We start from the raw sequence: 60307 nt of genomic DNA, 5'->3' as shown, positions 1-60307 counted from the left end.
TCTAGAGCTTGAGATAGGGAACTCGATATGTGTGCCGAGAGAGAAATTTTTTTTTAAGGGTTTGGTCATCTGAAATGTTCCAAAAGGGAAGAGGAGAGAGCCAATCATTTCGTAAGCTCATGCCGTTGCACCCTCTCCATGCAAAATTATATGTGATTGAGGGCTCTTTTTATCTGATTTGGTTGGTGGGAATTGGTGTACAAAGTTTGAATTTTGATGGTTGCAGTGGGTCTATTCAAACCCTAAAGGGATAATAAAACCCAAAAAAACACGAGCCAAAAGTGCAGCTAAGTCAGTGGGGGTGATGCCAGCAAAAGATTAGCTGTGCATTTTGCCCCACACAAAGGTCTATCTCTAGCATTTTCAGAAAAGAAGTGTACTATAAATTGGAAAACTTATATAAGAAATGTCAATCTATCCTATACCTTTCGATCGGTGCAATTAAATCCTTAAGGTTTTGCTATTGAGGCTAATTCCCTAAGAAAAATCTCAAACTTTAGATCCAATCTCAAATTTACCCCAAATTTTCTTTTTGTCTCAGAAAAAAAACCTCAAACTTTAGGTCCAGTCCTAAATCTACTCCAAATTTTTCTTTTGTCTCAGAAAAAAACCCTAAAATTAGGTTCAATCTCAAATCCTTCCCGAATTTTATATTGTCTTAAAAAAAAAAAACACCAACCTTTAATCTATTTTCAAATCTATCCCATGATCCACTTCCAATTTAACATGACATTTGACATCGATAATAAATATACGTTGGCAAAGCGATATGGAAAACTATCTTCAAAATAAAACGTCCTAGGATATCAAAATTAGGGACGACTAACCACAACTCTTGGATAGAGGGCTAAGCAGGGGCAAATTCAAGACTAAAGTAACAATTGATCATTTTCTTTTCGACAAAAAAAAAATGGGGTAGATTTAAGATTTGACCTAAAGTTTAAGATTTTTTTCTTAGGTAAAAGAAAAGTTCATAGCATATTTGAGATTAAACCTAAAGTTTAGGGTTTTTTCCAAAGACAAAAAAAAGTTTGGGGTAGATTTAAGATTTGACCTAAAGTTTAAGATTTTTTTCTTAGGTAAAAGAAAAGTTCATAGCATATTTGAGATTAAACCTAAAGTTTAGGGTTTTTTTCAAAGACAAAAAAAAGTTTGGGGTAGATTTGATATTAAATCTAAAGTTCGGGGTAAAATTGACTAGACCTAAAATTTGAATTTTTTTTGGGAATTAGCCCCCACTATTGTAGGCATGTCGTTATAATTAACAAAGTAAATGTCCCTAATGCAATCTAGAAGGAACTTTCTTTAGAGTTAAAAAAAAAGTAAATAGCAAAGCATCTAGACAAAGGCACTTCCGACCCCGAAACACCCAGTCAACTGTTTCCAGATATTGGCAGAATAGTTATTTCCCCAAAAAAGTAGCATTCGCACTCATTGAACTTCTTGACTTTTCTCAATTCCCAAGTTTTAATGGTTACCTAGTTCAGGTAACATTCTAGAACAGCAGATGACCAATCTGGTTTTGTCCTTCTAGTGGCTTCCGTTATGAAAAGTTTGAAATTTATGAAGATCCGTGTCGAGCCAGGATCGTTATCGCCGCTACTGATGTCTCAGCTAAATCACTGACAATTGGTAACTAAGTCATTGTCACAACTACCTCCTAATACTTTCAGGACAGATGCTGGCCAGATTAACCATCAATTTAGAGCAGGTCGACTGATAGAAAGGGACTTCCATGAACCAGTTTCTGGACGATGATAGGTTGTTTCTATATGTGGCAAATATAACCACCATCTAAATCTAACCAGATCTCTAGGTGCTGTGATAAACTTCACCCATTTATAAGTACCGGTAATACTATCTTAAGAATCTCTACATTATTTTTACATCACGAAGAAGACGAGCAGCCATTGACCCATACCTTCTTGCTTCCCATTCACTAAGATCGCCGTTCTTGAGTTTCGCCAGTAATTCAACACCGTCCTCGAATCTTTCACTAGTAGGATCATCAGAGAGATTGTTATCCCCACTATTCCAGTCCATTTGAGGTTCTGCTGTATCATCTTCACTGATCTTCTGGTCAAACCTTGTCCTCTCATCTGAAGTCCCGACGCTTTGAGTTGTTTCATCCGTGTTCTCCACCCTCCGAGTCGTCTCTCCCGCATTTCTGTCTGTGGACTTTGACCCCATCATAAAAAGTTGAATACTAGGATGTTGGTACTTACCGTGCATCTGCATCATAAAATGGGTCAAAAATAAATAAAAGCGACCATAAAAGCATACAACAAAATCGATGGGTTTTCGTTCCTCTGCCGGGAAAATTATCCATCCCTAACCCCACAACCTCTTCCTACATATGACTTGGACCATTTGGTGATGAACGCCCATCATCACAATACCACGACATATTACCAAATTAAGAATTCCAATAGGAACCATCTGGATCGCAGCACTCATAGAAAAACACATTCTGAAGCAGTAATTTGAATGAGTGATATTGACGACATATAAGTCCCTTGACAATTGCTAATGAAAGAATTTTATAGCCATGATCTTGGATTGAGGTCACTCATAACCAATGAACCCTGGTCTGGCATTTCCAAAATACCATAACAGTGAATAATGGACACGAATTTACCAACAGATATATGTACCTTGGATTTTGGAATGGGTTTCAAATCAAAGCTTCCCTTCCACATCTGCATCATTTGCTCATGCACGCTTGTGGATCGCATCTCATAACCCAACTAAAAAAAAGTGGCAGACTTATAGTCATATTCTTTTCAAAGAAAACTATATCTAGAAAAAACTGTGGCCTCACCAAGATACAGGTTCTAGGTCCTGATAATGCACATATTGTCTCCAGCAGTGGTTCCAGGAGATGCTCTGCATAAACCTAAATTCAAATGAAGTTGGAGTTCTGAACTTAAAAGACAGATAACCTTTTATTCTCAATAACATATAATTGTGTCCCACCAAAAAGCAAGTTAATGTGCCATCTGGTTGTTATTAGCTAGATTTAAGATTTTGCTTGGTTTGAGCAAAAGATTGAATACGGAGCAATCTTCTCCCTATTCTATCTTTAGCAAGTCAATCAAAAGTGCTCGCATACACGTCCCTGGTCATTTGGCTGAGGATGTGCCTAATCTGTCAAGTGGAGGCCAGCAGAAAGAAACAACTAGTAATAAATTGTACAAATGAACGCTTGAACATGTTCAACGAAAGGTCAGCCCTCGAAACCACCATGAAGGGCAGGATAGTATTTACCTATATTTGACCTGTATCCAGTCATTTTCCAAAGCAGTCCAGGTAATTTCCTCCCCTATCCTATATGGTCTAGAAATGCAGTGGGTAAGGCACAGCCTTATTTTTAGAACACAAATATTATCCTCTAAGTCTTTGATCCTGAGAAGCAGTAAAACTCTTAAATATTATGAAAGCTAACTTTACCGATTACAGAATATTACCACGTCATCATTGGGACTTATGATCCAACTTCATTGTCTTTTGAGTGTTTGTGGTCCTACTCTCAATAAAAGGAATAACATGGAGCTAGTGAACCAAAAAACTCAAGGCTCAGATGCCTCGAGTTTACTTTTAAAAAAATAAAAAATAAATAATGTTAGGTATTCAAAGACTGTTCTACCAAATTGGTATACTAAGTGATGTCACGGACTTCTATTGGAAGTTGGATATGACCCGTTTGTCGAAAGGCTCATTTATAATCAGCCACATCAGTAAGTACACAGTAGTAGTAAATCAGTCTCAATATCCTGGCATTACTTTATTAAAAAACCTCAAATTTCGAGAAACTCACAAGATAATATCTATATCAGCGCTGTTTAGTGAAACTGGAACATAGACTCTAGAGTCTCAATGATTTGTTGATTTCTGCTAAAAAATGGTTATAAAAGATGGTCTTATAAGAAGGGCACTAGAAATGCAATTGTCATTTGCTTTAGTGTTATCCTGGATGGTAGAAAGCTCACTCATGCTCTTTTCGCACATGATTAGTGTCTTTTTTCCTCAGGAGCATGCAAGTGGACAACTTCAGAAGGAACATGAATATACAGACATAAGAAACTTACGACATCTGTGCCAATGATAAAGTCAAAAGGAGGATGAACAGCCTTTGCATGCTCCATGTTTCCCCAGTCCAATTCAGCTACCTGAATTGAACCAAATGAATCTGCAAGAAGTATTATTTGATATAAGAAATCCACTGCACCCACTAACTACATGACGAATGTCATCATATAAGCCACAGTTCTTCAGCCCTTCAGCTGGTTCCCTATTGGTGGGTTGACTAATTGTTACACTGAAAATGACCCACGAAGAGTAAAAGTACAACAAATGTATTACACTTGGCATCTTCAAGTTCTTTTGCACGACAGCATGCAAATGAGGGAAACAAGCGCAGTGCAAGAAAATTTATTACTAGACGTTAATTAAGAAGATATAAGATTCAAACATTAGGGAAAAGATGCAGAGAACTTCCAAGTACCAAGAACCTGGATTCATCTGGAGGATCCTTGAAGTATTCCGTTCCACATTTCTCCTTAGTAGTGGTAAAACCTCAGCTTGATCTGTTGTGACTACGTCACACCCTAGCAGTGCCATGCCTGAAAAGAAACTACATATCAACCTAAAGGGAGCAGAAACCATGGTCGAGGTTGCCATTTCAAGTGCAACCAAGAACCCATCCCCCATAAAGAAGAATCAATCATATAACCTACAACGACACACAACTCACCAAACCCAGCTACCCCACAACCTGCTCCAAGCTCAATGACACGCTTTCCTTTGAGCTTAGATGGGCAGAATCTTCCCCTTCGAGAATTCTTTTCCTGAAAGAATTGATGGAGTAAAGCATTTTAGCTATATAATTGATCTACAGAAAAAGGTAAACAGCAGTAAGTGTTTAAATTCTTAATGGAAAAAATTATTTATTTCACTTGCGTAGCTACCAATGAGACACCCACTTTAGATTGATACTGTAGACAGCACTGAGTGACCCTAAATGCCAGAATTGACATGTGCTCACATGCTGAAGAAGAGGGATGATACAGCAAGGTATGCAATACTGTTATAAATCAGAAGATACAGCACACAAAAATCATGTCAATGAGACTAGCCAATAATGAGAAATTACCAAATACTTGACGAGCACCATTGATGCATCCCAAACTGTTGTTCCTAAGTGCTTTGAATTTGGATCCTGCCACAGTGAGACCCAAGTTCCTCATTCAGGTGTCATAATTAGATGCCAGCAAACTGACACTATCGAATGCAATGGTGAAAACAGTTAAGTTGTTGACTTGATGTTCAAAAGCTAAAGGTCCATAGCAACCAAATATGAGATACATATGAAAATGAAACGGTTTGCAATGTGGTCAGCGGTGGCCCAACAAAAAACAATGATTAGACGAAGGCTTTGGTGTAGAGAAAGAGAGATATGGGACAGGAGCTCATTTCCATGAGGAGACATCTTACAAAGATCCCTATCCACCATTTGTGTATAAAATTGAAAGCATGTCTATGGCTGGTAGGTGATAATAACAGACTACATCAAACGCAGATATATTCACCTCATCGAGACAGCATGTGTGACACTATCAACCTGGAAAGGCAAAAGCTAAAGATGAATGCTATGAATAGAGGAAAATTCTGTAGAGAAGAACATCTAGTACCTGAGCAAATTGCAGTTGGTGACCCAGAATGTCAATAGTGATTACAGAAGTGTCCGGAGAATTCAACCTAATAACCAGATTTCAACAGTATAAGTAATGGTTGAGCATCACCCTTCACTTTAGGGCAATGCCATCTTAAGGAGCTGCTGAATGGAAGGATCTTAACAAAGGATTCATGGACATGGTCGAGGAAGATACAGTAGAATAGGGAAGAGGAAAATAGCTATCTAGTGCATTAATACCAAGTTCCACAATACAGGAATAAGGTAGGCATTAATAAATCAGAACAGATTTCCTGACAATTCTTACAGTGTGACATCTCATTTTCAGGATGATCTCAAAGAATGACCGAGGCTCCAATGACAATAGAAAGTGAAATGTCTCAGCATTCATACAAATGATTCATCTTGATTAAATATTGGGGCCAAAAAAAGGGATGCAACCAATCATCTTTCATTTTTGAAGTACGAGAGAATTTCAACATGTAGGAACTTCAAAACAATAATCACTGGGTTGAGTTTCAAGTTTAGCATCAGAAGACATTCAAAAGCCAGCTGATCATATCACACAATATCACTTCCCCTCCATTTCAAAGACCTCTAACTGTTAGTATACTTTTCAACGCAGTTTCCTCACTCCCAGTTCCACCCCCAACCTCATTCCCTGCCATAACCGCACACCGCCCACCTTTTTAGCAGAACATGAGTTAGTTGGGAACGAATAGAAGGGCAACATCTCAGTACATGTGAAAAGAATGAATGTAAGCAAGGAGGTTTAATATGTTCTCGCACGGATCATCAGCTGAAGAGCATAGTTACCTGTCAGGCTCCATCACATTAATCCCACGACAGAGGCAATCTCTACATACTGCATCAGACAGAAAACCTCGAAACTTCAGAGAGTCGAAACCATACCAACTGAACCTCACAAGAAATCAACTACAGCCGTCTAAGAGGAGATTTAAATTGGCCACTGACGAACAAAAGTTAAAGGCATGTGAAGGGAAACTAAACAACCGCATAACTGCGCAACTACCGTTATTCTTGAAATTCTCTCTCCACACGGGCACCCACCCATCGCAAGCAAAAGGGCAGATTACAATGAATCAAACTGGACCCAAAAGGCAACATGATCAACGCTTAGCACTCGATGGGTCTGCTGGGTCTGTTCTGAGGGAGCAAAATGAGTATAGCTTTCTTGCTAAAATGGCAGCCAGCGCGGGGAGACAGGAGCGCAGGCTACAAAGGCGAACGTGAAAGTGCTATGGAAGCGGTACGAGATCAAAGGGGAGAAAGAGCGAACCGGACGGAGAGACCGAGCGAGAGAGAGAGACGACGGCGCTCCGGCTACAGAGGGTGGCGGCAGCAAGGAACGAGAGTTCGGAACGCGAGACCTCAGGCTCGAGATCGATGGCGCTGCAGTCTTCCTCCAACGAGAGTTTGATTGGAATTGTGAATTTCTTTACTGTTGAATGATTTAATTTAGACAAATTAAAAGAAAATATTCTTAAAAAAAAAAAACTTTCCGAGTTTCGACGAAATTAAAGAAACCTTTTTTTTCTTTTTGGGCATTTTTGTTATAGCATGTCGGGTTTTAAAAATCGAAAGGGAGAAAAAGGAGTAAAAAGTTGGTGAGGCGTTTAGTTTGCATCGCCCTAGTCCTAACTCGATAATGAAAATAATAAATATATATACATGGAATCCGAAAATGAAAATTTATTAAATGAATTTTCAGAAAAAAAGAAATGCCATACAGAGAATGCTATGTATATATTAGATCAAAGCATACAAGTTAAATATTCATGACTTGCGATCTTTTAAAATTATTTCATAAACTCTTATTACTTGAATGAAAAGTAAGAAATTTCTCATATTACTCGCCATTTGAAATAGAATGGACAAATCCACAAAAACTTCGAACTTTATTAATTGTGACATAATTTACTCAATTCTTTTTGTAACACAAAAAGTTTCAACTTGCACCCTTATTATGCATTTATTCCAAAGTTTTTCATATGATATCAAAAACTCCAAAAAAAAAAATGCCGTCATATTAAATTTTTAAGATCAAGTTTGAGATAAAAGATTTTGAGAAATATGTTACTGGCAGAGTGGATAAAAGATTTTGTGTCAAAAAAAATTATGATAAATATGGCGTAATAAATCAAGTTTAGAATTTTTTTTATAGTTTTTACCCTTTTCCGAAAGTATAAATAATTATTTTTATTTTAAAATAATTTATTTTTATAAAATAAAGGGAGCCAATATTTTTGTAATTTTCCCGAAACCGTGCGAGGGAAGCGTAGCTTCGATTAGAAGGCGCCCCCCTCAACCGAAAAGAGAGCTCATCGGAGTGCAAAAACCGCCGGCGACGGCGGCGGCGGCGCCCGCCGTTTTGGCAACCGACCGCGCCGATCTGCTGTACGGAGCATTGCTCGATCCGCGAGAGGCGTCTCTTCCCGATGGCCCTTCGTCTCCCTGCGAACGCCGGAACCTCAGCTCCGTCGACGACGACGACGACGGAGGTGTGCGCCGTTCTAGCGATCGACCACGCCAACCTGCTGTACAGGGCGTGCTCCATCTGCGAGAGGTCGCTTCCCGACGACCCTTCTTCGCTCTGCAAGTACTGCAACCCCAGCTCCTTCGACCCGGGCTCTCCCCGTTCCAAGCGCCTCTTTCGTCTCCTCGTGAGTCTTTTGCTCGTTACCCCTTTTGGGATTTTCTATCGTTGAAAGACTGCTTCTTCTTGTTTTTTAGCGTTTTGGGTTCGATGGATTTGGTGCTTTGTTTAGTTTGAGTGCTGGAGTGACGGGTCTTTTTTGGGTCTGGTTGTGGAATGGGAAAATGCAGATGTCCATAGCGACCGACAAGAAGGTTTTCACGGTGATATGCTTCGACCGGGTTGCGAGGATCATGTTCGGGACGAGTGCTGATGAGTTCTTCGATTTTGCCAAGCTTCATCCCTTTGCTGGTACAACACCTTCCTACCCGTTCGACTATGTTTTTATGAGATGTCAAATTATGCTTTTTATACCAAACTAATCACCTTGTTGTGAGAGGCTCTACGTACACGATCACGTCCGGTGGCAGAAGTTTTGGTCTTTGGTATAAGTTATTAAGTGGGAGAAAATTTGTTCCTCTGTGGGTTTTCTCAGGAAAATTGGAAGTGCCATTTGGTGATTGCTCATTTTGGAGCATACGTGTTAACAGTCTTTATGGAGTAACTGCTTTGTCTTTCCGCCTTTCCTTTCGATTCTCTCACAGCATGACTCGTTCAGTTGCAAACTGTTTGGTACACTTTTTCTTGGAGGCCAGGGTGGATTTTCCGAGGCCTGATGAGAGACCATCACAGTCCCTGATCTTCCTCTTGTAAACTGAAGTCAACTTGTAGCATTTTTCGTCCATCGTTCTCAGCAGATTTAAAGTATTTGGATGCTTTCTTCTGCAGCTGCTGCAGCGGCTAGAATATTGGAAGGAGAGTTGTTCAGGATGACACTGTCCAAGCCTCAGAGTGGTAATGCCCAGCACTTACGAGTGACGTCGCTTGTGCCCATGAGGTCCGGATACCAGCCAGTGATTGAGGGCTTGAGAGAACTGTACAGAGCAAAAGCTGCTTGAATGTACATTATCTGCATCCTCCTGAAACTTCTAGCATTGTCATTTCACGAGAGTCGCTGTTATATGTCATCCACTAGATGGATGTGATGCTATGGGTTCAGCTTCAGACACTGTATGTAGATGTTTGTGAATGCCGAGGGATATTCCAGATTATTGATTGTCTAGATTTGGAGGAGTTATGGCATTCGTGCACTGCTGTGGTATAAGTAAACTTTGCAAATTGGCATAACATTTGTTCGTGTTCGGATGGGCATTGTAGTGGTTTGAAAACCTACATACATGACCCCTCAACAATGTGCATTTATAGGATTTGCGCAAATAACCAAGAAACCACATATGAAAAGTGTCGTTTTATCTTCACCTAAGATGGGAGAGACCATGGTGCATGTGTCGGGGTAGGGATAAGACCCGGGGTCGTTCCCCAGGAATACTGGACAAACATGCCAAAACATGTCCAATCTCAACACCTGGAAAGATCTACTGCTCTGCATGTTGCCGCAAATGTCAACGTCAGGTTCTCATCCTGGTGAGGATTGACCTTAATAAGTAAACCAAGCCAGATCTTGGGCCCGAGTAATTTTATCGAGGAACAAGAGTGCTAGTTGCATGGAGTCATTGCTAATGATAAACGAAGTGATAATCCATACGTGAAACATGGTTATGTGACTCCGATAAGGGAGAGTCCAAAGATTTTCGAGCTTCAACGTCTCCCGAGTGAAGGGAACCTCTTACTCTTGCTAACTTGGATCATCAATTTTCTGCTAGCTGTGGTATTCTTGTTCACCTTATACATGAGTGTCTTTGTAGTCCAATGCCTTAATATGACAAGGGCTTGAAAAATGTTCCTCTGAAATGCTCGTGGTGTCTGGCTCGTTAATAACTATATGGTATTAAAGCAATCGCAGTGGACATGTCGAGATAAAATGTTAAACCACAATAATCGGAAAGATGCATGTCGTTTCCTGTATTGAAAGAATAGAAGCTCCGGCTTGAGTGATGCATGATATCGTAAATTTGTCTGACTTACATGCCCAATATTCACCATGAGCTCAAGTTTATACATAACTCGCATATTTATACACCATCACACCATGTTTCATCACCCGTTAAGTGTTATATAGGATCTCCTCTACATCAATCAGAATACAGTAAAGGGAACCTGCAGTCCTCCCACGTTAGGCTAAATAGAGTTTACCCCTCCTTTCCCCGCCTCTTGCGCTCTCAAAGTGTGGAACAGTAGAAAAATTGGAACTAGGACCTAACTTTATCGAGGCGAGCTCTTATTTCTTCTAGTTCTTTTTCATCAACACCCTCGGCTATCGCTTCGTCCTACAAATACCAAATTCATTGATACATCAAAAAAGTAAGAATGCAGCAGTGATTGTTTCTCGATTAGCTTCCTACTGGGGAAACAAAGGAATGACCAAAAATAAGTTCCATCAGTAAGGGAACTAGCAGATATACCTCTTCTGCAGTAGGTTGAGCAGATTGCTTCACCTTTTGCTTCCTCACTGCCTCTGGAAGTTGAGCAGCTGTCTCACCGGCTATGGCTGTCAAGACCTTATCAACCTCTTCGTCTATCTCCTCTTCCATGTCCTCCGTGTCGAGAGCCGTGTCAACCGCATCATTCACAAATTCTTCTATCACACCAGCCTATATATCATATAAACAAACTGCATTCAGCAATCAAATATATACCTCTGCTATTCGTATGCCGCAGGATGCAGGCTACTCCACAACCTATTGTTTTCACAACTTTATGATGAGAAGTAACAAAAATATTTCACAATTTGCATTTCCAACTTTTTTCCACTTCTCAAGCCATATTCCAGCAAGTGAGCAAGAAATGGAGAACTAACATTCCCAAATTGCTCAAGATAATGTTCCTGAATTGTGCACCATAAGGTCATGTTGATATAGTTGTTCATTTCATTATCTTATTTCTCATCCATTCATGAAGGTTCAAACCATCTGCATAATTTGAATATGATAAAGCCGAAAAGGACATAAAAGTTTCCATTGTCTCTCAACAGCCACATACTATCAGAAAAAGCTTGAATATAGACATCACCCTCATCATTTTGAATATGAATGTTGACAACAAAGGGAATATTAATATGCAAATACACAATTGACAAAACCCCCATAGGAGAGAACACATCAGGCAAATTATAAAATCACGTCAACCGATACAGGATCAACCGATACAGGATATGTACCTTGGTCATTTCTTTGCTGAAGTCTCTCATCGTAACAGCCATTTCAGGAGCTTTCATAAGGTCATTAACAAGCTTCATAACCTCAGAACTCTTAGACAAGTGCCCCACCGTCCGAGCAATTGCTGAAAATACAATCAAAATAAGATGGTTAAAAAGGTGGAGAAAGAGATCTTATGCCAGAGAAGTAGAGCATTTTTCAGTTAGAGAAGATTGCCATGCCACTTGGAAACTTGTCAACCACAATATCTCCTACAGTAAAGGCAGTAAGAAGGCTTCTACCAATCTCCATAGATGGGTGATATAACCGTAATTCTCGGCAATTTTATGCTTATTTTCACGGGATTTCTTATGATGCCTAATTATACCTATCACAGACAAACCTCCTTGAATGGAAATACCCTCCATCAAGGCAAAGCATGGACACTTCACCAAATTAAGACAGCAAATTTTCACATAAGAAAGCTATATGGAAAAATCTAAACTAACATAAGAAAACCATACCGACACTTTCTCCAAGGTGCATCGATATTGAGTTCAGTTGTGCCTTATTTTCATAAAGACGGTTCACTGTTTTTTTGGACATCACAATTTCCTTAGCAAGTGCCTGTTGAATTACAAAGAAGGGGAAACATTGCAATGTCAATACAGGAGTGGAAGCAAGAAGATGCGTGTATGACCTTCAAATGCTTATCATGCAGACAAACGTCAGAACTACTGTTGGAGTATATTTAGCACCATTCAACCTCATAAATGAAAATACAAGTGTATCAAAGCTAAAAGTCTGGTAAGGTCAGACATTCAGTAGATGTCCAAGACTCGCCGCAACCAGAAATATCTGATAATTAGAATTTATGTGATGCATAAATTCTGTTCTGTAGGGATCAAGAAAAGCATCAAACTGTTGATCATCTAAATTTGTAATAATCCAACCAAGAAGCTTCAAATTCCCCAGCTGGCCAGAAGACCATATTAGAGCATAGAGGATGATCAAGAAAGCAAATCAAACCAACAAACATTATGTACTTGAGCAATGCATTCCCTCGAAATTCAATCTTGAAGAAGAGAAAATTGAGGAGATCCACGGGATGAAATGCATGATCAAATCCAGTTCAACATGCGAATTCCTCGAGCAACAGTGACTTCCATGCCAACACAAGCACAACATTGCTTCCCAGAACAGCCACAAGAACCAGAACCAAGCTTCTCATCTCAGCTTTACACATGAATTGTATTCACCACTACCCACTAGCACTCAAAAATCGTACCTACCTCACATGATCTCCTCTAGAAAAGTACGTCATATAACCTACTGGAACCCTAAATTATTGGAAAGAGCAACCTTTACTCGAGAAACAACAAGCAAAGCATCCCAAAGATTGCGTTTTTACCTTAGCTGAGCCCATGTCATTTCTCTTAGCGGCTTCCTTGATCGCCTTCTGCACGTTCTTCTCCTCCCTCTCAATATCTGAACCGAAACCCACACCGTAAAACACACGAACGAACAACTCCTCACCGCATCGGGGCGTCAAAATCCCACCCGACACGATTAAACCACAGAATTTCGCGGGGATTTTACCTCGGATTTGGCGTTCGATGTTGCGGCACTCCTGGCGGAGGCGACGCTGCCAGTCCCGCAGCTGCTGCTGAGGGTTTGGCTTGGGCTTTATCATGCTCATCACCTTCTCCATCGCCCGCGATTCCTCCCCTGCTTCTTCTTCTTACTCTTCTTCTTCGAATCGATTCGGAAAAACCACCGATCGGGAGCAGATCCACGATCGAAAGATGATGGGATGGAATTGGATCGGGGATTGAGGAACTTAGGTTTCGGAAGGATCCCTCGATTCTGGCTAGTACGGAGATTTTTGGGTTTCGTTTTGCTCCTTTCGTCGCTGATCGTTGATCTGGGACTCCGACCAAAAGAACGGATCAAGGGCCGTGTTGACCTCGGAGTTACTTTCATGGAAGGACGGGGAACCTGCGAAGAGATTTTGTTGTCGGTTTGTTTTATGAGGTTAAAAAGAAAAACCGACTTTTTTATTTCATATAATTTGTTGCAAATCCAATCTCAAAACTTACAAAATATGCCATTGAATCCTAATACTTGTTAAATTAATATAATTGAGTTCTTCAGTTAACTTTGTTCAACTTGACTAATAGAAAAAAATAATGTAAATTTTTCTTCTCATTTTCTTTCTTTTTCATGATATTGATATGTTTTTTTTTTTTTTGTCGATTCACGCTCACTTTCGTCGACTTTTGTGCCGCTTTGCGGGCGTGGGAGTTTAAACCCATTCCTGAAATTTACACATCTCCACCCCATTAGAAGGTGGGGATTTGAACCTCTTACCTCCCCTTTCATGTTTAGGAAACAACGTCATTTTGATCTAAACTTGATTTTTAGTATTTTTTAAAATTCATTTAAAAATAAGTTAATTTTATTAATTTTATTATTTTTGCAAGCCCTCACCTTTTTGGTTCATTTTGTAAGCTCTCACTGCCACCGCCCAATGATGGTGGTGGATGGTCGGCCATGGATTAGCATGGGCTGTCAAGCCCCGGCCATTGACCAACAACTCTCGCTCAAATCTAGGTGAGGGTCATCAACTCTCACCCAAATCTACAAGAGGTTGACGCTAGAAGGATGAGAGTTGCAACACTTGGCCAAAGTAGGTCCTCATTGTTTTGATTTCCCTCTTTTTTATTTTTTTTATTTTTAATTTAGATAATATTTGGATCAAAATGACATTGTTTTAGCATTAATTTTCATGTTGTAGCTACGTCAACACCATATGGGAAAAAGAAAAAAAAAAAGTCACGCTAATATTTTTTATTAGCTAATTTGGACAAAATTAACTGAAATTTTTGTTGCGCTAATTTAACAAGTTTTAGTATATGATTACTTACATCGATAAATTTTAGGATTTTCCGTACACTTATCCCTTTTTTGTTGTCCATTTCTGTTCAATCATTATGCTAAAAAACCTAAAGATAAAAAAACATGCAATTTTAAATTTTGAAAGCTGAAGAGGTTAATTCCATGATTATACATATCAATATTTATAAGTTATAAAAAGGTCTTAATAATGCGTATGGCCAAAAAAAAAAAAGCCATAGTAATGCCTAGAAATTGGATAGAATGTTGGGGGAAAAGGGATGGAAATAGATCATGTCGTCGAGAGTGGATTGATCATGTTCTGACCTATTTATTTTTTAATTTGCACCTTATCAGATTATATAGTTTTTTTTTTGTCAAACTTATCAGATTGTATAGTTGGAAAAGTTAGATTTATCTCATATTACAAAATTGTCGGTGGATATGTTAAATTTAAAAAGAAAAAAGGAAAAAAACGAGGGGACTATACGAGTTAATAGGTCTCTAATAATTGCCTACTTCATTCACTTCATTGAATAAAGACCTCGCCATGGACAACAAGGTGATTAGATTGGCAAGCAATAGCCTTTTTGTGTATACACCAACCCAAATAGGGCCACGTAAACTCAATCATTTTATGGACATAAATAATAAATAGGGCCACGCAATAGCCTTTATATGTGTGTGTGTAACTTATTATATAGATGTGCAATTTATCTAAACATTAGTGATAACCAATATGAATGTTATGTTTATTTCGCAAATAATAAATACTTTTAAAAAATATTTTCATTATCAATAATAATTTATATTTAAATATTTTCATGGATAAAAAAAATTTGGTTAATTTATTTTTGTATGTGAGATAAATGAACGTTTTTAGGAATATTTTTTTTAAAATTGTTTATTTTTCTCATATTGATCACCCCTTCTAAATTATTTATCCGAGACTCGGGCCGTTGAATGGGACAGTCACATTGGTGGGTGACCCAACCAAGGCCCAATACAAATTGGACTGAAATGGGGATTCCTACCCTAAAATAAAATATCGAAATTCATTTAACAGAATTACTATTTCCTAGAGTCTGTGGTAAATTATTAAATTATACTTAGTGAATAGTGTAAATATTAACAATCCTAAAATCATATTTTAATTATTGTATTGATCGATTATAATTTTTAGTCAATAATTTTAAGTCATAGTTATGCAAATCAATCGGTATTGAATAATTCTCAATCATATTTAAGGCATGACAATTATTATACTATTAATTCAAGTACGATGCAAATTAAATCCTCTAGAAAATCTTCCTTGAATTCAATTTCCAGAGCATTACTTCTCGCCACCAAACATGAGAATCATCGTCTCATTCCAATTCACAGTTTACCAAACAAAGTTATTGGAATAGTCACTCCATTCCATTTGATTCATCGTACCAAGGTGCAAGATAAATGCAATGGGAAATTCAAAGGAAAGGGAATGGTACCTTGCACTATAGACCAACTCATAAGCCGTAAGTGACTTAATTACTAAACGATAAAAGATGATATTTCAAATTTTAAAGCATTGACAAGGCCATATAAAGTTAGATCATGATACTTCTTTCAAACCTAAAAATCCAAAATTCTCGGCTCGACTGTTCTGAGCAGAAAGTACCCAAATCATTCCATCTACATGTAATCGTACATCGAAAGAGGCTTTCTTCATGATGGGACAAGCTTGGCTTCTCAAATTAATCCGAATTGAAGACGTCATGTACAGGCAAAGCAAAGGCGTCCATGCTTCATCGGAGTCACGGCAATTTGATATTGCCTGAAGAATTGCACCAAGGATTTGATTTTTCTAGAAATTGCATATATGAAGGAAGTTAGCATGTAATGTTCTAGATTTTCTTTCTTTCTTTCTTTCTCCTCCTTCTTCGTCGTGCGAGTCTATACACATGCATTATTGGCAAGGGCAGGCAGTGGGCGTAACTTGGCTAAAGATGGTGGGACAGCCAAGTTATTTTTCCCTTTCATAAATCATCAAGCTAGATTAAGGGCCTGTTAGAAAGAAGAATTAATTAAAAAGTTGCGTGATTGCAATTAAAGACTGATTGTTGAATAGTAATTTATCACCAAATATAGAACCAAGATAATTATTTAGTAATTACAAGCTTCAGCAATCCATCATCTCAAGATTTTAGTTGTTGTCAATTATTTCTTACGTTAAATGAATTAAGCATTTTCCTTTACTTATTAGGGTTGAGCATAGGTCTCGAACCAACCCGGAAACCAGACTAGACTAGTTAGTTCTAGGTGGTTCTCACGGAAATCAGTTCAACTCCCACTTTCAAGGAAGGAAATGCATCAACTTGACTGAATAGGTGGAATTAGCGCTAACATTTTTTTCTTTTAATTTATTTAGCGAAAACCATAAAAAAAAAAAAAAATCAAAGACAATATGTTAACCAAGCAGTATGTTCCTGATTTTTCACGAGTCTATTTCGTTTTTTTTTTTATTATTATTGTTTATAGCAGAACCATAAAATAATAATAATAACACCTCTGGGAAATTAGGTTGGAACTGGCCAGTCTGGTTCAATTTGATTCCAGGGTGAACAGGCTCAGTTTCCAGTTCAACAAACAAGAACCGACCTAACCTAGAGCTGATCAACCCTTATTATTCATCCCGCGAAATGAATTACTGACTTAATCGAGTCTTTAAAGTCGATGATGATTCCGACCACTCTTCTCATTTCCAAGCAGCTTCGACGTCTTGCGTGTAATCAAGAATATACGTACGATAGCTACGAGAGAAGATTAGCAACAAATCAGGTTTTAGACAAGAACAAAGCACGACACGACGGCAAAACTTGGCATCTTGTCAATCTCGACATCGACGGGTCACGAAGATTTTCTCCGCCTGATTTGCTCATAATCATTCTAAACTCCACAAGTTTAAAGAACAGAGACTGCACTGCCCTTTTCCCTTTCGAAGCTATTTAAGCGGCCTTGAATTGGATTGGCGTGGCATAAAGCAATCGTCGTTATCACAGGCCTCGAAAGTTCATTGTCTCCGTCGGCGGCCAAGGCCCCACGCGCATTCAATCGCGCAGGCCAGCGATCCCAACGATCCCTCGCCCTACTCTCTCGCTCCTTGCATGATTAGTCGTTGATGTTGCGTCATGGCCTAAAAAGAGGCCGTCTCCATGCGAATGTGATGGCTCCATTCGATTGCGACATGCGCAGACAGTCATGGCTCACCAAATGATTCTTTCTTTTTACTTTACTCTTCTTTTCTGATAGCATCTTTTGGAAGGTTATCGAGTACATGATGATTAGGCGTCGAGCTCGTAACCTTCGAAAGGGTGTTAGCTCGGTAGTTGGAAAGCGAGCGAGCGTGGGGCGCCGGGGTGCTGACACCCGAAAATGATTGGCGGCTGAGTCATGACCGCTGAGCAGAGTTTGGTCGGTAAGAGTAAAATTTGGTCAAAATAGCAGTGGATGAGGTGAATGATGAGGTACGAGTTCAACCGAGGAGATAGACGACACGATGTCAAGTGTGATTGATGAGAACCATCGCTGGGAGTTTTCAAGACTAAGTGATAAAATTATCAACCAAGTTATTGACAGCGAGCACTATTAAATTGCTACCAAAGTGTTGGAGTAGAACAATCGATGAACAAAGTGAAGGCATGTTAGCCTATTCACTAAAAGACAAGGTGGAAGATCGACATAAGTTTGTAATTGTTAAAGAATGAAGCCGATGATTTCAAGATTTGTAACTTATTGCAAATAAGTGTAATAAGTGTAGATAAATGATAAGTGTCACGTTTGGAGTTTGTAACTTCCTAACAGTCACTTGTAAGTGACTGTTGATTGTGGGTCATAAATACCACATTGCACTCTTTTAAAGGTTTGCCATTTACTTTCTGATCCAGGATCAACAAATGACCCTTCACAGCCTTTGCAGACTAATACAGTTCACCAAATGTAAAGATTAATTCTCTTATCAGGTGAAACACAGGTACAATATGAGGTCAATAATCCACACTATCAACTACTCTTGCGTGTCTTAAATACCCGCTTAGACCTTGGCCGGCACCAACTATAACCTGATCCGCGACCTTAATGAAGTTCGCGATTATCACGTGGAATTCACACAATCTGATTGTTTTAGGGGACCAAGCTGGATGATGGAGAATCAGCTAGGTTATAGCAAGCTACAAAGTGGGCTTCCCTCCATTGAGGAGGACTCATGAACAATAAATTCCAACTTATAACAACACCAAGTTGCTGCTCGTAGGCTCAATCATCTCCCTTTAGAAACTGTCCAAATTCTATCATTGTCCAAGTCTATCTTGGCAGGTACGGGATCACACGTTTCTGATCTTACCTTTGTCGAGCGGGAATAATGCAACTCACGAGGGGTCTTTCGCACTGACAAACTACAAAGATGCTTGGCATGCAAAGTCAAGAGCTACACGGACAGATAGATTGTATGTTTCACGGCCGGTTCATTACGGTCGAAAAACAAACCTCCCCTATACACGCAGTACTGCAGTAGAACATAGGATACCTCTCCCAAAACTTTTACCGGCAACGCCACAGAAACATACGCGAACTCCCACGCTACGTTCGGGAGGTCCCTGTGGAGAGGACGAAAGAAACGACTAATTGTTCTTCCTTTGTAAGCGCCAGGTTTACTTTATGGACTTATCTCGAGGAAGAAAGATGCGACTCACATGTCATCAGAGCACCGAGTCATGAGCTTGAGGTCTTTCCCGTACGTTTGCATACAGCATCACGTGCAACATTGACTCAAGTAACATGCAGGGATTGTTCATGTTTATGATCCAAAACGAAAAAAATCTCAACTAACATATTTTAAGCAAAGAAATGACATTAAACCTACCGACTTTTTGACTTTCTACACTGAGATTTCTGTTTATAGGCTCATTTCAATGAATGGCGGAATCGACAAAATCATCCTACTCACTCAAAAAAAATATTTTGGAATGTGCGTGCTTCTGTGATCACGGTCACCTCAAATTACAACTTTCTTGGTGCTCCATCATTGTAATTCCTATTCCTAGTTTCGGAACGACATGTGACGGCATAATCAACCACGAATCCTTTTTCCAATTCTCCTCAAACGTCGATCTTTCGCGTTCCCAATTGAGAAACCACAAGTAGCAAGTTTTCTCACGATGAAAGAAGTCTCGTTTTCTTAAAAGTGTGAAGAAAACGGGGGCCAAAGGGACACATGCCTAGTACTACAAAACAGGACGAATTTTCTCCATAGATGGGCCAATCTTCTGCAACTTTGTCCCCATCTACAACATTATAACTCCCACACAACCAACTTATCTCCTCAATCACGAAGTGGGGCCTCCGGTTTTCCTTATTTATACCATCTCCTCTCTGCCCACATCCCTCCACTTGCACACAACTTCACCTTCTTCTTTCATCTGTGCTCACTGTCTTCATTCGTTCACACACTCAAGCCCACCTGGGACTACAGTCTCACCTGGGAAGGGGCCATGGTGATGTCTCTGCAAATTTGTCCCTCTTACATGGCATGCATTTGGGTCCTGATGATTATGATGATGATGAGGCGTGTTCCTAGCATCGTCAGTGCTGAGGGCCCGCCCCCACCTGGCTACTACCCCAGCTCCAGATTCGATGCCATAACCTTTGATCAAGGGTTCAGGAACCTGTGGGGCCCTCAGCACCAGGTTGTAGACCAGGGCACGTTGACTATCTGGCTGGATAGTTCCTCGGGTTAGTAAATAGTAATCATGGCGTAGTGCAATGAGTGAGCTTCATTCATGCCTCATCTTTCTTTGCTTCATGCATGAGCTTTTCGAACTCCAACTTGCATGCACTTTTCATTCGCTTTTGAGACAGTGAAACCCTAATGCGAGGCATTTGTCCTGCAATTACGTTTCTTGGAGACCGCAGGAAGTGGATTCAAGTCGCTTCAACGCTACAAATCTGGCTATTTCAGTGCTGCTGTGAAGCTTCAACCTGGTTACACGGCAGGAGTCAACACATGTTTCTATGTAAGAAGCACATTCTTAGGCACAAACACAAACACAAACCCGTGTTTTCGTGTTCCATGTTGTTTTGTTGTTGCTTTGTCTTCTTCTTTGCAAGAAAGCTATTAGATATTTACTGATGATTGTCATACACATTATAAATGTCTTGTTGTGTCAGCTATCGAACAACGAGGACTACCCGGGTAACCACGACGAGGTGGACATAGAGTTCCTCGGGACAACGCCCGATAAGCCGTACACGTTGCAGACAAACGTATACATCACGGGGAGCGGGGATGGCAACATCATCGGGAGAGAGATGAAGTTCCATCTCTGGTTCGACCCCACTGAGGATTTCCATAACTACGCCATTCTATGGACCCCTAATGAGATCATGTCGGTACTGTTGCTTTTTTGTTCTTCTTATATCGGAAAACGACTAATTCTAGCAAATCCTTTTGATTTAAACGCACAGTGGCTTGGGATTTTTGCTGACAAACTGGTCTGAAGAATGACACGCGTACATGTTATTGAGTCTGCTTTCAAAGATGTATATAACCTTCAAATACTTGATGTCAAAATTTGATCAGCCAGTGTAAACGAAGATTTGTAAAGACTCTATGTCCATAAAAACCCCATCAGCTAGATACAACAACCTTTCTTGGACCACCTGCCTCTGTAGACATTTTGAGCAAATGAACCCTAGCTAGGTGATTTATATTTGGCGGCGGCATCCAATCATAAATCTCTCTTAGAGTCCTATACCATAGACTTGGGAGAATTATGAATTAGTTGGCGCGTAACTTCAAACCATCCTTGATCTTGCCAAAGTATTTTTCAGAGTCATAATCATTGAGGCCTTGTCTTTCCACAGTTTATGTAGCATGATATTCGACATTTTCTATGCAACGATGTTTTTCTCTCGTTTTCAAGTGAAAGTTGCATCTTTTTATGGTTTCCGTAATTAGGTTTTACAGTAGTTTCTTGTTATGATCTCATCTGTTATCATGCACTATAACCACGTCCGTTTGGGCTCCAGATTCTTGGTCGATGATGTGCCGATACGAAGGTACCCTAGAAAGGGTGATGCGACATTTCCCATGAGACCGATGTGGGTGTATGGATCGATATGGGATGCGTCGTCCTGGGCCACGGAGAACGGAAAATACAAGGCCAACTATCAATACCAACCCTTCGTCGGTAAATACACAAATTTCAAGATAGGTGGGTGTACCGCTGATAGCTCCGCCTCGTGCCAGCCACCTTCTGCCTCGCCGTCGAGATCCGGTGGGCTGAGCCACCAACAGAAGGCCACGATGGAGTGGGTCCAGAGGAACTACATGGTCTATTACTACTGTAGTGACCCAAGTAGAGACCGCACCCTCACTCCTGAATGTTGAGAGAGAGAGAGAGAGAGAGATGATTGTTCTTATTCAAGTGTCTATTACATGTAGTAAGCTGTAAAAGTTGAGAGGCCTTGAGATGTGTCCAACTTCCCAAAGGGGCAAAACAGTAGTCGCACGTCCAAGCCTCGAAGAACACTGTATCAGTTTGGGTTCAGAATTGTATGGATTCGCCAAAGAATGAATAAAAAACATAGTCATGGAAGTGTTCACGAGAAAGTGCAAAAGGGCAGGGGCTGCTTCTTCGCTTGTGAATCTTCGTTGTCTTTGTCGTAGGATGCTCTGGATTTCCCCTCCTGTAGAAATCTCACACGTGAAATTGGGGTTGGACCACCACAAGAATTTGTCCCATCTGATGGCGCCGTGTACGGGCGGCATGTGGCATTGGATGGTTTGGAATCTGAGCGGCCAAGTAGTTTCTAGCTCTTCTCCTGTGAGGGCCCACGCATTGAAGTGAACTGTAGCTGAATCAGAGGTAGCGGACGAAGTTTCACTTGACTCTTAAGCGGTCGATTCGCTTCTCTTTTCTATCCTTTTTCATTCGATTTCCTTCTGCAAGGCTCGTCAAGGAAAACCATCGAGAATCAGAGATGAAGTTCGCTGCTACATATATCAAAGTTTTCGACAAGGAAAACCAACCAGAATCGCGTCACGTCAAACCATGGTGTTGCCGACGATCGGATCCCATTAAAAAGGGATTTAAGGATAGAGCGAAACTAGTCAAAACTAACCAAGGTTAAATGTTTCGGCTAGACAGTGAGGATATACGGACAAAATGGTCCCCACCCCTCTCATTCATTGAACCAGAATCCTACTGTCGAGATCCTAAAAATGGACATGTTCGATTTGATCTCCAAGAGGCGGCCCTCCTTTCTCTCGCCATGTTTTACAAATTGAATTCAAGGTCGAATGTGTTTATCGAACAGCATAATGACATAGTGGTAAGAGTTTGGGCGATTAGAGATGAGGTTTGAGCTTTAACCCCAGAGACATGTTGGTGCCTATGTAAGGGCTGACCTCTAGCCCCACTTACCAATCAATGATATTGTTTGCTTTGGGCCGAGCTCACACGATTTTGTTTTTCTAGATTTCACCTAGAAAAGGCCTCGTTGGTAGTTAAAATTGATGTTACTCCTTATGTAGCACATCACCTCATCATATTCACGCAATATGGGATTCGGTTCATTCTTGTCCCAATTGCCATCCTCACGAGGCGTGCTCTTGGCCCATCCCTCGTAGGACCAGGTTGTTACAGGTCTACTAGCTTTCACCTGGTTTGTTCATGAACCACACATTTCTGGCAAGGTTAATGGCTCTAATACCATTATAAGGGTTGACCTCTGGCCTCACTTGCCACCAATATTGTCTGTTTTGAGCCGGAGCCCGCGTGGCATTTATTGTTTGATCGTAGTGCCGAGATGAGTGGTACTAGATCTTCTTTGAATTTGCAATGCTCTTCCAAAAATGTTACAGATTATGTATATAGTATGAGTTACAAAATGACATTTTGTTGCATAAAAGCCTTATCAAGCATGTACTACTCTTTGGTTGTTTACGGATGTTTAGAAAGTGTGTTATGCAAAGTATTGTGAAGTAAAGCAAGCGTGCCCACCTACGTGCATGCGTGCGTGCGTGCTTTGCAACTAGTTAATGAAAGGATCTATAAATAATTTGAGAAATGGTTGAGAAATAGCAGATGGGCCATGTTGCAAAATACAATTTGCTTGGTTTATGAGATTGATTTCTGGATTGGATTTTTTATATTGTTTATGTTCAATATGACTATAAATCTAGTAGAGGTTTAGGGATATATACACTGATTTAGGATATCCTTTTGGGCCAAGTCACCGACTTTGTAGGTGGAAACCTTGTCAAAGGGGAAATCTTGATCACCTTGTCACCAAACGTTGTATCGTGACCATGGCAAGATATTGAGTAATAAATTAGTTGACAAAATAAACCATCAACGTGTAATTTGATGAGATTAATTAATGAAATATACCATTAATATGTGAGTTATTAAAATTGATCAATGGACTTGACCATTAATGTTTATGATGATTAAATGACTATTTTTTTAATGGTTTTTTTTTAAATTTATTTTATAAATGAAACAACTCATATGTAATTCGATATGTATTGTATACCTCGAGTTTGGATTATGAGTTTCTAGTATTGTTTTCTATACATGTATAGTAGTTGTTCGATTTGCTTAGAAAATATGTACTACTCACTGAACACCTCTTTATTTCCAAATCTTTTCAGAATCTTCGGTTAATGAACAATAGAGCGTGAACAATTTTGATGGGGATTTTAGGGAGTTGAATTTTGGTAATTTGAGACTGGGTCATTTGGAATAAAGGATGGCTATGTCATCTCCATCCTTGTAGGATTTAGGGTGTGATATCCTCCCCAAGGGGGAGAGTTTCGAGTGTTTTGGAAGGACAGAACTCGACTGCTTCCAATCGACGGCGGAGCATATAACGTGGTGGATCTTCATTAATCTACACCTTAAAAACCATTGTCCATCAAATACCATAAGCAAGCTTCTTGAAGAGTGCTGACTAATCCAATCGAGCCCAATTCCAAAAGGAAGAACTCGAAACTTCACGAGGCTCGCCCGCCGTCTTCTGATAGTGTTTCGGCTGCCGGAACCACTAACAAGTCCCACACAGGTGTTTTTACGAGGCTCTTTGCTTTGCAATTTCTTCCGAGCTTGAAGTTAGAGTTCCATCCGGCATCAAATATCCTGAGATATTTATGTCAGAAAGGAAATGGATGGAAAAGAATGGAATAGAGATTTTAATTACCCCTGAAATAGATTGAGTGGATTTACTCAAATGTTCTTTAAATCGTCCCACACGGCAACCATCTAAGAGCAAATGTGTAAAAGAGTATTTATATCGATGGTGGACATAATAAAAATACTTCCCTAGGTTTTCATTTCATTTCACCTCCCTTTAGTCACTTTCGATGTTAATTTCGTCTCAAACTCATCCACAACATTTCTGAGAAACTGAAACTAGATTCATGAATTTGCCCCCCAAAAAAAAAAGAAACTGAAATCAAACTTAATCGGAAAAAAAAAATCAGCAGGAATTAGGGAATAGGACTTCTTTTTTCATAATGTTGATAATTTACCGATACTTACGTCAATGAAATTATGGTTCACCGAAGAGAATCGATCCACTATGAAAAGCCCTAGTCGCAAGTAAAGCAAGGCCAGCATCATTCGTGCCTAGTGAAATTGCTAACACGGCCCCGTCCATTTCGCGGCCCATCCAAGACGGCAGATCACTAGCCACTCCTCTTTTATAATTGGAGTTGGAGGTGGATGTTGCCGTTCTTCCATCGCCATTTTCATGAGCACTTGTAGCTGTTCTCGACAACCTAATCATTCGGAACTCCATTAAACAATGTGAAAATTGTGGTTGACCAAGTTGGAAAGAAACGTATTTTCAAGTCACATGCTCTGGTCTTCTGCTCCCTAGAGGGTAAAAGAGTTGAACGGAAATAACCTCAGTAAGTTTCGATTGTGTAAATATAAATTATAATATGGGTCCTTGACCCATGATTTTGCCACCTATATAGCTAACATCATATAAAGAAAAATCTGGCGATTGTACACACGAAATATGAACGGATGCCAAAATCCACCGGACTTTGTCGAACTATGGCTTTGCCAAGGGTTGATATTGACGCGATGATGAAGTGGGAGTTGCAACATCTCTTGCGGGGCAAACCATTATTCGGAGCAAGACTTACTCCATCCATACCTCTTTTTTTTTTTTTTTTAAAGAAACATAATTCCCGTGCTCCAGAAAGGGAAATGACGTGAACTCTTCTTGTAATGGCACCATGAGAATCACCTACCAACCCGTCATCTACTCCGATTTTGCCATTCACCAGCCATGACTGTCGATATTTTTATAAAAATGCAATACCCTTCTGGAACACGACCCCGGATCCAAAAGTTCAGTCGTCGATTACCATAATTTCCCCCTTCTCCATTCCATAATTGGGCTATTAGCACTGCACAAAAGTCCTCTTTCCATTACCAAAAAATGGTGGTTGTCCAGGTCCACAACGCGCACTAGGAAACCAACCTAAAAGGACCATGTGAATCTAACATTTAGGGAAGGCAGTCGAGGAAGGCTTTTTCTCTGGGGTCAGGCACGCCATGATCGCAAAAGGGCTAAGGGCCCCCCTCTGCGTAAAACTCCGCACTCGGCCGGTGGTGGGCATGGATGATTGCCGTCATCATTGTTATCATTTGCCTCTCTTTTTTCAACGCGAATATGATCACGGGGGCGCGACAAGTGCCCCGTGCTGCGCCGTAGGATCGACAACGTTGTCCTGTGCGACCCGTGGCGTGTCCTTGATGCAGCAGCTTTTTGGGACGGTGAGGTTGATACGGTAGACTGGCGTGTCTGTTCGCGATCCTCCAGGGAAGAGATCCGATTTGGAACTGTTGCTGTTCGCTTCCGCTTGAACGATTGGAAAGATCCAAGTGTCTCTTTGGGTTCTTCTCCTAAAATGTACGTGATCGCAATTCCTAGAACTGGCATTACTGCTGCGGATAATCCAGCTATAAGTCTTCCGACCAAAAAAATGAAAAAAACAAAAACTCTATAATTCTGCACACAACCGTAGTGCGACGAAGTTCTCATACTATTTATCCCCCAAAATAAAAGAGAAGGCGGAATAAGTAGCGCGACAAGGTTTGGATAGATAGCATCGGATTTGCTTAAGCAGTTGCACGCTTGATGCGGCTGCGGTGGGCCTTGGGTTTAATATATGGCGAGTCATGTTAGAATAATCTTGACAAATTCACAGTTAAACAAATAGATTCTAACAGTCATTAATGGGAGGATTACAAAAAAATTCTTATACTTATCGCACTTATGCTGATTCGATCATTAACTTTTTATTTGTAACATTTTGACAATTTTCTAATATAGTCTTTCCCTTCTAATTTTTATCGAGAAACACTGGCGTAATGGTTTAGTCAAGGCTAGCCATCCTATGTGACATACTAGGCTTGATGTGGATACATTTTTTAAACTTTTTCTATTTATTCTATTTTTATTTTTTCTTTCCTTTCATCGATGGTCAATTCAAGTGATGGTTAGCCACCAATGATACCTAGAGAGGGCCCATTCGACGGAGGTTGCCTAGTTGAGGGATAGCCTCCCTCGCTTGTGGCCATTGAGGGCAGCCTCGCCTTGGCAGTGAGAGGATTGCCTTACCCAAGTGAGGGTGACACTCATTGGACCCTCTCTGACCAAAGGAAAAAAAAAAGATTAAAAAAAAAATTAAAAATTATTCACTTCAATTTCGATATGCCTCGTAGAACTACTAATATTGACTGGACCGTCACGTCAATATTCTCTGGTTGGAATTAATCCAAATGATTATATTAAAGAATTATCAAATATTTAGAATTGAATAGCATAAATAAAAGATTTAGAATTGAATTGACGTAAATATAATAAGTTTAGGAATATAATTTTGGTAAATTTCCGTCATTTGCTGCTTCAAGAGGGGAATTGCGGAACGAGACTTCCTCAACTTTAACCAATCACGGGGCAAAGTTGAGATCAAGTCACCAGTCACTGACCAAACGGCAACGGTTGGGGGAACTGAAGCAAGCACGACTTTTCGAACGACAAAACATTAGAAAAACGTCAAAATCACACGACCCAAAGGGACTCATGGTCATTCTCCATTGGCGAGACCACTGTTTCTGCCGGTTCACGCTCACCCAAAGTAAACCCCAGCAGTCAAAGCGCCAACAAATTCAATAGATCTCACCTTCCGCTGGCGAAAATCGTGCCACTCGATGGAAATTAGTCAGTTGCCAAAAGAGCTCCGTGTGAAAAATTGAAATAAATTAAAAACTGGCTTCAAAACTGGCCTTTTGGTACTTAGAATTTGACCCACCAAAGAAAAAAAAGAGGAGTCACTTTGACACTGGGTTCAATTGATTCGAGTGATTTTCATGCAGAACCATTGGATTTTTGTATTCTTCTTTTTGCTTGGCAAAAGCCATGGTATTTCATTACACGAAAGTGCAAGAATAAGAGGATTTGAAACCTAATCGTGAGAAAAAAGACTTTTCGACTTTGGGCATTGATGGCCCAATCTAGTACTAAGTCGGCTTCTCTCGAGCAATGACTAATTTGTTATATGAGAACAAGCTGAGCAGCTCTCCACTGCTTTTGATGAGAGCTCTTATCGAACCGGGTGATATGAGCCCCAACGTGTACGTATCGAACTTAATCTATTTGACTCCAGTATCCAATTCATTTTCGGTTCATGAGCTATGCTAGGGTTTCCACTAGAAGTGCGGATTTCAGTCTCATTAAGCTAGTCCAAAATCATCTTCAAGCTCATTCGGCGCGAACTGCTATAGACAATCAAGCCCATGATCGGGCGTGATTTGAAGCGAGGGAACCCCCAGTTAGGCGAAGTCTTAAGTCGATTTTCACCCTTTTGATGGTCAGAATCGAATTTACATACTAAATAGAATTAGTCCTAGACCCCGATTCCTCTTTCCAAAATTATCTGATTGCTCTTTCGTAAACATTCGACACTGGTCGGCTCCTTCCCGAATGGTCTCTATACGGCCACTTCTAGACGCGAACACAAATTCTCCCCATGTCAAAGAGATTCGACGCGAGGCTCCCGTGACCTTCCTTTGATCTTATCCTAATCCTCAAATCCCAAATCGGGAAAACTACAAAAAGCAACGATTCAATTTCACTTAATTCACACTTTGTATTTTACCAAAAAAAAGGTTGAGATCTTCAAATTCTACGCCGTGCCACTTAGAAAAAGATGGATTGCGATATTAGTTAAAATGATTGATGCACGATTTTTCTATTTCTGTTTTTGATTTTTCCCCTTTTGTAGAAATTTTCAAAAAAAACTCCAAACGGATATATATATATATAATTTTTACTTCGACTAATTTTTTTTTTTTGTGATTAATTTTTTTACCACAAAAAATCCAAAACTGGTACACATTTGACAAATTTAGCCAAAACTAATATAGTTGTGATACATTTATCCTCCATTAATTTCCGTTAAATTTCACTAAGTTGAATGGCACGTGACAGTAGTATATTTGTGATTTTATTCTCCGTTTATTACAATTATACAATTTTTATGATTTTTTGTGATAATAATATAATTTAACAGAGGGTATATTTGTTATAAATATATCGGTTTGGGGTTTTTGACGCTTGAATAAATTAATTTGGAGTAAATTTATCACAAATATATCAATTTAGGGTTATTTTATTATCTGTGCTGATAAATTTATCACGAGTATATCAGTTGGGGTTTTTTATAGTAAAAAAATTAATTTCAGATAAATTTATTACATGAGTACTAATTTGGAATTTTTCAGAATATTAATTTATTTTCAAATAAGGATTTGAAAAGTGACGGATCGTTGAATTATACAAATTTAGTCTAGTACAAGAGTCCGAACTCGCCGGTCGACTTGCACCTCATGACTTCCCAAAGCCTATTCCAACGGCAACATCAGCGGCTATTTCTTCATCGAGGATTTCCGTTTTGACCCAACTTGTGAAGGATTAAAGTTAAAAAGAGCTCTTCCCGAGGGCGAAAATGTCGGGATAAAAGGACAAAGTCTGTATTTCTTCTCAGGATTTACGTGGGTTATTCTTCATTAGTCATTATCTTCTTCTCAAGCTCGAGCCATCGCAACTTCGATTCGGGGAAAAAAAAAAAAAATTTGGAGATTCAGATAGAAATTTTGGAAATCACGTGGACGGAATCGCCTTGCTCCCCCGAGAGATATCTGTGTTGCCGAAATGAGAGCTCGGGCAAGCCGGTCGGGGAGCTCAAACCCTTTTATCTGAAAAAGCTTTGGCCCTCCATCTCTTTATCCTTTTGCTACAGACATCTATGGAGATAGATGTCTTAAAACTGTCATTTATATATGTCCATTCTCAGTATCATCGCAAGCGTCAAAATCATCACGAACCACAAAAGTAACCTTATCCGAGAGCTTAGGGTAAATTGCAGCAATTTTCGTGATCGCATCGCGTCACGACGTCGTAATGTGGTGCGCGAGCGAAGTTACATTTTGTTCACTATATAATAAGATAAGAGACAGAGATGTGAACATCACATCCGTTTTATATTGGTAATGGAAAGCAAGCTCTGCATTTCCAAATAAAATCATCACTCTCTCTCCATCACTTCATTTCGAAAACCAACTCCGGCACCGATGGCCGACAAGCCGGGACCGGCCGGCCCCGAGGCGCTGCGGTTCGTGGCCCACCTGCTCCAGGGGCGGTGGTTCACGGTGTTCGCCTCCTTCCTCGTCATGTTCGGCGCCGGAGCCACCTACCTGTTCGGCATCTACTCCAAGCAGATCAAGTCGACCCTGGGCTACGACCAGACCACCCTCAACCTGCTCGGCTTCTTCAAGGACCTCGGCGCCAACGTCGGCGTCCTCTCCGGCCTCATCGCCGAGGTCACCCCGACCTGGTTCGTCCTCCTCACCGGCTCCGCCATGAACTTCGCCGGCTACTTCCTCATCTGGCTCGTCGTCACCGGCAAGATCGCCCGCCCCGCCGTCTGGCAAATGTGCATCTACATCTGCATCGGCGCCAACTCCCAGAACTTCGCCAACACCGGCGCCCTCGTCACCTGCGTCAAGAACTTCCCGGAGGGGCGGGGCGTGATGCTAGGCCTCCTGAAAGGGTTCGTCGGCCTGAGCGGCGCGGTCATGACCCAGATGTACCTGGCCATCTACGGCAACGACTCCAAGTCCCTGATCCTGCTGATCGCCTGGCTGCCCGCCGCGATCTCGGTGCTGTTCGTGTACACGATCCGGACGATGGAAGGCGTTCCGAGGCAGAGGGACGAGCAGCGGGTGTTCTATAAGTTCCTGTACCTCTCGATCGCTCTTGCTCTGTTCCTCATGGTCATGACGATTCTGCAGAAGCAGTTCGCCTTTCCTAAAGCGGCTTACGCGGCGAGCGCCACTGTGGTGTGCGCGCTCCTGTTCGTTCCCCTGCTCATTATCATCGGCGAGGAATTAGCCCTCTGGAGGAAGCAGAATCTCAAGAATGGTAGCCCCCCGAATCCTGGTTTGGCAGTGAAAATCCAGAGTTTGGAGGCCTCGGAGTCGAAATCGGTCGAGCTCGTGGCGCCGGCCCATGTGCCGTGGCACTCCAGCATCTTCAAGCCGCCGGCCCGAGGAGAGGACTACACGATCTTGCAGGCGCTCCTCAGCGTCGACATGCTGATCCTGTTCCTCGCCACGCTCTGCGGGCTCGGGTCGAGCCTGACGGCGGTGGACAACCTGGGGCAGATCGGGGAGTCGCTCGGGTACGAGGCCCGAATTACCAGCACCTTCGTCTCGCTCGTGAGCATATGGAACTACTTCGGGCGGGTCTTCTCGGGTTTCGTCTCCGAGAGCCTCCTCGTCCGGTACAAGTTCCCGCGGCCCCTGATGATGACCCTCGTCCTCCTGTTGTCCTGCGTGGGCCACCTCCTCATCGCCTTCCCCTCCTCCGGGTCGCTCTACGTCGCGTCCGTCATCATCGGCTTCTCCTTTGGGGCGCAACTGCCGCTGCTCTTCGCCATCATCTCGGAGCTGTTCGGGCTCAAGTACTACTCTACGTTGTTCAATTGCGGGCAATTGGCCAGCCCCCTCGGTTCGTACATCCTGAACGTGAAGGTGACCGGGATGCTCTACGACCGGGAGGCGCTGAAGGAGCTCGCGAGGAAGGGGCTCAGCCGGGACTCGGTGAAGGAGCTGACCTGCATCGGGAGGCACTGTTACAGGCTGTCCTTCATAATCCTGGCATTGGTGACCCTGTTCGGTGCTCTGGTTTCGCTGATGCTGGTGGTGAGGACCAGAGAGTTCTACAGGGGTGACATATACGAGAAGTTCAGAGATGGTGTCGAGGAGTCTCCGGAGTCTCCGGAGGGAAAATTGGACGCGTCGCCGGTGAAGAAGGACGTGCGCATTGCCGGCAACAAGTCAAGCTCTGAAAGAACAAATGCAGCTGCTTAATTGGGATTTATCTGGGAAATTAGGGGACTTGTAGATTGTAATACTGTCAAAGGTTATAAAATTCAAAGCATAAAAAATCAAGAATTCGATTCAAGTTGCTTTCTTTTTGTTTGCTCCTTTTACACAGCATTCGACTGAATCGTGTCGAGGCCAACGACTCGAGTCTGGATTTACCAACGGTTGGTCTGAAAGAGTGGAAATCATGATGAATTCTTGTGGAAGAAAGCTAGTATGAACTTGATATATTTTGGTGTTGAGTCATTGTTTTGATCAAGCGTAACTGTACAAATTCCTGAAGAAGCAAGTTCTTTCACTGCTTCACAATACAACCTGTCCCAAGTGCAACCTGTAGCAGTCTTGATCTGTGTGGTGATACTACAGCGAAGTGCCGGAATCGAGCTTCGTTGGCAACACCACTCGAGCTCGACTCAAATATTCAATGTCCTAGCAAATTCAAATTGCGATTATAGTAACAATAACCCCATCATTGACTTGACTTTGACGACTATTGCATGTGGGCATGCCAAGAAGTAGATGAGCTTTTTCTATCAGCAGCCTGTTTTAAAAATTCTTAGCTGTTGCACTGAATCACGGGTTTGGCTCCTTTGGTTTTATTGGCTGCTTCTCTCTCCCCAAGACTACACCTAACGTTGGAAGTTAGCGGCCCATCTTATCTGAATTCTCTTTTTGTCTGCTTGACACAGCAATCTAAGAAGGTCCCTGCTTTACCGTCACGAGGACCGTCCATCGAAAACCATTCAATAAGACAAAAAACAGATCACCATCCGAAGAAAGTCTTTGTCGACGTGATAAGAATCTAACCCGTCTTTTGAATCGTCGATCGCTATCTACTCGTTCCCTCCAGTTTCAAGACAAAAGTGGTATTGAAGTTAGTGCTATCCGGATCCCCAAGTGTCGTGATTGGTTAATTTCGCGATTACCTATGGCAGACAATCTGCAGTTATTTCTATATTCACTCCCCGTCATCCTGTGTTCATGTGCGCTTTACGTGTGCGCCCGTTTCGAGCATAGGAATAGGCGTAAAATCATCTCATTGGCACTCGATGTCATTTCCATGATTCCACAAACTGATGCACTGAACGCATTAAACATTGCTCTCCCATCATCAGTTTTGCGTCCACCCTTTTCTCGTGTCCCCTTCAAATCAGATCTCATGCTTGGCGTAAGACGGATTCAAACTCAAGTAGTACCCATTAACCCGTGACGACGGTTCCCCTCTTCAACGCTAGAGCGATTCGGAATGGAAGGGATATATCACAGCCGCACCAAGCACAGACCAAATGTGCTTGCTAACAAAAGAATTTAGAGTCTCGAGAATTTTCTTTCAGCTTGGAATGGACTCGAGCACTTTCTGCATGGAAGAGCATGCATGTGAAAGCAAAATGTGTAGTGTACCACCGCGAGTAATGGATATGCAAGCATCAAGATTCACTGAGCATCTGTGGCCACAGTATCCGATCAACGTGTTGGAACAAAAAAATAAATAAATAATGGCAATTCTGGAAATTTAGAACGAGGCACTAGTTGGAGGGAGAAATAGTTCTTAGAATACTTTCTGTTGGCCTCTGCCAATTTACAACACTCGCACGTAACGGATACATGGAGTCTTCCACACTCCTTCTGACGATAAAGCAGAAAGAAGAAACAACACAATATCAATAAATGCAGAAGAAGAAGCGTATCGATCCTGGAGACTTTCTTCAAAGACTTTGTTTGCATTCTGTGTCTTCTTCTTGAGTAGGTCTTCTTCATTAAATGCTCGTACACTTTTTGCTCTTCAATTTTCACAAACACTAAACACATTCACAAACACTCACACACCGGTTCGTTTTCTTCTTTTTTCTGACACCCACCATACTTACTCAAGGCCTTTTGAAGAATTTTAACAACAAAATCTGGAGCTGAGCAACCAACGTGCTCGAATCTTCAAAAGTCAATTTTATATAATTCTAACACAAGGGTGGCGACAGCAGTCTTCTCTGTGAACTTGCCACTACTGATCAAGCAATGAAAGCTAAAAAGAACTAGCAATTAGGAATTCATTTCCAATACCAAATGCAAATGGTTTACACGAATTTTCTTTGTCTATTCACTCTTCTTGTCTTGAAGATCAGGAATTCAAAGAGAGACAACGTCTGCAGTACAAATAATTCCCGATATTGACATCTGGAATAGAAACAAACAAAAAGCCTTTCATAATTTTTAATCATACATGCTAAGGTGTAAATTCTCACGATGCAACTTCCTGCTCTTATAGGTAACAAGTAAGCTAGCCAATTCCATAGCAGAGGCGCTGAGCAGGACAAGACAGAAACTACAAGCCAAGTTATTAAGCTACTCATTCAAACTATAAATCATTCAGCTACAAGAACCAGACTATGATCAAAACCTGACACAGCCTGTAGAACTTCCAGACCTTCTAAAGAGTCTAATAATGTTGGGTCAGGCTCGTCAATGGAACTTCTCAATCCAAGTCTTCCATTTCTGCCACAGCCCCATACCCATACCTCTCTCTTGGACGTGAGAGCAACAGAATGTACACGCCCTCCCGAAACTGACACTGGACATTCCCCTGCTAATCCATCGACCACCAGTGGAAGGTTCTCAGGCCCTGGCCTACCAAGCTGAGAGTTTTGATTCCATCCCCAGGATACAACTTTTTTTGAGGATTCTGAGGCATCCAATGATGCATCCTTGCAAATTGCTAGAGAATGGCCCAGACCTGATGCTATCGATATGGGATGTGAAGGAATATCAACCGGCAGGATGCCTAAGTCTTGACTTGCTCTGCCCAGCTGACCATATATGTTGCTTCCACCGCTTAAAAGGGCACCCTTACCTGTTAGACACCATCCAAGACCAACATTCATTTAAATTGGAGAATGTGGATAACAACCAAGTGAAGCTAACTTTTGAGCCAGTGGGCAGAGGCCATCCTCACTCAGTAATTTGTGCTTAACCGTTGGCTCATCCTAAGCTCAATGTATTTAAGAGGAGAAATGTATTTAAGAGGAGAAAAATGAGTATAACTTCTACTTACTGCAAAGAACTAAGGAATGGTCAAGCCCACATGCAATGTCCAAAACTTCAACACCGATCAGTTCTTCTACTAAACAAGGTTCCCATAATATTGGCATATCTTTCTCCTTCTCCATGCCTTCTAAAACCCACTTCTCTGCAACTTCTTTGGCTGAACTTGGACCCTGTATTTCATTGGCAGACATACTTACAGTAGATTCCAACGGAGACATCTCCACCATTCCTCCAATCTTTCCTAACCTACCATCAGCTGAATAGCCCCAGCCAAATAATTTTCCATCCTCTGTCCTTGCTAGAGCATGTCCCCAACCAAATGAAACCTGAGAATAGAGAGCACCCATGAAGTTTTTCATAACAATATCAATGATATTACTTCACATAATATGAGAGTGACATGCTCAAATCTCTGGTCTAGCCATGGGGACATATACTTTCCTACCTTAAGAACACAATCACACCTGAACTATCTTCTCTCCAGCAAGTGAATCTACTCTAGAAGGTTTGACAGCCTCGGTGACATCTTTCCCAAGACCTAGCTGTCCACGCTTAGACTTCCCCCAAACCCACAAAGAGCCATCGTCTCCAATGGCCGCTGATACAACACCAGAAGCAAATGAAGCCTTAACCATCACCTCTTCCAAGCCATGCACTCTCCTGGGCTCGTTCCACGACTGCCTGACCACCATCACATAGAGTTAGGAAGTTACCACAAAAGCAGAAAAAAATCAACCCATTTGCAACACCAAGCACCCATTGAAAGTTCAAGCTACTATTATAAAGACGCAAACTCGAGACAAAAAGGCAAAGGCAGAGGTTGGGAGGCAATAAGTCCAGCATATTCTTCACCTTAATCACCTAGCCATGAAAATCTTTATAACTACTTACAAATCAAATGGCCATTCTTACGAAGCATGATATTCATAAGTACAATTTGCATAGTTGGATCCAAATCCGAAATTAAATCAGACATCGTACACATTACGCACATTAAAGATGCACAGAAGTCAAGAAAAAGTCCTATCAACGGCGAGAACATGAAAGAAAAACGACCTTAAAGAAAGAGGATCGCGTCCAAGTTGGAATTCATGGTTGCGGCCCCAAGCCCAGAGACGGCCCTGAGAAGTGACGGCGAGCGAGTGGTAGTGACCCGCGCTCACGCTAATCACGTCGGAGGGCAGGTTGGGGACTTTGGTGGGCTCGTACGCGTGGTCGCCGCCGATGCCGACGCCGGTGAGCGACGACGGCAGGCCGAGAGCTCCGTGGGTTCCGTCACCGAAGCTCATCACCGCCGCGCTCGCGCCGGTGCTCATGCACCTCCACGCGCGGCCGCCGTAGAGACCCGAGAGGGGACAGGCCCTTCGCCGCAACAGCATCTCGCAATTACGTGGGAATTGACTGACATCTGGAGAGAGAAAAAAAAATCGAGTTTTACCTACGTTGTCACCGCAGCGAAGAGCGATACCTTGAGTTCTGTCGGCCCCGGCCCATTTACTGCATCCGCCACCACAACCCATCTTCCTCAAAGTTGGGCTCGGTTTATTCGGAATACAGACAGACATCCTCCGGTCCGGACGGCGAGAACGCTGCGGCACCAACTGCCCGAAAGTTTCAATTTTTTCTTTTGGCGCTTCCCCTAGTAATTGGAGGCAAACGAAGAAGAGGGCACCGATTGGAGTGGAGATTGTGGAGTGGAGGCTGGTTTCGCGGTGTTGGGTCGCTTCATTTTTCTCAGATGGAGCCCCAGTTTGGTTCTCGGCTCGATTTCGAGTTGGAAGACCCGCTCGTTTTCGCTCCTCCTTCCGCTTCCGCCAAGAAAAGGTCCCTTTACCCCCCCCATAATTTCTCCTTTCGATGTTCTGTTAACAGGGCTGAGTTCGTGTTTCGAATTATTGTCATCTACTCGATGAAAATTCAGCGACTTGCTTATTCAGTCTGTTGCAGTTGCTGCGTAGTATGATTATGGCATGCTAGTACGGTTTAGCTTTCGCGGGTCCGATCATGGCGGTCTTTATGTCCTAATGTTATGATCGACTCGAGTTTCATCTCGATCTTTGGTAGTTGGCGAGTATGGGTATTGGTATTCTAATAGAATTCTTAATCTTTTTGGCGTGGATCGAGCAGTAAGAAGGTCATTGGCTTGGATGATCTGTTGAGTGACTTCTATAAAGAGAAAGGGAAGCGTGTCGAGGGAGCGGCGAAACGGAAAAGAGTGCTAAAGCATGATTCCGACGAGGAAGATAACGCCAGAGAGGCAACTTTGTCCCATACCCTTGATGAGTACCAAAAACAGGTGGATGGGTCTTTTCCCCCTCTTCTGCACCCGAGGATTATTTGCAACCTGGGATTGTTTTAGCTGTTTGAATATTCTACAAGTCCAGGTTTCATGACTATTTCAGTCTTCCTTTGGGCAGATGAAGGAAATGGGTGGTGAGGATGAAATATCCCACTGGGGACTGCGAGTTTTTGGAGTTCAGGTTTCTCATTTCCGCGCTATCTAATGTCAACTTACTTTTGCGATTTTTGTAGGCAATATCAATAGGGTTCTGACATAAGCCTGTAGTGGCCTAGTCAATAATGCTCGGCTCCTCTCTATTGCAGAAAAATCCACCAGCTGTACTTTTGCCTGAGCTTGGCAGCTGTGCTATTTTCCAAGCTCTCCGTCACAGCAAACTTAATTCATCCGTTGAAGTTGGTCAACAAGGTAGTCTTGTCATTTTTCATTCTGCAGCTGCTTTTTGTCAATGGCATCCTAGAATTTATGTCATTGTTACCTTTTGGTTCGCCATTTGATACAACTACTTTGGATCCCGATAAGGAGGCCATGAAAAGGTTGTTTATGGTGCATTTGATACTTGTGCAGAATCCGAGTTTTTGGAAGGACTCTTGGTCAATGGTTGGTTACCGAAGCTGATAACATTTAGTGGTCATCTTGAAATGGTGCTTGCGAAATGGACCTTCCATTTATGTGAGTTTATGTCTTCACTTACTCTATTAACCTGCAATATCCTGTCTTGCCCATTAGTATATTTTGATTTCTTCCTCTGTCAGTGATGTATGCATCAGAAGAAACATTGAGGATTTCGGCATGCAATTTCTGGTGTGATGTACTCTTAGGCAAAAGTGAGGTTGACTCTACTGCTTCTGCTCAACATGAAACAGATTTCTCGTGATCAAGATTAGGTTTATGCTTATTGCTTATCCTCCTTGTTCCTGGCTGTTTTAGGAAATTTCTGCACCCATCAAAATCGACTGGCTTCCTACATATGCTGAACTCAAAAGAGCCCTTGCCATATATGGATATGTGTTCTTCTCATCTGAGGCAGGATCTGTTGATGCAGGTAAGCTCCTAACATTTTGGTTCATTGCATAATTGGACTAAATAGTGGACATGTCTATCCCTGTTACATTTTGATCTTAATGCAAGTAAAACAAGCACTCTTAACTTTTCGCTTTTTGGTGTACAAAGCAATGATTCTTACAAAAGTGCTATTAGGGCGGTCAAAAGTGGAAAAGAAGTAGTTGATTAGGGAGAAAAAGCAAAGTGCTGTCAAATTTGCAGCATCTGAAGAGAAAGTGATTTTCGTTTGATTATTGATGTCTGATGAGACAAGGAGAATCTTATGTGGTACAGACAAGGGGGGGAAATTCAAGGATTGTGAATTGTTGTTGCTGTTGCTTCTGGCAGAAGTAGATTTCTCGATGAGGATGTTGGAAGTCCAAATTTGTTTAGATATTGGCTTTTCTCTTTTGAAGCGAAATCATATTTCTTCTATTGACTGCCTAAAATATCCTCTCTACTCGATGCCTTCACATTTATGTAATTGCAACTAAAATCATGATTCTCTTTTTTAATATGATTATTTTTTATAGTCATTTGCAAGTATCTTTCTCCAGATTTGAAGCATGCTGGACCATCTTTGAATATTCGAGCTTGGATCAAATTTGTGGCTGCTGCTTGTCAAGTAAGGTCGGTCATTCTGGATTCTCATCCAAGTCAGTCATTTCTAGAAGGGCCATTTATTTAGTGTCCCTGGGGTATTTACTTCCTTGAAAACAAGAAACTTGGAAATCTAGCATATAGATTTTAACAGCTTTCCCCCTTTTTGGGCCATCGTATAGATTTTAATAGTTGATCTTAATGATTTTACTTTCTCATTTGAGCTTGCATTTCATTTCTTTTTCAGGAGTAAATGGCCTATGTTTTCAACTTCAGAAGCTGAAGAATTAACTGAAGTGTTGATTTGTCTGTTTCTGGACCGCCAACTTGAAGGCCTTTCAATGCTTTTGTATGAATGCTTGTTATCAGTAATCAGTTACTTTACCCATGAGGAATGGAGCACCAGTTGCAAGAAAGTAGCAAAATCTCTGGCTAGCAGGTTGCTAGCACTTGCTTTACTTCTCTTTCTTGGCCCAATAGTTAGATTTATGCTTTCAGTAAGTTAAATTGTGAAAGATTGTATGTAACAGAATCTCATTTTGTGTCTTCCTCCCGTGAAGATGTCCTCTCAGGTTAATCATGGTTTCATGCTTAGTTTGCTTTTTTTTTTTAAACCAAACAACAGAAGGGTGAAGCCAATGCCTTGCCATGGCTTTGTTTTTTCTAATAAAAATGCATTTGTGATCAATAATGACTGTTCTAACTCTCTGAACTCTGTATCTTGTTGTTTGCCTTTGTGCACAGCCTGTCATTCTTTTTTGCACTTATATACATTTTTATGCAGGTTATCGATGGATTTGAACTGCTTGCGTGCTGTAGAGTGCATTTCTGGCACTGATGAACGTAGCAAGTGCCTCAGAAGTGAAGCTGCCTATCAGATGCTTGTGAAGTTCCTCGATAAGGCAGGCCACCGTTCTTTACTTTATGCTCTCAACATGCTTCAATGAGTAAATAGGGACACGGCTTTTTAACTGGCTCTATCTATTTGTCATTTCGATTTTAATGTGCTTTTTGGGAAGAAGCTCAAAGACAAGCTTATTGCATTTGCTTTTCATTGTCATGCCTGCATACAAATGTTGAGCATGATAAATAAATGCAGATTGGTTTCAATTGCATTCTGTAGTCTGCTTTTGATTCTAATGTTCTTGTAAGACAACATATACAAGCGGTTAAAATGCATATTTCTTGAAATAAAGGTTGTTTAAACTTGTCTAGTTGACAAAGCTGCAAAGCATAGTTCATATCAAGAGCATGTTTTAGCTGCTTCCTCTGCCTAATTGAATTTCATGAGTTAATATGATTTGGTAGGATAGACATGATATTATTAATGTCTTGCAAATTGGAGTTCATCTTAACTGTCCATGCAGAGAGAAATCTCTTTACTCACTGTCATTTTAACCATATAATCATTGCAAAAACAGCCACAACTAGGAGGCAGCGGCAGATGACGCCATGGTGGCAACAATTTCTTTTGTAGAAAATATTACATTCACATTTAATCTTTTCTGTGCTTTTGGTCATTTGGATCTTTCCATTTACTCCTAGTTTCTTCAGGTTGCAGAGGAAGAAATCCTGAATTCGCTCATATCCATTAATGTGAAAGAAAAAGGTTGTGATCTTTTCAGAATGTACATTTATCTGGTTCTAGCGGAGAATTGGCTCTTGTTCAACTCATCTCTAGAAGATAAAGCAGTAATCAGGGATATGTGGGGTCTTTATCTGCGGAACTGTTCCTGTCTAATTACCAGCACAGATTTGAGATCATACGCGGCAAAGGTATGTTAGTCATTGTTAATGCCATTGTTGCCTGCTTATCAAGATATTGTCCCTAAAGACACCTACATGCTGTGCAGGTTCGAAACAGAGCCTTGTATCTTCTTCAAGGTTCTGTCAACAGATGATATGTACGGAAGTACGTATTCTCCCTCCAAAAAGAAAATGGAAAGGAATTTGCTTGAGGAGTAAATGCTTGATAGGTTTTCCTATTTAATGATGCCCGGACAATGTAAATTAGCTCTGACATCTACAACCTGACAAGCTCCAAACATGTGATTTTGTGTTTGACGAAGAAAGAGCAAAATTTCATTCTAACATTCTGGCATGATCATTGTGAAGAACTATTAGTTGTTGGTGCTTACTGGATAGGCTCAGCGCCATAAACTCTGTAGTTGTCTCCTGGAATCATTGAAGATATACTGTAGCACAGAATGGTTCTCTGATATGTCGCTTTTTCTCTTGGCGTTTCAGGAATCTGCACTGATGTTCAGTGAAACTATAGCTCTGTATTTATTGTCCGCGTTTGAATGACCTTGGATTTGCTAGAGTGGGAGGAACGAGCTAGCGCTCAAGAGGTGATCCATTGCCAGTTTAACGTGCTTGCTTACTTTTGAGGTACTAGGTTGGTCATCTTTTGGAGACCCGAGCAGTCGGTTTCAGAAAAAAACTCAATTGTTTGCAGGAAGAACTCTGTCGATTTTGTTTGCCCTACTCTATATATTGATGGTAAAGTTCTGTAGAGTTTGGCTCTTGAAGGCCATTCCCATGATCCTCACTCATCCAAAATCACCAAGATGTGTCTTGACAGATTCAGTTGAGAGATGAGCAATTCTATTACTCAAGCTAGGAATTTGCATAGCAAACGCATACATGCCCGATCACAGGGTGCTGAAGAAAAATCACAATACGAAATGTTGTCGTGATTACATATCGTTTTAAAAGAATTGGATACGATTTAGTCGTCAGGGGTTTGAAATGTCGTCGAAATCGCAGTGGCGCATTTAAAAATGTACTTTGGTGTGGCAATCAAACTAAAATGGACAGGTCACATTACTCAAAATGAGATTGTGGAACACAGTTACAGTGAACGTATGAAGGTTTTTCTATTACCTATGATTGTTTTTTTACCCATTTATCGAGAGGTTACTCTCTTAAAAGTCATCAATGTAATACTATTTACTAATGTAATTGTCATCAAAAATATTTTTCTTAATAGATATAGCAAAATACTTTTTTTGATAACAATGTCTTCTACTCCATAATGTTCATTTTCATGATAGTGTTTAAGGGCCGGACCACGGAAAATCAAGAAAAAAGTTGAGCATTCGGTCTTCAAATCTACGTCACCTTCCAATGCAGTTTTTGGTTTGTATTATGTGCAATCAAGCCTTCGAACCCATATAATTTATTTTTCAAGTTACGATTTATTTGAATCAGACTAAGAGATAAGCATCGTAAATCACTTTGTCAGGGTCAATTTCATGCAAGTAAAAGAGCATGACATTGGGAAAAAAATTTGATACCAAGTTACCAATTGCCGGGACATCAGTAGCTTTTTTCTCTCTCCATCTCCGTATAGGTTCGGCAATTCAAATCCAGGTTCGGGAGACCTCCCGAGCCTCGCGCTTCCCAGGGAAAAAAATGTTGCTTCGGAGAGCCGTTAGAGTCCGAACCTACGGGATGCATTCTTTCCTCCATTTTCACTTCCTTTCTCTGCAATCCCCATCATCTCCTTTTCCGCTCGCTGCTCTCGTTCTCTCGTTTCCTCTGCAGAAGAGAAATCCCTAGGGTTTCCGCTCCATCGAAATCTCGCGGCCAGGAATCGCACCGTCTTCCGGTTCGAAACGCTTCCGTGGGCGCGCGATTCGGCGTTCCAGATCTCCTTCTCCTCGGCCGGGCAATAGCAAGCCACCGGATTCTTCCGCGGGGGGTTTCCGCGGTAGCCGTGGCGGGCGAACATGATGAAAGGGGAAAGGACGGTGAAGAGAGCCTCGTTCGGTCACGCGGCGAGGAAGGCCTTGTCTGACATCACCAACTCGCCGCTGCGAGCCAAACCCCCCTGCGACGAGGGCGGGAAGAAGCAGCTCCAGCTTTCGCCGGCCGCGAAAGACTATGTGAATCAGCTTCTCGAGGTACGTTGCGATCTTTGACGGACGGCCGCGTCCGTGCCCCCTGCTCTTGCTTTATTCTTTTTTCGCCTGTGGAGAAATTGAAGTTTTCCTTCGCGTCGAAATTGAATCAGGAGAAGATGGCATTGCTCAAGGTTATCGAAGAGAGGAAGTATCCTTCCATTTATTAGTTGTGTTCATCGTCCTATTTTGCTGCTCCTGTCGTTGCTAAAAGAATCGCGTGTTTATTCATTCGTTGACGAGGTGTGTGAGTGAATGGAGTTGATTTCCGTAGTTAACCGAAGATGCTTGGGGATTTTCTTAATTGCTATTGCATAGTAAGATGATCGAACTGAATGGGGCCGAGCTGCAGAAACTTCGAATCAGTTATCAGAAGATCCAGCTGCAGAATTGGAATCTCGCTCAAGCCAACAGTCAAATGTTAGCTGTGCGGTTTCGACTCTTTCAAGTTACTTTCGTGTTTTTACATTCACCAAATGGTAGATGACCGACCATGTTTCTTTTGATCTTTACAGGAGCTTCAATCTGGAAGGGAAAAGGTAAACCTGTGTAGTAGTATGCTCTTGATCGGTGAATTTTCACAATTCTGCTTCGTTTAGGTATCGTGATTTGAAGTAATTGGATTGCATATTTCAGATAAGAGTACTCCAACATGAGCTTGTATGCAAGGATACTGTGATCAAAGCAAAGAATTTGGAACTGCAGGTACTCTCTTTTGCTGCGACCCTATAATCAAAATTTAGAATTTTTAAGGATGCAGATACCAACATCAAGTATAATCAACTTGTTTCTTGCCTGGTCAAAGTTAAATGAAACGCACTAGATGTACGAAGAGATTTGCAAAAGGGGCAGAAGAAGGCCATATTTTTCCTTTGGTTTTATAGGTAATAGAATTTGTTACTAAAGGGCACCGAGGCATTGCAAAACCGTGTAGAAAAAGAGCACGGTGCCAAAGAGCTCATTTACAAGACAAATTGTGAGGGCCACATCTTTTTTAACTATCGATGATCTAAGTCTACTTATCTGTAGTTGTTTAGAGATTGGTTATGCTGCTGATCCTTAAAAGTAATGTACAGTCTTAGAGTATGTTCCTTCTTGGTGGGTCGTTGCATAATCAGAGTGAGGGTGCAATTCTTGCTGTGCAGTAGTGAATCCTAACGTTCTATCATGCTTCATGCTACTGATTCTTTTGCTAAAAGCTAATTCCACAATGTTCTTTCTTTCTGAATATTCTTCTTCAGACTAGAAGGCTAGGTTGGAGACTTAATATGTTTTGAATATCTTGGTAAAATCAACTAAGAAGCATTTCAATCAGTCTATCCTGTCGAATGATTTTTCTCGAAGTTTTCTTTGGAGACTGTCCCTATAAACTCTTTTGGTTGTCTGCAGGCTAAGGGAGAGGTAAACTGTCAGAAGAAAGGTTCAAAGGTGTGCATATTTAACTTCATTCTTTATCTAGCTTCTATACTTCTACTCTTTTTTTATGGTTCAATACAATTGACATTTCAACTTCTTGGTAGATTAAGGAGGAAGAAGAAAAGGAAGCAACCGAATCCTTGCCAAAACCAGAGGATAGAGCAAAACCCTGTAATCGTGACAGAAAGCGCGGCCAGAAAAGCCGATGTAATTCCTCATCTAAAAACTCCTTTACTTCTCTTTTGCTGCATTTTTTAGTGATGACCACAACTCATTTGGAAAAAACAATTACAGCCATGGTGCCTGTTAGTACCAGCAAACAAGATGACAAGAAGGAGAAGGACGAAAGCAAAAGGTTGGTTTTGAATCCACGGGTTGCAAAAGATATTCAGTCAGTCTTTAACATGATAATGAACTATGCCTGGAAGAAAGTTATGTTTGTTGATGCATTTGGGACTGGAATCAAAATCTTACAAGCATATTTCTTTTCTTTTTTTTAAGGCGCTGTATCAGGCGGCATTCGGCAAGATTTGAATCCCAAGTGCCAGAACCTCCAGAGAATTTGTTTGAGATCGAAACTGCTCAGTTTCCCATTAGCAAGACCTCTGACATTAAGGAAGATAAGGAAGCTGCTCCAACCACATTCCCTTCCTCCCCCAGCAATAGGGAAGATAGGGAAGATGATCGTGCCTCGGAAGTCGAAGAAAAGCCATCTAGAAAATCTTCATTAGGTCGACCATCACGCAGAGCGGCTGAGAAGGTCCAATCATACAAAGAAATCCCTCTCAACATAAAAATGCGAAGATCCAAGTAAGCAGGAAGCCTGACATTCAACATCTCCCAGCTCATTTTGTATGATATTAACTTGTGAAATTCTAGGATAACCGCTGTCATATTATTATTGCTGTCAAGGAGTTCCATCCTCAAGGAAGCTCATTAGGTCAGGTTCGCGAAAGCTCTTTTGTATTGCGAGTCTACGAATTGTATTGGAGTACATAACTGATTTAATTGCTGATCTACTGTTTTGCATAACATGTTTTTTGATCATTGAGATCACGCTGTTGATTTCTCGACTTCCTTTACCAAATGGCTGTCTAGACCCGAAAAATTCCATGTCTGAAATTTCCTGATTCTTGCATAGTTCTGGGCTTTGGGATTTCTATGGATGAGAAGAGATTGCATGGCATAATAGAAAGAATCTCCTTAGCTCTCTCTTCAGAAACAAGCAATAACATGTGGCCGGGGGACAATGACAAGAAAGCGACATCTTGCGCGAAACTGAGAACCTGTTTGCTGCTGCAAAAGGCGGAAACCGTGTTGTGTTTTTTAATTTTTCATGCTGATTTGATCGGTGCCATGTGACTGGAGTTTAATTAGTCAAGAATTCGATTCTTCCATGTTCCCTCGATCACTCAAAGATATTTTTTTTTTCCATGCATAGTCTTGCCAATGCCATACGAAATCTCTCCGTGGGGGCCTCCACTGATGACGCAGTAGAAAGGTTTGAAATATGGAGAGATTAAAAGGAGCTTAAAGATGGAAAGAAATGTTTTTGGTCTAACTACAAAAGTACTGCTCCACGATTAATAAAAAGCATTCAAATATTGGGAAAAAGTCGTTAAAAATTTTAAATTATGTCCACAATGACATATATACCCTAAATTTTTTCTTACCCCAAACATGTATCCGTATGATATATTTACTCCGCCAAATAATTTTCTAGCCAAAATGATGTTATTTTTATTTGACTTAATTTATATGGGTGCCATGTCAATACTGTTTGTCTTTTATCGTCCATATAAGCGAATTTTTAACGGTCTCTATTGACGAAACTTTGACAGTTAATATGTCACATGAGTATAAAAATTGGGTTCTTGGTATCACCAAAAAAAAAAAGTTATGATAAATATGTCACAATAGACATAATTTTGGATTTTTAGACTTTAAACGACAATTAATGACCCTACAAAATTTTACATTGTATTGAAGTTGGAAGTCCTTATTGTATATCTTTTCAAGCCTCTATTTGCCTCTCCTGCTACATATTTCCACGCTTCAATCTGGGTCAAAGTCTAACCCACACATGATCATGAGGAGGAGTTTTGGAACATCTAAATATTAAATTATGCATTTGCTGAAATGTTTAGAACTGTTGGTCACAGTCTCATAGCTATTTACAAACCTTCACTTGGGACGATAAGGTTGTGATCTATGTGTGACTATCGAATTAAGACAAGATGATCCAAAGAATTTCGTAGACAAGAAATTCATTCAAGCATTGTCACGGTGGAGGACAAATTGAAGTCAAAAACAAATTCTTGAAGTATTGTATGTCCCACATCAACTGACAAGAAGTCTTAAATATACTTTATATCTATATGGTTTCTTTTTATCCATCAGCTTAAACTTTTGGATTCGACTTTCCAGAAGCAGTGCTATTAGTCAAATTCCATATGTCCTTGCACATGCGACAAAATATCGTTTATATTCATGTGATCTCCTTTCATTTAGTAAAAACATCTCCTTTCATTTAGTAAAAACATCGCATCTGGTCTCTTTTCATTTAGTAAAAACATTGCATCTTCTTGCACGTTTTAACTCATTATCTCTTCTTGCATGTTTTAACTCATTATCCATGCTTCCCGAGCATTCTGTCTCATTTCCCGTGCTCTCTATATTTCGAAGGGCGACCGCATTGCCCAACCCGAAACACTGCACGGTGTTTTGGCCAGACGCGAGCCACAGTAGCGTTCGGCGTGTCGACCAACACGCATCCATCGGTCGCGCATGTCTCCACTGAACCGGAAGTAGGACCTCTTCACAGTCGATGATACCACGTGATCAGCCGAACAAGACCAAACCCTAGAGCCTTTACCTTAGGCACATCATCACCTCACCATCCTCTCCCCAAAAACAAAGGCCGGAAACCACGAGAGAGACCAAAAAAAAACAAAAAACAAAAGATCTCCCTCTGTCGTCGTCTCCACGAGATCTCCGAGGAGACGTTGCCCCTCTTGTGGCTCGATTCGCTGCACGACAACAGCGAAAAGGGGGCGTCGTTTTCACACGGAAAGGGCGGAGGGGGAGGGGGAAAAATCATCAAAACAATTCTAAATATATTATTATTTTTCAATTCAGTCCCAAATCTTCTTCCTTTTTTTTTTGTGTCAATTCAATATTAAACCTTTTGCGTTTGTGTTAATTCAATACGACGTGGACGTCGGCCGATGCTTACAAGTCAATTTTTAAATATCTTTTAGATTTGGATGAGTCTCATTGGCTAGAGAAAGAAGGAAAGAAAAACAAAAAAGAAAAAAAAAGAAAAAGAGGAAAAATATCAATAAAAAAAATATTAAAAAAATTGACACGTCAACGTTGATTAGCTAAATTAATCGAATAAATTGAAATGACACAAAAATAAAAGGTTGTTTATTGAATTAGCAAAAAAAAAAAAAGACTTATGACTGAATTAGAAAAATTATAATAGATTGAAGACTGTTTTGGTAATTTTTATCAGGAGGAAGAATCCGGAAATGAGCAGGGGCATGCCATGATTCATTCAACTACCTATAACTACTAATCATCTCTCTCTCCCCCCACTTTTTTTTTTTTTTTTTTTCTCATTTTCGAAGTGGGAAAATCTAATGCACCGTGACAAAAACAGCCGTCTTTCTTTTTCAAAATTTTCCTCCTCTTCTTCTTCTTCTTCTTCGGGCTTTGTTTTTCATTTAAACTAGACTTCGAGACCCAAAACCGCGTGGGATCACGGACTTTCGGAATTAAAAGTGGGGTACACGAAAAAAGAAAAACGATTGTATATATATTTGTTTATATATAGAGAGCAATCGCTTTCATATTGTTCAAAATTGTTTTTTCTTTCTCCCCCGGAAAAGTCTCTCTATAATTATTTATGTCTAACCGAATGTGTCTTGTCTGCGAGAGCAAGACATGGCATGGATCACGGTTTATGCGGTCTAGCCGGTAAAAAGGAACAAAAGAAGTAAAATAAAAAATAAAAGAAGACATGATTTTGGGTTGATGCTGAATTGATGCTTGAAAAATGAGGCTTAAGAGACAGAGGGGAAATTGTTCAATTCAATTCTAAACATATTATATGGATATTAATCGAGTTTTAAACATTCAAACTTTGTCGATATAATCCAAAAAAATTTGCATGAGATTCCAATGAGTTCTTCCAGCCAATCAATAGAATAAAAAAGTTTAAAACTGAAGTGCAATGAGTTCAGGATTGATTGAGCAGTTTCCTCAAGATACGACCGCTGCATAGTGTTAGGGCTAACAATACAAATTTGAAGAGGTGAATAGGTTGAATGAGAATTATGAAAAACTTTTGCAGAATAAAACATGTTAAACTTCACTGGTAATGGAAACAAAATAACGTAATTAGGTGAGCTATTGATGAACATATATTGAAGACAATGAACAAGTTAAGTTAATAACAAAGAGATAGAAGATAACACACTGAGTTCTATAGTAGTTCAACTTTATCTCCAAATCTATAATAAGGTTTGTATAAACCGTGTTGTTGGAGTCTGTCTTCTCAATAGCCACAATATTGAAGAGATGAACAACTACAATAAAGCTTGAATTCACAAGCAATCAACAAAGCAAGTTGCAATTAGCAATGTTGCTCCTCAACCGATAGATTACATTATCAGGACACAATCACTACTCTTACACTTGTATACTTGACAATTTGTTGTTCCAACTTAGTAGCACCACATAGAGATATAATTGGCAATGTAGTTGCCATCAACAAAAACAAAGCAAAGAAGAATACTCAAAAGTTATAAATTGATTTGATCATTTCCACCCAACCTTACTGCTTCTTTTGAATTGAATAAATAGCCAACTCAACTTCATGAAGTAGCTGTTAATTCTACCATTGCTAGTAGCAAAATGGCTCTCTATCACTCACCGGCGTTAGAGCGGCTCTCCAGTGATACTAATGTCCAAAACCAATCGAACTGCTCTTGTCAGAGTCTATCTTCTCTTAGCATTGTCAGAACTACTTTTGATTCATCTCTAGTGCTTCCAATACAAATTCCAAGCCATTGTAACCGCTATATTCATCTCGATGAACATTCCAATCAAATGAACAAGTGACCAGCACCTTCCCAGACTTGATATAAGCACGATCCCTTACCCATAATCAAAAGGGAAAATTATCGGTAATCTATTGATGTTGGCTACTAACAAACTTGTGTGGAATGACATGCAATCAATCCTCCATCTTTCAAAGATTTCTGAGGATATCAACCTCTCCGATGATTCCTCATCTTCACTTATTAATCATATTAGTTTCCAAAGATTTCTAAGGACATCAGCACCCCTGATGATACTTTGTTTTCACTAAGCTCATTGGATCATTGATATTGTCATCATCTCTCCACCTCATCTAAAAAGAATTGTCTCAACCGACAATTTGGTCCCAATAACAATTTGCTGCTCTTCTATCATTTGGTCCTTCTAAGCATACTGACAATTGTAACGCTACCAAGTTGTTCACCTTCATGGTCCTTTCAAGCTTTACTTAAACATCTTGTTCACCTATGTGATCCTTCCAAGCTTCAACAAACATTACCTTTCTAGGCTTGTTCATCATCACCAAGGTTAATTTGGCTATTCACTTTATCTTAGTCCTTCCAAGCCGTCACGAACATCATCGTCCTTCTTGATTTGTTCACATTTGATTAAAGTTCTTCCAACTTATTTACTTTTGTAGAGATCCTTTTAGTTTGTAGACATCTCAACACTCAATCCCTTGTTCACATGAGATATTAGCAGTGATCCTCCCATATCAATAGAGCATACCCAATTGTGACAGAGAACTCAACATATCAGGATCAAATTGATAGGTCACCATCTGCATACCAGCTGGTGTATATATCACTCGGTAATACTCAACCATTATATGCGTTAATAGCTTTTAATTGTCCTTGTTATCGTGTAAACAACATAAATCGGAAATTTTCCCAACACATAATTCCACTAGAAAACGACTTTTTTTGTTAAATCATACTAGCAATTTGTGTCGTTTTCATTAGAAAGTGCATTGTTTTGGTGCTAAGCAACGCGTTAATCGGGATGGAGTCCACAAGAAGACCGATGGGGTCGCATTCCCATGATACTTAGATAAATTAAGCAACAGTGTCATTCCATTAAGATTATCATATATGATATTGATATAGCCTAGACATGAGGGGGTGGCAGCTTTAGCTTTTGGTATAACGACCGCTTTGGGATTCCGAAAGATGCGAAAGTGGTGTGATTTGAGATGGAATTGACGACGCACCTAAAGGCTTAACATATTAAAAAGAAGGGTCGTGACCCCTCCATCGTGCTTGATTCTCTTTGATTTTAACTTGATATTTTTTTTATTTTTTTTGGGCACCCCCTAATGGACCCACACGCAATTAGCAAAAGTTGTCATCCACGAACGCGATTCTTTTCCATTAGGGTTTCTTGACGGGTGATGGCCGTTGATGATCCGAGAGAGACGCTGCACGGATCGTCCCTCGTGAACTTTGGAATAATCCCTGGCGTTACTTTCGGCTGGATTAGATTCGCGTCGTTTCTCGAGTATGGATGCGGGTTTGAGCTCTCCGGTTGTCGGGTTGTTTGAACGTACCGATTTATCGTCGCGGATGGATCAAACGAAACCCTTAACAATCTAAGCGAGCGAGCTTGCGATTCTGCGAGTGGTGAATAACGGTAGTTGGCGTTAGGGTTACATTACAATGTTGCCCTAACTTTAGCTAGGAGCATAGATATTTGCCTAATCTTTGTCGAAAGCGAGCAGTCAAAAAGAAGGGAGGGAATACGAGGTTTCCTCCTTCTGCTTTGATTATTAGTCCCCTCCACTCCACGGTTCTTGTCTTTGCAGTAGTAGAATCGATACCTCCTCCTAACTGTCAGCAAAGTGGTTAGTTCGTTAGTTTCATCCCCCAAATTCGCAGCATCTTTATTCTCGTCCTCTTTTTTTTCTTTTAATTTTTCGCTTTTCAATCTCATGTTAATGTTGGGCATTTTGAGACAGGTATATCCCAAAGTGCATGTCATGGAATCGATTATTTCACAAAACTCATTTCCTAGTTTACATGTTCATGGGCATTTTTATATGTTGAAGCAACGAAAATAAAATGGATGTGAGAACTAAAATTTGGGAAACCCATTATTGTTTATTGCCTGGCAGGGTTTGTTCAACATTTTTCCGGACCAATTTCTAACATAGCCGGAAAAAAAAAATGCTCGCAAAATTGAACTAAATTAGAGTGAGACTTATCATATGGATCTTACCAAGCGTTGGAGTTATAAAGCATTTATAGGATTTATTTCACCTTTCTTTTGCTCATTTATGGGTAAATGATTTATTTTCCCAAAGGTGCTCCGTATTTAGGAGGTGCATTTTCCTGTATAAGATAAGAAAATCTGCCGCGTTTGATAATCTACCACCACTTGAAAAAAGAAGGTTGTTGCCCATGTTGCCAACTATATCATAATCTCCAACATCAGGCCAGTGATTAGTGAGTCTAATCCAAGGATCCAATTTTTTTAATCATGTGGGGTCTACGGCTGAGCCTGCAATTGGAAGCTAATTAATTAGGGCCCCACCCACGAAATTAAAAAAATAAATGAAAAAAATTGATTTCTTTATTGCCGAGGCGGTGCTCGTATCGCGTTTTATACATTAATCTTGATCATATATTCGTTAACGAGAGTATAAAGAAGATGATTATGTTGGTAAAAGGGATGATATAATCATATATTCTGTCTCCTGCTTTAGGCTCTTGAAGAATTCTCCATTACGGAAAGCAAGCTTACATAATGGGGGGAGTTTAATTTTATTTTAAGGCAGGTGATTAAGGCAATCTTTAATATAATGACATTTGCATGATTATATGAAACATGGCTGTTTTCTTCTCCTTTTTTTTTTTTTTGGCAGGTACTATCTCTAGACAAAGAGACATGATGCATCAAACGGTCACCACTACTCAAATTGTAGTGGATAAGGAGAAAAAAGCATTTCATTTTTCAAGCGTGCACACCTATGATTATTCTTATCTTAACTAGAATTTTTCCAATTATTACTAGCACTTCAAACTTAAATGATTTTTATAAGAGTGTTATTATTAAAAAAATAAAATTCAAATTACACATTTATCTAATAATTTAAGCTTTCAAAACAGTTTATAGTAAGTTCACAAAATTTTATGTGATATTAAAGCAAATAGTCCTGAATTTAATCTTTTCAAAACCCTTATTGGTCTCCTTTATAATATTTTGGGCCAAAATCCAGCATAGACGTGAGAGTAAGATTTACATATTTAAATATTGAATCGGACTTTCATCCAAGAGCTTCAATTTTTAATAAGTTGATAAGATTCTCACAAAATTTTAAACTTTGCGTAAAACTTAAGTATATCAAAAAGAAAGAAGGACAAAAATAATGCAAAAAGAGGTGAAACCAATAATGCTACTTCTCTGTTGTATTTGAGTAAAGAACTTTCCTTTTTCTAGAGTTTCTCAAGTCTCTCTCTTCGAATTTATATATGTCGAACTAAACGTTTTGGTAAACCTACTAATCTATCGATCGATTCTCACGCCACAGGGTCCCTAAATAAGGCAAATGATTTCATCAAATTCAATAATTCGCCCACATAAGTTATGAACAGAGTAAAGCAAAATGAACATCAGCAAAGAGTCAATCGATTTGAATATTCCCACGACAAAGAAAAATATTGGGAAGCGTGAGTGGGTTTAGTTGGGCATTTGGGGGTGTGGTTTCTGATCATTTTCCTAGAGACTGTATCTGCAGTCTCCAAAATAATAAATATTCTGGCAATGCAGGTTAAATCTAAGAAAGCTAAGACATGATTAAAGACAAAATAACACCTCGGATGGGACATAAAGTCGCGGCGCCCCATTGTCGTATTTTCATTCCCATTTCCATTTTGGATTTATTATCTTGGAACTTTCCTACATGTTTTTTTTTTCCTCGAAAATCTAAAAAATGAACCGGAGCAAAACCCTCGGCTCCGTTTGTCGTTTTAGGAACGTCCGATCCAAAAAATTTGTGCTATTGGGTCGAGGGAAATGCGTGTATATAAAGATATTTATATATTTGCACACGTCAATGATTGCTTTTACGGGAGCTCGTACACTTCTCTTGCTTAGGGTACTAGGGAGGTTGATGCTGGTGAACTCAAGCGAATGCTTTATTTATTATTAATATTATTTGTTTGATTTTGTTGTAAAGCATGTAATTAGTGATAGAATTGGTCTTCTTATTTATATATATATGTGGGGGTTAAAGTGAGAGTATTGGTCTCGGAATAGTCAAAGGGAAGCCTCCTGCTTTTCCATGGAGGAGGACTTTTGTTTTTCAAAAAAGAAAAGGGTCCACCACCTTTCTTTGTACAAAATATTGGTGGGAAAGTTTGGTTACCAGCTCCCTTTACTGACCAATGAGAATAAAAGCATATTTCACTAACCTCCATCCCCATCTCCCTCTCTATCTCCATGTGCATGTCCCTCTGTAGAGAAAGAGAGAGAGAGTATCTATCTACCTAGGGTTTCCGGTCTGTGTTGATCATGGGCTTCACATGCAAGCTAAGTCAACAAATGAGTGCCATGGAATGTTGGTGAATAGGGAAATGCTTGCTTAGGTTTTACAATATAATAACACTGAAAAGCTCGACCGAAGTAAATAACCTCACTGTCGGGTAATCCTTGACACTGTTGAACTCCAAACCTAGTTCAAGAATAATGATCAACGGTGGTTCGGTCCCACGAGAGACTATAGAAGCCCCCTACGTGATAGATCAAATAGTTATGCCAATGTGTGCTCCACGCATGGAGCGGAATCTCTATTCTAGTCACGGGCTCCTCCGTACGCACGTTCCACATGATTCATATAAGAAAATCAAGAGATCGGTAAATTAAAAGGAGTAGATCTAGATAAGCATTTTTTGCCTTTCAAGGTGGGTTTCTATTTTCGTGTCTCTTACTCGAAAGGTTGATTTCTTGTTGTATGTTAAGTGTTTTCAATTCGAGAAACTTGATAATAACAAATCACAAAGGTGAAGCAGCAATTCATGTGGCTCTCTATCATGAACCTGGTCTGGATCATGAGAGAAGAAAACATCGCATTTGGGGCCGAATCAGAATTATGGACTTGTAATGGGGCGTAAACAAAATATTCAAGACCTTCAGCAGCCGAGTCTTTCGGTTAGGCTTGTCGCAGAAACCCTATTACAAGTTGGACCATACGTTGCTACCCTATTACAAGTTGGACTATACGTTGCTAAAATCCAAAAAATAATAATAATAACAATAAAGTTGATATGAAATTTCCAAGTGAGTTGATATTGATGCATTCTGGCGCGCAACGAAGGTCATTAAAGTCCAATTTTCTTGCTTTTTATAGGGCTTCGATCTGAAAAGTTGTCTTTGATCTAGAAAGAAGAGACACGACATTCTTTTTAGGTTTGACTTTGCTTGACAATGTAATGCGCATCGCTTGCACTCATGATTAAGGGAAAATGATATCCCTAGATTAGTCCAATTTTGATCAGAGGCCATATGATATCAAACGTAAGAATTACTCATAGGGAGTCAGAGAATTTAAGATGTACTCGGTGCATGAGAAACTTACTAAAAAAGTTCTAAACCTATTAAGGTTGTACTAATTTAATTGTAAATAAATTAGGCAGAGTCTTGCTCCAATATCGTTTTAAAATTTTATACGATTACTATTGACTGTTCTAAAAATTTAAATTAATTCATAGAGAGAGATTGTATATGTATAAAAGAGTATACAAATATTGTATGACTACTAGGATTGATTTTAGGGATTTTTTTTAATCGGGACTCAATTTTGAATAGAATTTCGAAAAATATATATACATGTAGTTTAATAGATTCCACCGAATATTCTCCTTTTTCCACAATAAATACGAGATGACCCATGGATGCATGGAAGATCATTCGGTCTTGATGAATTGTTTTTCTTCTTTTTATTTTATTTTATTGAGAGAAGACAAAAATTCTCTCGAGTTTCAAAGTGAGAGTGAGAGAATCCTACCTAATATATTTACTTCATTTTTGTATGTACGAATTCTTCTTTTTTATTATCAATACCATTCGCACGTCAATCTTTCGGCGACATATCTAATTCTCCTGTTCAGATGTATAGTGGGCGTAAGCAGTCAACTAAGTGTAACGATTAAAATTTATCATGATTGTTTTCGAAAAATAAGTTCTAGAAATTTTTTCTAAAAATGATATTTGGCATTATTTAAAAAATTAGTAAATAAAAAAAAATTCGTTATTAACAATAATTTATATTTACATATTTTTGTGGAAAAATAAAAATACTTTTGTTCATTTATTTTTATATGTTATAAAAGCAATTGATTTTAAGAAAAATTTTAAAATAAAAATTATTTTTTGCGAAATAAATGGAGACCAAGTATGTCGATTTTAAAAGTAGCGGCCATGTGCTGGACCACTTTCTTTGCGTTGTCGCAGGGAGTAAGAAAAGAGAAGGAGAAATCCAGAAAATAACAATAAATAAAATTACTAAAAGGAAAATTCTCATTTTCAACCAAAAGAATAAACTAAAAGAAACTCATGGAAGTCTTTCTTACTGACTAAGGCAACCCACGTGCCGGCTAAATTCCCACGTAGGAATCTAAAGTTCTCCTCCATTAGAAACTCCTTTTTACCAGAAAATTCAAAGAGAAATTTCTCCATTGGAATCTCTTTTCTTTTTTAATTTCCCCATTTACTTCACATATTTTTCTCGATTCATTATGCAATCTTCTACCGAATTGTTCGGGTGCGTCGCCTCATGCAATAGGCAAAGATCGATGAATCGGTCGATCCGTGACGGGATCAACACGGCCATCGGCCCTTACCCTTTTCGGTGGGATGCGGCTGGCACCCCGCCCGTCACGCGGGTTCTCCATCGAGTCGTGCGAGCACCGCAATCCGATCCATCCTTTTTCCCTTTCGTTCGTTCAAACGGGCAGCCTCTTGGAAAGAGTCAGATTTGGACACCCATCTTCAACGAGGAAATGCATTAAAATATCCGCCTTTGTCGCTTGCGGCAGGGTCTCCACTTCGCTTCCGAGGCTACACCCTAGGATACGGTACGAAACAGGGGAACGCCGGAGGAATGAAGTCGCGAGAAAAGGTGTCAAACAGAGATATGATGCTGAACGATTCGTCGTCGAGCTTTGGACGGAGTGGCCGTATCGCGGGGGCTAAAGACCGTAAGCGACTTGCGCTTCCCTCTGCTTTTTCGTGGCTCCTCTTTTCTCCCGTTTCCCACCGCCAAGCTGTGTACCCAAAAGGAGGCCGATGACTGACTCTCTATGGCCGTCAATATCATCCTTGGCCCCATATCAGAGAGAGAGAGAGAGACGTTGGTGCCGGTATGTAGAAATTTGGGTGCGGCTACGTTTGGCCTTTTGTGCCCCTTTTTTCCAACCCCTTCTGCTAGTGAGAGAAGAGAGAAAAGAAAAGAAAAAAATGAAAATTTGGGGCATTAGATTAATGGGAAAAAAAAGAAGAAGAAAAGCAAAAGCGATGTGAGGAAAGCTACAGAGCCAAAAGCCAAAAAGCAAACAGTGGAGACGAACCTCTCCCTCTCCTTATAAGACCATAATAAAGAAGCTACTCAAGACCCCCCTCTCAACTACACTCCCCCTGTCCCTGCTCAGTGTTTGTATTCTGCTCTCTGCCTGAAATTCTCTCGAGTCCACTGAGCAAGAGAACATGGACTGCCAGCGCAACCCTCTTCTCAGCTGGGCGATTCTGTACTGCCAAGGAAAGGTGCAATGCTACTCTTCTCGAAAACGAAATGTTTCTGTTCGGTGCAGTGCGTGTGACTTTTGAGTTGGTTTCACTTGTGGGTGCTTAAATTGCTCTGTTTCTTCTTCTTCTTTTTGGGTGAGCCAGAGCATGGAGGAGCTGAGGCATTCGCTGCTGTACACCACTGTGGAGCTAGAGACCACGAGGGTCCATGTCCAGGAGGAGCTGAGGAAGAGAGATGACCAGCTGATTCAGCTCAGAGAGCTGCTCGAAAAGGCCATCAGAGAAAGGGATGAGGCTCAGGAGAGGTACCAGAAGCTCTTGCTGGAGAAGCTCTTGATTCAGCAGCAGCAGCAATTGACAGGCCCCCTTTCCGGAGTCTCGAGCATTGAGGATGAACCCCGGAGAGGCATTGACTCCAACAACGCCTTCTCTTCCTCAGACAGTGATGAGAGCATTGTCTCATCTCCTGCACCTCAATTGACTTCACCAACAACAACAGCACAGCTGCCGCCGCAGCAGCCACTGCCGCTTGTGTCGCAGATGATGACGGTGGTCCCGCAGAGTTCGAGGCCGGAAATCGAGCTGGTGCCTGACAAGCCTCTGCCCGAGAAGGGCAAGCTGCTGCAGGCCGTCATGAAAGCTGGGCCCCTTCTCCAGACCTTGCTCCTGGCAGGGCCACTCCCTCAGTGGAGACACCCCCCGCCGCCGCTCGACTCGTTCGACATCCCGCCCGTCACCATCCCTTCCCCGCCGCAGCATCTGCCGCCGTCGCCTGTGGGGGTGCCGCCGCTTCTGCTCCAAGACTCTCTGGCGGGGATGAATGCCTGCAGCGGCATTGCCAATTGCGGGAGGTTGAGTAGGAAAAGAGGCCACTTTGAGGGGTCCGATTCACCTACAGAACCAAAGTACCAAAGGGTTCTTCTCAATTGACAGGAACCCACCTGCTACTGTTAGGAGATCTCACTAATCTATAGTTTCTATCTGCCATTTCATACAATTAGCGATGGGAGGAGGAAGAAACCGCGAGTTGGGTCACGTGACTGAAGTAGCATCTGTACAGAGTTTGATTTTGATCTAGGGAGAGAAAAAAAGGCCAAAAGAAGAAAAAACAGAGAGAATTGCAAGTTAACCCAGGAAGGGGAGGATTGAGACAGAGCTGGTACAAGCTCTTCTCAGCTAGTGTTGCTGGTGATGATTTTTGTCACTTTTTACCTTTGCTTTTTCCCTTTTGCCTCTCAAATTATGCTTACCCTTTTGATTCATGACAAGCAAGGAGCTTGATTTCCCCAAGATCGTTGCCTCGACATTGGAGAAAATTGTAACTTTTCTTTTTTTAAAGTCAAGATAGTGTACGAGCCTTAGAGTGTGACTCTGTATGTATGTGTGAGGTGAGAGCCACAGAGAGAGAGAGATAGCCAGAGAGAGAGAGAGATAGCCAAGAGAGAGATGAAATCAAATCAGAGCATTAGTGTGGAGTTGTTCGGGGGTAGGGGGAGGAGATTTGGTATGGCCAACCAACCACCAGAAGGTCTAGAGTAGGCCATTGCTTGTCGGGTTTGTGTGGTTCCCGCAAATCAGAATCAGTATCTACCACAAGTGTGATGTTTGGATTATATTAATCTATATTATAGCCTTTCTCTCTCTCTCTCTCTCTCTCTCTCGTGTTTTAGGAAGCATGATTAGAACAGGATTATATTATGTATGTTAAAGCAGCGCCCCCCCTCTCCCTTCCCTCTCTCTCTCTCTCTCGTATGTTTGAGGAAGCATGGTTAGATCTGTGTGTGATCTTCTTTAAGATAATACGATCCATCCTGCATTTTCCCCTCCTGGCCGTTAACCCTACTTCAAACGTTCAGCACATCTCGCCAAGTGCAAGCAAAACCTCAGTCCGGTCCATCTCGTCAACATCATTTATACAGTGCATACAGCTAAGTGTTGTTGGTCTATCAAGCATGCGCGTAACGATGTAAAATGTGGAAATATCATTGAACTATGTAAAACGTGGAAACATCATTGAATTTGTCGCAACATCTAAAGTCTCATGTCGGATAAAAAAAGATGTTCTGTCCAGTAATATAAAGATCAACGATCGCTTTCAACTTTCAACTGATTACCATCTCATATGATTGTTTAGAGTACTCCTTTTTGGGATTTAGACCCATACAAATCCCATTGGATGTTATAGACAATATCGTAACAGGACTCCTTTTAGTAAATACGTGATTTCTGATCGAAAAAGATGAGGTGCGATTGCCAAGGAAGGCAAGGACGAGATGCAACTAATTAAATAGAATGAGTATCGTCAGGGTTAAAACTCACATTGACGTGAATGTCACTTTTGTTAAGTAAGGGAATTTGTGATGGCCTAAGTCGCGCATCGGTTGGGAGATTTGGGTTTGTGACCTCCTAAGTTTGGACTTTGATTGTTGATGTGATTCTTAAATCAGCACACATACTCACGGTTAATCGAAATACTCCTTTTGAGAGTTTGGTCCTCGTGAATCGGGCGTGTCCCCCAACACCTATTTCCCATGTAACCAGAGAACTAAGCAGTGACTCTTGAGCCCTTAAAAACCTGTAAGCAATCTCAGGCTCAAAAATAGAACCCTCGTCGTGTGATCCGCGCTCTATCAAACGATCCGGCACACGGCAAGGACTTCTAAAGATTTCAAGAAGGAAAGATCCATCGGAGTGTGAACTGGAGTTTGACATACAGAAGACTTGCCAATCTCGAGCGCTGGCCGTGCTCCACCGAGAAATTCCATCTCCATTGGTCAAGTGGAGCTGATCATCGTCTTCTAACTTTAATAAAGGCCACTAGATGTCTAACGACCCAGAAATCTTCTTTGACTACTTGTCCCATATTGACGTACACGGCGGGTACGTGCTTTGCATACTTGCCCCAACTCGGCGAACACCGTCGATGTTGCAACTTGTCGGCGACTCCGCCGGACAGGACGATCAAATTGCGGGATCGGAAGAGAGAGCGACGAGAAGGGTGACTTGGAAAAAGTGACGCCCAGGCGCAGGCACAGCAAAAGCCGTGCCGGTATCTTTTCTTGTCACCGGTTGCAGATGGATTGATCGAACCCGCAGCAGATCGCAGAGAGGCCTCTTCAACATCGCATCTGACCGAGGCTCATCCTGTCTTGGGCTCTTCCAGGGACCAATTTGCTTCGGCAAAAAAGCCCAGTTTGATTTTTAGCTGGGCTTGTGTGCTGCTACGCCTCTTCCATTGAACAGTTTTAGGATGCATTCG

General features: G+C 40.8%; 9 protein-coding genes across 11 annotated transcripts; 6 read left to right on the top strand and 3 right to left on the bottom strand.

Annotated features, from left to right (window-relative positions):
- Window positions 1-1682: 1682 nt before the first annotated feature.
- LOC104434063 (protein-lysine methyltransferase METTL21D) lies at window positions 1683-7145 on the bottom strand. 2 transcript variants are annotated; one of them, XM_010047015.3, is made up of 10 exons: window positions 6993-7145; window positions 6509-6557; window positions 5691-5757; window positions 5153-5218; window positions 4754-4847; window positions 4512-4622; window positions 4089-4189; window positions 2822-2896; window positions 2655-2747; window positions 1683-2232 (listed from the first exon to the last, which is right to left on the bottom strand). In XM_010047015.3, the coding sequence occupies exons 2-10, from the start codon at window positions 6520-6522 to the stop codon at window positions 1873-1875; spliced, it is 981 nt and encodes a 326-aa protein (XP_010045317.2). In that variant the 5' UTR covers window positions 6523-6557; window positions 6993-7145; the 3' UTR covers window positions 1683-1872. The 2 variants fall into 2 exon arrangements, with proteins under 2 accessions (XP_010045317.2, XP_018724822.2); XM_018869277.2 differs by lacking the exon at window positions 6993-7145 and adding an exon at window positions 6726-6927.
- An 819-nt stretch (window positions 7146-7964) lies between these two features.
- On the top strand, window positions 7965-9581 carry LOC104434064. Its single transcript, XM_010047016.3, has 3 exons — window positions 7965-8376; window positions 8540-8660; window positions 9138-9581. Exons 1-3 carry the CDS (start codon window positions 8152-8154, stop codon window positions 9305-9307), a joined length of 516 nt encoding a protein of 171 aa, XP_010045318.2. The 5' UTR covers window positions 7965-8151; the 3' UTR covers window positions 9308-9581.
- Window positions 9582-10274: 693 nt separating this feature from the next.
- Window positions 10275-13506, bottom strand: LOC104434059 (vacuolar protein sorting-associated protein 24 homolog 1). Its single transcript, XM_010047010.3, has 6 exons — window positions 13103-13506; window positions 12915-12991; window positions 12028-12130; window positions 11527-11648; window positions 10772-10960; window positions 10275-10636 (listed from the first exon to the last, which is right to left on the bottom strand). The coding sequence occupies exons 1-6, from the start codon at window positions 13212-13214 to the stop codon at window positions 10559-10561; spliced, it is 681 nt and encodes a 226-aa protein (XP_010045312.1). The 5' UTR covers window positions 13215-13506; the 3' UTR covers window positions 10275-10558.
- A 6276-nt stretch (window positions 13507-19782) lies between these two features.
- LOC104434058 (xyloglucan endotransglucosylase/hydrolase protein 31) lies at window positions 19783-22043 on the top strand. The gene is made up of 4 exons (XM_010047009.3): window positions 19783-20164; window positions 20345-20445; window positions 20600-20817; window positions 21461-22043. The coding sequence occupies exons 1-4, from the start codon at window positions 19924-19926 to the stop codon at window positions 21819-21821; spliced, it is 921 nt and encodes a 306-aa protein (XP_010045311.2). The 5' UTR covers window positions 19783-19923; the 3' UTR covers window positions 21822-22043.
- Window positions 22044-29977: 7934 nt separating this feature from the next.
- LOC104434056 (protein NUCLEAR FUSION DEFECTIVE 4) lies at window positions 29978-32144 on the top strand. Its single transcript, XM_010047008.3, has one exon. The coding sequence runs from the start codon at window positions 30088-30090 to the stop codon at window positions 31885-31887; it is 1800 nt and encodes a 599-aa protein (XP_010045310.2). The 5' UTR covers window positions 29978-30087; the 3' UTR covers window positions 31888-32144.
- A 1829-nt stretch (window positions 32145-33973) lies between these two features.
- LOC104434055 (ultraviolet-B receptor UVR8) lies at window positions 33974-36530 on the bottom strand. The gene is made up of 4 exons (XM_010047007.3): window positions 35998-36530; window positions 35406-35622; window positions 34949-35267; window positions 33974-34747 (listed from the first exon to the last, which is right to left on the bottom strand). Exons 1-4 carry the CDS (start codon window positions 36504-36506, stop codon window positions 34263-34265), a joined length of 1530 nt encoding a protein of 509 aa, XP_010045309.2. The 5' UTR covers window positions 36507-36530; the 3' UTR covers window positions 33974-34262.
- Window positions 36531-36628: 98 nt separating this feature from the next.
- On the top strand, window positions 36629-41399 carry LOC104434054. Of its 2 annotated transcripts, none has more exons than XM_010047006.3 (12): window positions 36629-36765; window positions 37069-37237; window positions 37359-37421; window positions 37546-37648; window positions 37808-37912; window positions 37996-38072; window positions 38171-38285; window positions 38842-38914; window positions 39132-39323; window positions 39669-39786; window positions 40439-40660; window positions 40738-41399. In XM_010047006.3, exons 1-12 carry the CDS (start codon window positions 36680-36682, stop codon window positions 40783-40785), a joined length of 1371 nt encoding a protein of 456 aa, XP_010045308.2. In that variant the 5' UTR covers window positions 36629-36679; the 3' UTR covers window positions 40786-41399. The 2 variants fall into 2 exon arrangements, with proteins under 2 accessions (XP_010045308.2, XP_010045307.2); XM_010047005.3 differs by having other exon boundaries at window positions 38818-38914.
- A 963-nt stretch (window positions 41400-42362) lies between these two features.
- On the top strand, window positions 42363-45261 carry LOC104434053 (SHUGOSHIN 2). Its single transcript, XM_010047004.3, has 9 exons — window positions 42363-42792; window positions 42903-42940; window positions 43108-43216; window positions 43305-43328; window positions 43426-43494; window positions 44179-44217; window positions 44310-44412; window positions 44500-44560; window positions 44707-45261. Exons 1-9 carry the CDS (start codon window positions 42619-42621, stop codon window positions 45017-45019), a joined length of 930 nt encoding a protein of 309 aa, XP_010045306.1. The 5' UTR covers window positions 42363-42618; the 3' UTR covers window positions 45020-45261.
- Window positions 45262-56899: 11638 nt separating this feature from the next.
- On the top strand, window positions 56900-58691 carry LOC104434052 (protein enabled homolog). The gene is made up of 2 exons (XM_010047003.3): window positions 56900-57066; window positions 57193-58691. The coding sequence occupies exons 1-2, from the start codon at window positions 57010-57012 to the stop codon at window positions 57976-57978; spliced, it is 843 nt and encodes a 280-aa protein (XP_010045305.1). The 5' UTR covers window positions 56900-57009; the 3' UTR covers window positions 57979-58691.
- The last annotated feature ends 1616 nt before the right edge of the window (window positions 58692-60307 follow it).

This window comes from Eucalyptus grandis, chromosome 2 (assembly GCF_016545825.1).
Source record: "Eucalyptus grandis isolate ANBG69807.140 chromosome 2, ASM1654582v1, whole genome shotgun sequence".
Classification (NCBI taxonomy): Eukaryota; Viridiplantae; Streptophyta; class Magnoliopsida; order Myrtales; family Myrtaceae; genus Eucalyptus; species Eucalyptus grandis.
This window is presented reverse-complemented; position numbering and strand designations above follow the sequence as displayed.

Bases quoted from the DNA above. Each gene is read 5' to 3' on its own strand.
- LOC104434063 (XM_010047015.3), bottom strand. The intron at 4,190-4,511 runs GTTCTTGGTACT...TACTTCTTGCAG, and splicing joins GATCCTCCAGATGAATCCAG to ATTCATTTGGTTCAATTCAG. The intron at 2,748-2,821 runs GTGAGGCCACAG...ACTTTTTTTTAG, and splicing joins GACCTAGAACCTGTATCTTG to TTGGGTTATGAGATGCGATC.
- LOC104434064 (XM_010047016.3), top strand. From the start codon at position 8,152: ATGGCCCTTCGTCTCCCTGCGAACGCCGGAACCTCAGCTCCGTCGACG. The intron at 8,377-8,539 runs GTGAGTCTTTTG...GGGAAAATGCAG, and splicing joins AGCGCCTCTTTCGTCTCCTC to ATGTCCATAGCGACCGACAA. The intron at 8,661-9,137 runs GTACAACACCTT...TTTCTTCTGCAG, and splicing joins CAAGCTTCATCCCTTTGCTG to CTGCTGCAGCGGCTAGAATA.
- LOC104434059 (XM_010047010.3), bottom strand. From the start codon at position 13,214: ATGGAGAAGGTGATGAGCATGATAAAGCCCAAGCCAAACCCTCAGCAG. The intron at 12,992-13,102 runs GTAAAATCCCCG...GTTTCGGTTCAG, and splicing joins CATCGAACGCCAAATCCGAG to ATATTGAGAGGGAGGAGAAG. The intron at 11,649-12,027 runs GTATGGTTTTCT...TTGTATTTTCAG, and splicing joins GCACCTTGGAGAAAGTGTCG to CAATTGCTCGGACGGTGGGG.
- LOC104434058 (XM_010047009.3), top strand. From the start codon at position 19,924: ATGGTGATGTCTCTGCAAATTTGTCCCTCTTACATGGCATGCATTTGG. The intron at 20,446-20,599 runs GTAAGAAGCACA...TTGTTGTGTCAG, and splicing joins GAGTCAACACATGTTTCTAT to CTATCGAACAACGAGGACTA. The intron at 20,818-21,460 runs GTCGGTACTGTT...TTTGGGCTCCAG, and splicing joins TGGACCCCTAATGAGATCAT to ATTCTTGGTCGATGATGTGC.
- LOC104434056 (XM_010047008.3), top strand. From the start codon at position 30,088: ATGGCCGACAAGCCGGGACCGGCCGGCCCCGAGGCGCTGCGGTTCGTG.
- LOC104434055 (XM_010047007.3), bottom strand. From the start codon at position 36,506: ATGTCTGTCTGTATTCCGAATAAACCGAGCCCAACTTTGAGGAAGATG. The intron at 35,268-35,405 runs GTGTGATTGTGT...CTCTATTCTCAG, and splicing joins CTGGAGAGAAGATAGTTCAG to GTTTCATTTGGTTGGGGACA. The intron at 34,748-34,948 runs GTAAGTAGAAGT...GGTGTCTAACAG, and splicing joins CCATTCCTTAGTTCTTTGCA to GTAAGGGTGCCCTTTTAAGC.
- LOC104434054 (XM_010047005.3), top strand. From the start codon at position 36,680: ATGGAGCCCCAGTTTGGTTCTCGGCTCGATTTCGAGTTGGAAGACCCG. The intron at 38,915-39,131 runs GTCGGTCATTCT...TTTCTTTTTCAG, and splicing joins GCTGCTGCTTGTCAAGTAAG to GAGTAAATGGCCTATGTTTT. The intron at 39,787-40,438 runs GCAGGCCACCGT...TAGTTTCTTCAG, and splicing joins TTGTGAAGTTCCTCGATAAG to GTTGCAGAGGAAGAAATCCT.
- LOC104434053 (XM_010047004.3), top strand. From the start codon at position 42,619: ATGATGAAAGGGGAAAGGACGGTGAAGAGAGCCTCGTTCGGTCACGCG. The intron at 42,941-43,107 runs GTATCCTTCCAT...GCTATTGCATAG, and splicing joins AAGGTTATCGAAGAGAGGAA to TAAGATGATCGAACTGAATG. The intron at 43,217-43,304 runs GTGCGGTTTCGA...TGATCTTTACAG, and splicing joins CCAACAGTCAAATGTTAGCT to GAGCTTCAATCTGGAAGGGA.
- LOC104434052 (XM_010047003.3), top strand. From the start codon at position 57,010: ATGGACTGCCAGCGCAACCCTCTTCTCAGCTGGGCGATTCTGTACTGC. The intron at 57,067-57,192 runs GTGCAATGCTAC...TGGGTGAGCCAG, and splicing joins TTCTGTACTGCCAAGGAAAG to AGCATGGAGGAGCTGAGGCA.